At 31.2% G+C, this 61,932-nt stretch overlaps 4 protein-coding genes across 5 annotated transcripts; 2 read left to right on the forward strand and 2 right to left on the reverse strand.

Annotated features, from left to right (window-relative positions):
- Positions 1-249: 249 nt before the first annotated feature.
- LOC111690978 (4-hydroxybenzoate polyprenyltransferase, mitochondrial) lies at positions 250-2,378 on the reverse strand. Of its 2 annotated transcripts, none has more exons than XM_023453595.2 (3): positions 1,986-2,378; positions 870-1,928; positions 250-805 (listed from the first exon to the last, which is right to left on the reverse strand). In XM_023453595.2, exons 2-3 carry the CDS (start codon positions 1,869-1,871, stop codon positions 581-583), a joined length of 1,227 nt encoding a protein of 408 aa, XP_023309363.2. In that variant the 5' UTR covers positions 1,872-1,928; positions 1,986-2,378; the 3' UTR covers positions 250-580. The 2 variants fall into 2 exon arrangements, with proteins under 2 accessions (XP_023309363.2, XP_023309362.2); XM_023453594.2 differs by having other exon boundaries at positions 1,990-2,377.
- Positions 2,379-9,374: 6,996 nt separating this feature from the next.
- On the forward strand, positions 9,375-12,666 carry LOC111690988 (high affinity copper uptake protein 1). The gene is made up of 2 exons (XM_023453606.2): positions 9,375-9,605; positions 11,890-12,666. The coding sequence occupies exons 1-2, from the start codon at positions 9,522-9,524 to the stop codon at positions 12,358-12,360; spliced, it is 555 nt and encodes a 184-aa protein (XP_023309374.2). The 5' UTR covers positions 9,375-9,521; the 3' UTR covers positions 12,361-12,666.
- A 5,043-nt stretch (positions 12,667-17,709) lies between these two features.
- LOC111690981 (paired box pox-meso protein) lies at positions 17,710-52,284 on the reverse strand. Its single transcript, XM_023453597.2, has 3 exons — positions 52,086-52,284; positions 51,115-51,859; positions 17,710-19,325 (listed from the first exon to the last, which is right to left on the reverse strand). The coding sequence occupies exons 2-3, from the start codon at positions 51,125-51,127 to the stop codon at positions 18,184-18,186; spliced, it is 1,155 nt and encodes a 384-aa protein (XP_023309365.2). The 5' UTR covers positions 51,128-51,859; positions 52,086-52,284; the 3' UTR covers positions 17,710-18,183.
- LOC124419461 (clumping factor B-like) lies at positions 23,084-24,351 on the forward strand. The gene is made up of 3 exons (XM_046949072.1): positions 23,084-23,253; positions 23,314-23,476; positions 23,606-24,351. The coding sequence occupies exons 1-3, from the start codon at positions 23,116-23,118 to the stop codon at positions 24,139-24,141; spliced, it is 837 nt and encodes a 278-aa protein (XP_046805028.1). The 5' UTR covers positions 23,084-23,115; the 3' UTR covers positions 24,142-24,351.
- Positions 52,285-61,932: the final 9,648 nt, after the last annotated feature.

Below are 61,932 nucleotides of genomic sequence, written 5' to 3' on the forward strand. Positions count from 1 at the left end.
TGGATTGACAATCTTTGGCCGAGTATGACTCGGGTCGTTCCGGAGCGAAGATCCAATTGTCATGGGAACCAAATTGTAATGGTAAAATACTTTTGTTTCCCACGATTACGTTTTTAGTTGAAACACATTTTGTTGACCGTTGCGTAACTCAATGTGAAAACGAAATGCAGTATAGAAAGGATAGATTAATTAAACCTGTTTTCCCATGACAACATAGGACCAGTTAATTAGAATACAATTAAACGACTATTGTTTTACAAAGTAATTACATTTTATTTCGATTATCACTAGTTTTGTTCAACAACTTGTTAAATTCAAGTGCTTTTTATTTAAATATAATTTCCTTTTGTTTTTACATAACCATAGTAAATGTATAAAATATTGCATAAATTATCCATACAACAAATTAAAAGTAAATTTCATGTAAATATATTTACAAAAAGCGATTGTAATACAAAATGAAAAAAAAACTTTGTTTCCATACTTTGGTTTTTTAATATAAACTAATAAAACTTAAACAGAAAATACTACCAATTAACTAAAAAAATGTATTAAACGAAAAAAGAAAGAAAGAAAAAAACTACGTCAAAGCCTCGGTTTTAGAAGATAAGGGAACAAAACCATTTATAGATGTTGTACTCGAGCTAGTACTGTTGCTCGTTGACAAATTCGTATCTTTAGGATTATCATTTGATTTCATTAAAGTGCCCAAGACAATGCCCAAAAATAATATTAAACCAACTTGATTGTTAGAAAAGAATTTTTGAGCGCAATCTGTAGGATTATTGATATTAAGGGAGTAAATCTGTAAAATAAAATATGTTTTGCATTAAAAATTTACAATTTAAATATTTTTGTCTTTGACATACCTGTTGTATAAGATGACCCGCCACCAGACCTACAGAAGCATAATAAGGTATTGTTTGATCACAGGCTAAGCCAGCAGCTGTTAGACCTGTTAACATGGCGGCCGTAAAACCCGATAACCAAAGTTTGGTATTATCACCAAATCTCAAAGCGGTCGATTTAACACCAATCTGTAAATCATCTTTTTTGTCTTGGTGGGCATATATGGTATCATATACTATAGTCCAACAAATACCCGACAGGTACAAAGGTAAACAGGCTGACCAATTAACCACACCCTGAGTAGCGCACCAGCCTAATAAAGCACCCCAATTAAAAGCCATACCTAATACCAATTGTGGCCAATAAGTAACTCGTTTCATGAGGGGATAAGTTACCACCAGACCTAAGGAACTTGCTCCCAGAAGTATAGACTCCCAATTCAATTGCACCAATACCAAGAGACCCAAACTCAATTGGGCCGATAAAAAGACAATGGCATCCATTTGAGAGATTTCACCACAAGCTAAGGGCCGATTGCGGGTGCGTTCTACTTGTTTGTCTATATCACGATCCCAGAGATCGTTAATAGTGCAACCAGCTCCTCTCATTATTAAAGCGCCTGTAGCAAATAAGCCCAGCATATGGAAATCAGGCCAACAACCAGCGGAGGCACTTAAGGCAATACTCCAGGCGCAAGGCCAAAATAGTAAATACGTGCCAATAGGACGATCCATACGCATGAGTCGTATATAGGGCGAAACAGCCTGTTTAACTTGTGTGGAAAGAGTTTTTTCATCTTTTCCTACTTCCTCTGTTGACTTATGCTGTTGATTTAATAAACTTATAGATTTGTGTAAACATCTGGTATTTCCCACAAGATCCACAACATTAGGCTGTTTCAAATATTTGTAAGGAACTAAAGCCGTTGAACTTTTCGCATTGGAATATTTTGTTTTTATAGCTAAGCCATTAGTAGTGGCTGATAATCTTGTGTTAAATAAACGGCTGCGTAAAATTAGCATGTCTTTCAGCTGTATAATTGGGTGGGTGGGATGAGGTGTTTACGTTATCAAGAAATTCTAAAAACAAACCAAGTTTTTCAAAGTTCAATTTCTCACTCATTTCACAGTACTTACTCACCAACTAGTTATTTTAATTATGGCAAGATAGTTTTAATAATCTTTTACTAATTTCTATTAGTTGGCTTTATTTTCTGCAATGTTTTGCATTAAACAAAAACCTCGTTGTATTTTTTCTTATTTTCTATATTCTCTTTATAATCAATATTAGTTTCGTAACCTTGATCTCCTCTAGCATACGGAAAGCATTAGAGGTCAGGGAGTTCAAGATATTCAATGTGCAATTCTTTGATTTAGGACTTTACATTGCCTTCAATACTTTTGTTGATGTTTCATTCTATAATTTTAATTTATTTATTTAAAATTTTAATTTTTTTCACTGTTTGTTTTTATTTTTTCTCCTCTACTCTAATTCACAAACAGCTGCACATTGTGTTCTTGTTGTTCTTCTTCTTTCTTGTCAAAAAAATCTGATTGAGAGAATAATAATAACAGAGTTGTAGACAGAGCATGTGTTTTGTATGGGTAGAGAACAGGGCGCTTCAAATATTTATAGAAATTAATATTCCGTTATAAAAACAGAGTGTGTATTGAAATTTAAAGTTGTAATTGAATGTTATTAAATAATAGTTTGTTTTAAGACAACAAAAAGGAGAAGATAGATGGATAGATAGATAGATAGATAGATAGATAGATAGATAGATAGATAGATAGATAGATAGATAGATAGGTAGATAGGTACATAGATAGATAGATAGATAGATAGATAGATAGATAGATAGATAGATAGATAGATAGATAGATAGATAGATAGATAGATAGATAGATAGATAGATAGATGGAAAGATAGATAGAAAGATAGATAGATAAAAATGTAGATTATTTTTATTTTATTCAAAATTAACAAAAACACCTAAAAATGTGCAAACTCTATTTTCATTTGAGCAAAAAAAACCTTTTTTCGATTATTGATCCAACACTCCAACCACTCTTCGCTTTGCACACGACACTACTTTTAAAATTATTGGCTAACTGCACACGGCACCAATAATTCGAACTTAAAGCCACTTTAGATTTTTGCACACGTTAATATAATATAAAGTTAAGAAATGGCGAAAAAATGGCAAAATAAAATGATATCAAAGAAATATTCATTGTTATGTTCTGAAAACAAAAGTCGACGGTACTTACCTTAGCAGTATCGAGGTGTTCTAAATGTACTAGACCAACAAAACGATCTGCAAACGAGCTATGGCTATAGAAAAAAATGCTCATGTATTATTAACTATATTGCTTGTTTACGACAACTAATAAGGTGTTTTATAGTTGTTGTTTTTTTTTTTTTGTTTTGTTTTGGACTGATATTGGTATTAGAGCCGATAGGTAGGTGTTGTTGTCTAGGGAGATTTTAACAAAATTGAATAGTAACGTGTCAACAATAATTGTTTTAACACACTTTTTGGAATTGTTTATATTATTCAATTTTTTATAGGTATTTATTTGTACTTATCTACCTTTGGAAACGAAGTTCATAACAAACCTACAAAATTTTTTTAATTGGTCAGGGCATGTGTAAGGTTTATTTATGGGTTTGTGGTGGTTAAAAAAATTGATTGATCGACGATAATGTTTGGAAAATTTTTCCTTTTTTTAATTTTAAGCTTTAGGCAATTTTTTTATTACTTGGTTGAGTTTTTTTTTATAAGAAATAGATACTAAGACGACCTTGAGGCTATTGTTGGTGGAATAATACCTATTTTCTCTTAAGAAAAATCAATAATATAAAATTAATAATTTGTCTCATAGAGATTAAATGTTTAAAAACAAATTAGACAAAGCTGAGATCAATTTAAAATTATGTTCTCAAATTTGTGTATTTTATACTTACTCTCTTTTATGGCTAGATCGGAGTTTGCTCATAATATTTTTATTTATTTATTATTCTCTCAAAATTAGGAAATTTGTTATACATAATTATAGTTGTAATAGATTTTGTAATGTTTAACTGTTATCAATTAGATTAAATTATATAGATTTCTATAGATAACAATACAAAGTTGCATTTATTAATTAGTTAGTCTGTAGTGAAACATAAGTTTAAATTTAATATTTATAAATTATATTTTTTAAATTTAAAATTTTTATCAAATTATTTTATCTTAATGAAATTTGGTCTTATTTTTATGCAATTTAATTTTATGGGTCAATGGATTAATATAGAATGATAAGTTAATAAATGATAACAAATAAGTCATTATAAGACTTTGGTTTACCCTACAGTATATTTTAAATGTAACGATCAAAAGATAACTACTAATTCTTCCAGGATCTGACGACAATATCTGAATTAAGTCGTGATAATAGAGTCGATTTTTAAGTTCGCAAAAGTTAATGTTGGGCAATGGAAACGGGACAATGTTGCAAAACATAACTATTAATTTTACCAAGATCTGGCGACAATGTTAAGGATTTCAATGTTCGCAAAAGTCAATGTTGTAAGAATGATCATATATCTTCATCTATATCTATTTATATATATTTCATGTAAATATATAGGAATTAAAAGCTTTTGATGATTTGGAATACAATGAAGTTTCCCTTGAACTAAACACTGTATTCTTAAGTAGCGAAATAAGCATTATATTCGAGGCTGGGGCCTTAAAGTCTATTTTGTGGTTTCTCGACTGTGTACATGAAGTGACATTGATAGAATATTGATCCTCTTGAGGAATGTGTTTCACTGCTTTGGTGTTCATTTGAAATAAGAAATTTTGTTCTCAAAGATACACTCAGAGATTAACACGCAATACTGGTCTTTAAGAACATTCCATTTAATAACATCCGTTGTCAAAGTATATACATATGTACAAGAACACTATATAATTTTGACATCTCAACGTTGTCAACATTGTAACAAATGACAAATCAATCCGTTGTCAATAGTGAGCTTTCCACGTTTGTTAACATTTTAACAACATATGTGTATAAACTATAGATTTCGACTACGAAGAACTGTCGTACGTATGTATATGCAACGGATGTTATTAAAAAATTATAAATATTTTAGTGTCTTTTTAATACCAGGCGTTTATATTTCTTGTTTACTCTGTGTACATATCACTAGTATGTAGTCGTTCGTCCAGTAGATTGCACAACTCATTAGGGGGGAAATCGGTATTCACGACAGCTATATACATTTCCATCAGATGTATTTCCTGTAATTTACATGTTCACATACATCCAACTCCTTCTTACCTCTCTTACATAACGCATTTTCCTTGTTCCATTACAGTGAAACAGTAATACGATTTGCAAATAAATGTTTTCTGTTTTTTTGTAAATTTCTTACATTTAACGTACACACGGTTGTCAGATCTTACGACGTTGATAACAAAAATATTCAGAAAATGTCTAACATTCGTGTAAACTTACAATTCTTGTTGTGCAACATTGTCAGAAAAAACATTTCTAACAATTTTGTAAGTATTAATGCGAGTGTACTTTATGTCATTGCAACAACTCATTGTTGTCATTTCGAGTATGCTTTATAAGATTTCGGAAATGTATCGTTGCCATTTCGCCAATCGTTTACAACATAGCGTTGTCAATTTGATAACTTATTAGTAGTTATTCTTGATTTTATAACGTCGTGAATGTTTTATATTTTTGTTGTTAATTTGACAACTATCCTTGCATAATTTGACAACGGATATTGAAATATTTGGTGTTAACTTGGTCGCAAGCGTATATGATTTTAAAACGTCTTCCTTTCCTCTGTGTCTCCGGTAGGTTAGTAGAACTATTTAAATATATTGATTTTTAACTGGATGTTATTTCTAACATCCAGTACCAGACATTTTAGATATTTCCTTATTTTATTATAAAAAACCTTTAAAAATTTTAATTTCATTCTCACAATACTTACGTTTTTGTAATTGTAATAAAATAGAAATTAATATTATTTATCATTATTCATCAGAAGAAAATTTCTCTTTACAATTCTAATTGTATTCTCTTATGGTTTTAATCTTTGTTTTTTTTTTTCTGAGTTGGGATCTATTTAAACTTATAGTATAAAGTTATAGTATTTTTCTATCATAAGCTGTATGATAAATGTATGCTCAAGAAAGACTGAAAACAGTTTATTGCACTTTTCAAAATTTCAAAAACTATTTATACATAAAAACATCACAACAGTTCAAAACGCACAACAATGATAATAATAATAATTATTTTTATTTATTATCTATCTCTTATGGCAGTGATTCATTCGTAAACATTTATAGAAGAGAATTATAAAGAACTACATGAATATTTGTGAACTTTGCAGTATTATAAAAGAATGAAATAATTAGATAAATTTAAATATAAACCTCCATATGGTAACCGCTTAAAAAGTTCTTATTAAACTATTATTAACTTTAATAGTAGTTTTTCGATAATGTACTTTCTTAACGGACTTTCATAATACTTTCGGTTATTGATACAGCTCCAGAAATCTAATTACTGGCAATTCAATATCTTATCATTATCTTTGACTTAAAAAATTTAAATGTTTCACATTTAGTTAAAGCATTTATGACATAACAAATCTATGTTGTTTGGGATATAACGCTTACGCTTAGTTGGACACAGGCTACCTGAATCATCAAAAACCCCTTCGTGTCAGTTAATAGATCATTAAGAAAGTCCTAATTAGCTTATTTAAAAAATCCCAATCGTCATAACCTTCCTTGTTCTATTCGTGACCTGATCTTTAGCATATTTCCTATAATAAAAAAAATATGACATTAGATAGTTACTTCTTCTAGTGCTATTACAACTTACTGTACCTGATTTGTATTGTTTTAATAGATTGGATGTGACGGGACAAACTTTCATGGGGAAATCTTGTATTGTAGTTGTAATAGATTGGATGTAAATGGACAGTCTTCCAGGGGGTAAAACTGACACTTGATGCAGCTGTTGTTGACAATCTTTGGTCGACTGAGAATCGGCTCGTTCCGAAGCGAATATTCAATTGTCGTAGAAACACTATATTTTGAATTCGTGCTGTGCCCTATAGAAGTTAATTGGTGTAAGAACATTTCTGATATGAATATCAGCAAGTCTTTTTGGTCTTTATGTAATAAAAACTAACGCAAACTTCTTAGTCTGTAGTCTTTTGCTTTGCCTTGGGAATGAATGTCATGTTTAGTTATATCCATTTCTTAGAGTTATATTCTGATTCCATTCTACCCCTGTATATTCTAATAATCTATGGCATGATGGTTGATAATGACAGTTGTAGCGAGATTAAGAACCCAGGTCTGTTAATTTACGAATAATTGACTATTTTAGTCTTATGTAAAAGTTTCGTTTTCGTTTCAATCAATAATCCTAAATTACACTACGATTATTGGATTTTACTGGGGAGTGGCAGAGTTTTCTATATGAGGCAAAGAAAGCGCTTATTAGAGTCTGAGTATGAAAACTTATCGGCCTAATCAATGCTGGTAAAGCTATGGCAGACATCTTGGTCTGTAGTCGTTTGCCTTGCTTGGGAATGAGTGCATTGTAAGCTGATTCCAGACTACCCTCCAGATATTATTATAATTCATAGCGTGATGATTGATAATGATAGTTGTAGCAAGACTTAAGACCCAGGTCTGTTTTCGTATTCACTTTCCTTTTCATTTAAATCATTAACCAGGGTTATTGCTGGCAAAGAAAGCACTTTTTAGAGTCCGAGAAAGAAAACTTACCGAGCTATTCAAAGGCTTTTTACCTCTAATACATATGTGTCCGAGTTCCCCAATAGATTATCGAACTTTCTAACTATAACAGTCCAAAAAACTTCTAACGGTACATTTGGTTTAAGGCAGTTAGGATGATGATAATACTGTGGGTATACAAAGGGAAAAACATGGTTGAAATGTAACAAAATTGATACAATCCGTTGTCAATAGTGAGCTTACCACGTTTGTAAACATTTTGACAACGGATGTGTACAAAATTTAGATTTCTTCAACGAATTGTTGCAATTTTGACAACTATGCGTTGTCTGGCAACATAGTTTTGTCATACGTTGGTATATACTTCGACAACTTTGGTGTCTTTGAACTTTGAACACTTTGGTGTCAATTTGGAACCAGGCGTGTATAATTTGTTCCCTTTGAGTAAATTATACATTTACTTCATTCATGGCAGAAGGTCCTAACCTTCATTTGTTGGAGAAAGAAACCGGTTATATGTCATTGTTCATCGATTTCCCTCTCCTTTCTCCATGAAAAGCAGCAAATCATCTGTGATATGTAAGTAATAACTTGTAGCACTTTTAGATCGTTTCGAAGCGCCCAACGTGGTACTAACCACCAATAAGGGCCTTGCCATTCTGAAGACATTGCTACCTTGGAGTCCGGCCTTGCCATTCTAGAGACATTGCTACCTTGAAGTCCGGCCGTGCTCAGGGAAATTAGGCTAATCCTTGTCTTCAGAATGCAAGGTTCGCTACAAGCCTCTTTGCTGTTTAAGATCAGTGGGGATATGATTGCTTATGTGTTTCATTTAATCAAGCCTCTTTCTTGTTTAAGATCAGTGCGGATATAATTGCATAAGTATTTCATTCAATCAAAACTTTTTATTGAAATCTAAAGATCTGGAGAAATTGTGAAATTTCTTCAAGTTGGAAGGAATAATAAGATTGTTAAAAAATTTAATACTTAATTTGTTATTCTTAATAAAATACGTTTCTTGCTGATCTTTTTTTTGTCAAATTACCGGGATTACCGCTAAAAATTTCATAAGAATGTGAGCAATAAATTAATTTGATTTAATGGAAATACCGAAATACTTTCTCTGATCTGTATTACAACGTAAAACTTGACATAAATAAAAAAATGTTTAATATATATATTATACATTAATGAAAAATTGCGATAAATATTTTATAACTTGATGATAAAATAGGAATAATATACATACTTTTAAATATCATTTAAGAGAAGATCATAGACAACAACATATTTTTTTTTTATTCATAAACAAGTGAGTAGCAGTAATAGTAGATATTATTTAACAGATTGTACTCTTTTATATCTTATTGTTGTATTTGAATATTTAAAACTTACAAAAAAAGATCATATCTATTTTTTTTAAAGATAACCAAATAAAGAACATAATTCAGTTGTATATTGAATTTGTTGTTGGGTGGATGGGTTTGTATATGACTGAGTGTAGGTTTTTTTTTGAACCAAAATTTATAGGTAATTTGTGCCTCTGAGTACTCTGTACTCAAACATCAATTTGTCTGTCTTTCTGTCTACCTATTACGCTCAGTTCTAGTGCTCTACAAAATTCTTATCTGAGTTTTATGGATTAAAAAATTTGTTTTAATTTTTGTATTTTATACACAACCAGTGCAGTTGTTAGTGTCATTTCACAAGGTAGCCGTTGAAAAGACTTTAAAAAGAGCTGAACACAGTGTTTGTGAGAATCAGTATTAAGTTGGCTTTCACTTGCAACAAGTGTTGTGGTTGGTGTTATTAAAATAATAATAATTATTATTGTTTAATTTTTAATTTTGAAAAAACAAAAAAAAAAAATCAATTAATAATGGATCACGATCATGATCACGGTGGTATGGGTGGTGGTGGCGGTGATATGGGTGGTGGAAAAATGTGCCCAATGATTATGACCGTAAGTGTACAATTTAATTTGATTTAATAAATTTTCCTAAATCAAATACAATATTAATTTAAAAATTGTTCTGTGAGTGTAACATATTTATGTAGAACAGAAAAGTACAATTCAAGTCGTTTCTTTGATCGTTTTACTTTGATCAAACATAATTTAAACAAGTGTTTTTTTCTTGTTTTATTGTGCTCTTAAAATCATTGTCTATATGTTTTTAAGAGAAAATAAGAGATTTTGTGGATGATTTAGTAAAGAGTGTAAATTTGTTATTAAAAGTGTTGTTAATATTATAGAAATAATTTAAATAATAACAATTATTTTAGTCAAAGATTTTTAGTTTTTTTTAAATGTGTTTTTAAAAATCGAATAATTATAAATAATAAATATTCAATATAAAAAGATCAGAAATTAATTTCAGTAATAAAAATTATCATTTAAATCAATAAAAAGTAATGTGAGTTAAAAGTTTAATTGGTTTAATTATAATTTTAATCAATAAAAGTTATGTGATCACATTTGAGTCATTTTTGACTCTTCTGCACGATTAAAATTATAATTTTCTGATCATAAATGATACATTCGTCGGGAGAAAATACTGCCCTAACTGCGACTCTTTTAAACGAGTCTTTTATAAGCCCGAATTCTGATCAGTACTGACTTATGTTTTGATTTTTTTGTGTCATAATGAGCCGAATTACTGATCGTTTCAGAGTTATTTTCGTATCATATTATAGTAATTTTTTAGTCTTTTCTGAGTAATTTTAATGTAATGACAAATACAATACAACGGAAAACAGTTTTCGATTTTCCGACTGCTCGAAATATAACTTCAAAATAAATTTATAAACAATCATATTTTGAACACCTGGAAGACTTATTTGTGATTGTTCATTTTAGGCCACATACATTTTTTTGCCAACTCTTCTATAAGAGTCTTTTCTAAGGGCCCTTTTCTAATCAGTTTTGACTAATTTTTGAATTGTTTTTGAGTCTGTTTTAAGTGTAAGTGTTACTGTTCCATTGCAATCAAAAACAATTAAATAAGAAACCATTTTAGATCATCCAACTGCTTGAAATATGATTACAAAATAAGTTTTTAAAAACCATTATATTTTAAACAACAGTATGAACAATTTATGATTGCTATAAATTAAACATCTTTTGCTAACTCTTCTAAGCCCCTTTTTTCTGAGCCCCTTTTTTAATCATTTTCGACTCATTTTTGAATCGTTTTTAAGTCATTTTTAAGTGTATGTGTTGCTGTTCCACTGCAAACATACAAAAATTAGATAAGAATCCAGTTTAGATCTTCTAACTGCTTGAAATATTATTACAAAATAAATTTTCGAAAACCATCATATTTTAAACAACGGAATGATCAATCTTATATCGGGATCCATTTATGAAATGTTTTTTTTTAAACTCTCAACTTATAAATCACTTTTAGGTCATCAAAAGGAGTCTAAAATGACTCAGTTTACTAATAAATCATCCAACAATCTTCCAAATGCTGTCTGGGTTACGACTGAAGACAACAACAACATTTTAATGCAAATGTTTTTGTATTTTAGGTTACACTAAAGTTTTCGCGAACTCTTCTAAAAGAGTCATTTCTGAGGCCTTTTTTACTTAATTTCGACTAATTTTTGAGTAATTTTTAAGTGTAAGTGTTGCTGTTCCATTGTTATTGTTTTTCAAATAATAAGTTTTCAATAATATATCGGGATCATTTTCGAAATATTTAGGTCACCAAAGGGAGTCTAAAATGACTCAGTTTTCTGATTAATCATTCAACAATCTAGCTGGGTTACGACTGAAAACAATAGCAACACGACTCAATATATCTTCACAGTTAACGGCTGAATTCAAGGAACTGAGATTTATGGAGATTTTCGCGAAATGAATGATCTTTCTTTTCGCGAAATAAATGTAACAAAAATAAGACATTTTTAAAAATTCAAAATCAGTTTTGAAAAATCGCTAAATAGACCATACACGATTTTAACAACTTGAGTAAAGTAAACAATCTAAATACAATATGAACACATTGTCTTACTTATCTCTCTCGACGATATATGCCTATAATTCATTCACCTTGTATTTATTTACCATTCGAAACAAGAACTCAGCAGTAGTCTAGTCGTATTATCAAAGAAACAGATAAAGAATTGAAAACACAAACTACGAAAATACAAAATACGTTACACTTAAAGAAAAAAACTCACACAACAATTTGTAAAATATCATTAAATCAAAAATTTAAAATGAATTCTAACTTATATTACAGTTCCATGCTGGTCATTGTGAACGTATTTTATGGAATGGTTGGGTTGCCAGTACTGTCGTCGAATTTGTATTCTCCGCTTTGGCCATCTTTTTGGTATCGTTCCTCTATGAAGGTTTGAAATTTGTTCGCGAATATTTTCTGCGACAAACTGTTAAGAAAGAAGCTGAGCGTGTGGCTGCCGAATTACAACAGAAAAATGGTGATGCTGGTACCTCGAATGGTCAACCTACTTGTCATGGTAATATGCCCGAAATACGTCAAAAGACGTATATGGAAAAGATATTCGCCAAACCCCATCTCATCCAGACACTCATCAATCTGGTGCAAATAATACTTTCCTATCTGTTGATGTTGATCTTCATGACATTTAACTATTGGTTGTGTTTGGCCGTTGTTTTGGGTCTCGGCTTGGGTTATTTCTTCTTTGGCTGGATTAAACAGGATGTTTACGAAAGTGAATGTTGTCACTAACTGAACGTATGGAACATTATAAATATGCCAGAATGTTAAGATATTTTTTCTTTATTGGAACCTTTTTTAAAGTTTATTTTTTGTATATATTCAAAATAAAAATTTAAGTTAGTAGTTCCTTAAAGAAGTTATAAGAACTGAAGCTTCCGCAATAATTCTGTTTAAATAATGTGATAAAATTCGGTTAGTAATTTTAACATGAATTCACTTGTGCCATAAATTAGTTAATTTAAGTTTTTACTGTTATTATTAATAAATAATTTAGTTTTGTTACGAAAAAAAAAATAAAAATATTAAACTTTTTTATATAAATTTCAACAAAAATAGTTATTTTTAATTTAAATGTTATAATTGTCTGGTTATCTGTATATTTAGGTTTTTTATGAACGAAATACACAGACCTATTTTTATAGAAAATTAATAAATTCAATTTGATTTTATTAATATTTTCTCACAATTTTCTTAAAATATTTTCATTGGCGATCTTAACGTCCTACAATGTTGCCACATCTGATAATCAACTTACAACAAAAAATTGTTAGCAATAGGTAAATTATCAGTTCAGACGATTGTAAGACCTGGTTCACACTAGGAAATTTTTTTGATTTTCGTGTATGAGAGAAAAAGAAGGAAATATCAACCATCTCTTTCTCTCACACACAAAATCAAGGGCTTCTTAACAAAAGTTTCCCAGTTTTCATTGCCATACAATACATTTATCTGCCTACAAACGTTGTCAGTTCACACTGCTCTCAGATTGTTCTATGACAAAAGTTGCTAGATCTTAATTTAAGTTCTTTAATGCATAGTGTTGTCAAAAATTTATTTGACATTGATTCCATTGTCAGATGCATAAAATTCCCATATTGTTGTTAGATGTCTTTCAATATTATTGTCTTACAATGTACTGAAAGTACTTTTTCTAACAACGTTGCAAGACAAAAATTGTAAGTTCACACGGTTGTCAAATATTTTCTGAATATTTTTTTCCAACGTTGGAAGATCCTGTAGCTTAAGATATTCCAACATTGGCAAATCTGGCAATACACTTGCAATGATAAACTGTTAGCAACAGCTAGATTTCATACGTTTGTAAGAAAATCTTACAATTTCATTGTAAGACAATAAATTTATCTGACAACAAATGTTGTCAGTTTGTTGTATGACAAAGCTACCAGGTCTTATTTTATTGCACCGTGCTCTCAATAGATTTATCTGACATTGATTCCATTGTCAGATGCATAAAATTCGCACATCTGAAAATAAAAATTGTAAGACAATTATCTTGTAATGGAAGAAGTCAGACAATATTATTGTTTTACAATATATTGACAATACTTTCTATGATGGCAATGCATTGACAATGACAAAATTTTAGCAACAGAAAGATTGTCAGTTCAGATATTCATTGCCAGACAATTGTAAGATAATAAATTTATTTGGGAGCATATATTGTAAGTTCATACTGTTGTCAAATTGTTTTATGCCAAAAGTTTCTAGACCTTTTTAGGTACATTTGTTCTTTAAATGCACTGTTTTGTCAAAAGAAGACATTTATCTGACAATGATTCCATTGTCAGATGAATAAAATTTATACATCGGACAATAAAAATTGTCAGACAATTATACGGCAAAGAAGACGTAATGTGTTTATATTGCTTTTAGATGTCAGACAATATTATTGTCTTACAATGTAATGACAATATTTTTTCTATTTTTGCTTGACAAAAATTTTAAGTTCACACGGGTTTCAGATATTTTCTTTTTTTGCAAATGCAAAAGATATTCCAACCTTGACAGATCTGACAAATACCTGTTATCAAACGGTTTATTGTCTTTCAACGACTGTAAGAAAACCTTACAATTTCACCGCCAAACAGTCTCACTTCCGCAAAATAACGGTGATTTAGTTAGGTGACCTTCGATAGGTTAGTGTTCTAGTCTGGTAGACCGGAGGAGGTGGGTTCGATTCCCACCTGAGGCAATGGTTAAGAAGCTCACAGCAGGACCGCTAGAGGCCTAGGTGTATTTCTTCGGATTTGAGATATTTATGTACATCCTCCTTTCAAACTAACTAACTAGTTATAGCATATATCGAAGTCCTAGTTTAGACTAAGCAAGTTTATTTTCTAAACTTTAAGACCATTGGATTTGCATTGAATATAAATGTTTATGTGGGATAGTAGATATATGCCATGCGCGAAATCAATATCCTTTTAATGATTGTGAAAATCCCAAACTATTCCTCCATTCTATTCCAGTAAGTCACTATATATTATATCCATTATAACTAACTTCCATGTTAATAAACACGATGACTCTTTCTACTTTTAAAATTAATGGATCAGTATTGCAATTTTTTGTTTGGATTTGAAATCTACATTCTTTGATCAACTCACTAAATGGGTCTTTGTAACTTTGTCTATTGATCGCACATATATTTGTGTAATTTTTATGGCGAATTTTCTCAACATTTCATATCATTGAAATATTTTTTTTTACTAATTTGGGACATTCCACAATGAATCAGCATTTTTTTATTTTTAGTGATAATGTTATCAGATTTTAATTTAGATATAATACTTACATATGTATATGTATAATGCGTTTTATTAAAAAAGAACAATGGAATTTAGGCTTCAAGATTTTACAATCTTTAAAACCAAAAAATAATTACAAAATTATATACTAAATTTAAAGCAATTAAACAAACATGACGATCTCTGCAGTAACGAACTGACGGAATATACCAGAATACCGATCAATGCCAAAAATTCGCTAAATTGTAAAAAATGACCAGATTTCAGGATTTGTGAAAACCATTACCGAATAGAATCCCAAAAAAGGGAATAAGGTATTAATAACGAGCAAAAAAAGAACTTCCAAAGAAGCAAACAAAAAGTAGAATTTACTCCATAGAAGTACTGAAAAAGACCAGAAGAAGTGATGATTTTAACACAGGCTTGTCATAGGAGGGATGTTCATTTTTTATTTGATTCCAAATTTACTACATCTGAAGTCATTCTCAGGAAGTAATTTTGATGTTTTTTTTTTTTGGAAGTTAATAGGATGCCAAATTGTAGTATAAAATTTGATTATATTTCATTCTTTGGTATTTAATAAACATCACTTCCACAGAAGGTAAACAAAATCACTTAGCACTATTTTTAAAGTGATGATAGATGTTATTATTTTGGAAGTACTTCGTTATATTTTTGCTGGATATATATGACTGTTATAAAATGTTTTCATCCTAATGAACATAATTCATATACAATAAGGGATTAACCTTTTTTAACCAAATCATCTGTAAAGGTACAGACAAGGATGAAAAATAGTTTGGGCTATATTTGTGCATATAGCGTTTGTATGGTGACATTAAATTTAAACCCTATCCCACTAACGCCGATAATAATTGCATCTATAAGAAGTGAAAAAGAGTTTCGGTGTTTTTGAGTACATTGTACGGGTAAGAAATTACCAGAGATCGAGAAAGTCACCTCTTTATAAGTAACTTGTGTAATAATTTAAATGGAAATACCACATGAAGGATGTTCAAGGCACATTAATGCTGGTCGCTACGAAACGAAATGGGGTCTTAGTTCTAACTTACTCTTCAATATCGCTGAGCGACATAATAAGGTACTTTGGAGTAACCCCGACCGTAAATAAAATATATACACCACGTAGAGAATAGGAGTAACAATGCACATTAGTACTGCTTGCGGAAAACCATATATATGACTTAATGCTACGGATATGGAAGCGGTTAACGTGGACACATGCAGATACCAGAATAAGTATCTAGCTGTTGTTGCCTATTCAACAAATTCCATCCCATTTGCGTGGTAGTAAACGGAAGTAATGTTTTCACATCTCGGAAGTTAACTATGCAATTATGAGAGATTATATAGCTTGATCAAAGTGCTTAAATGATGCACAAAAAATATCGTTTGCGTGTAAGGTACGCAATGGGGCGTTGCCTGGGTGAAAAAGACTACCGTAAAATAAGGCCAACACGGCATGTGTTTTTGGAAAGAGGACAAGGAAAAAAATTTAATGGAATCAATTGTATAAGATATCTCATATCCATCACAATTTAATCCAGCACACTAATCATTCATCCGACACACTCAACTAGGCATATGTGCGGGAAAGATCCGTTTATGCCTACATTCATCCCGTATATATATACCACCAACTCAGTTCTATTGCTTAGTCCCACAGTCAGTGCTCTGTGAGGTGTCTGTGGTCTTAGCAATAGCCCGAACTTATCCCGAATTATAGATTCTATCATATATCAGTCTTTTAACACACATTATCTTTACTCGAATTTGGTTTTAAATCACATCCACTACTTGGATCCCAAATTAGCCTCAACCAGTTGACCAGTCAGGACAAAATCCTCCGGTCAACGTAACCGATCGAATACCAGAGTTAGAAATTGACAAAATTGTGAGACATTAATGCCAGCTAGAGAATCATTGTCTAATAAAACATTAGACCTGTAACCTATTAGAATCTTTTACCACAGGAACGGCTCTAAGTAGGGAGATAGTGCGATTATGCAAATATACATCTGGATTATAAGATAACGAAAAATATGATCATATTCCAGATCACAACTGAATGTGCAAAATGGTCTGATGTTCAAATATGTATATACGAAGATATCAGACTGTAAGAAAGTCATTACCCACTTTCCTTCCGATGGTAAGGTCTCGGGTTATTGGTACCGAAAAAACGAATTCGCTTGATATTAATGGCAGAGAACTTAAAGAATATATCCCGACAAGTGCTGAACGATACAGCGATATCAAATGTATTGGCATGGACCACATGGAACAATGGTGTACTGGGGAGGACCAAAAAAAGCTTATGAAGTAAAACACAGGAATTACGAGATGTATACTCGATGGCAGCAAGTCAGGACTTTAACACATTTAAAGAGTGGTATGTTAAGAATACAGAGCATGTGAATAGTAAAACACTAGAACTTTTTATCTGCCATTGCCCAGCCTTTTTTTGAAATAAGTCCAAACTATTTGGTTATAACAGTTACCGGTCCTGTTGTGGTCTATATACTTCTCTTCAACCTAAGCTTTCCTCTGAAACATATATAAAGCCCTTATACAATTTACTGAATTATATAAAACGGGATATTTAAAAAATACATACATATACATATGTACTGTTATATCTTTATTTAAAATAAAACAAAATATCTACAACCGAACAAAAATAAAATCTAAACTAAAAGTTTTAAATACAACTTAAAATACGAAAAAAATATGTACCTATATATTATAATAAAAATTAATTTACATAAGTATACTCGTAAATATGTTTGTAATATTATTTATATAATAATAATAATAAAAAATGACTAAAATCTGAATACTTAAACGATAGATCATTTATAATTATATAATATTTAATAAATATTGAAAAATTCAAAATTATTATAAATATTTGATATCAATACAAGACCACAAAGTCTAGACAATTACATACAACAGGGGAAAACATAAAAAGCAGTACTTTAAAACTATGTAAACATTTCATTTTGTTCAAAATTAATTACTAGTAGTATTTTATAAGTAGCAATAAAATAATCTCGACGGTTGTTTTTGTATATAAGTTTATATTTTTTTGATTAACATTGTTTTCTTTTTCTGAAAGGAGGAGTATCTTTTTTTATTTTATGTAAAATTTAATGATTTTATTTAAGGTTTTAAACCTGTCTGTTTAACTTAAATCATTTTAGTTTTACATGAGTGATGAGTGTGTAGTTTTTGAATAAGTTTATATGCAGTATAGTTCTCATAAGCCGGTAGCTCCTGCAGCCATCATGCCGCCGTGATGATGGTGATGCATGCCACCATTTTGAAAATACATATAGTAATTGTAGGGTTGTTGAGAGGCAGCAGCGGCGGCAACAGCCACTTGTGTAGCGGCCACTTGATGTTGAGCCAAAGCTGCTGTATTCGAAGCACTTTCACAGTCTAGCAATTGTTGTGAACCCGTACCAGTGGCCGCACCCACGGGTGAATGTGTTAGTGGAAGTCCTGAGGGTATGCTACCACCTACTGGATTGCCTACTTGACAGCTGGCCCTTAAAGCTACGGCCTGATGATGAGCTAGTATATCGCTAACTGTATGCGAGGAGGGCCAACCATGAGCAGCAGCTGCTGCGGCGGCTGCCGAACGCATTTGATGTGTTTGTGTTGATCCCGTTTGTGGTGGTGAGGGACTACCACAAGACACAGCTGATTTCATATTGTAGGCACTATAGGGTTGATAATACAAGTGGGGATGATGTGCATGGGCCGCCACCGCTGCTGCTGCATGAGTGTGATGAGCCGTTGCTGCTGCAACTGCTGTGACCGCGGCATGTGAAGACGCATGATGACCGTGATGATGTGCATGGGCATGATGATGAGCGTGATGGGCAGCGGCATGTGTGTGAGAGTGTTGAGGTGAAACATTTGTTGTTGCCGAATTTCCCGTTATCACTGAACCACCACCAGCACCACCACTGTGATGATGATGATGTGTTATAGAACCCAGTTTATTGCGTAATATTCTCGATATCGAACTAACACTGGGTACATTCGTTTTATCACAGATACCCTCACTCAACAAACGATCACGTATTTCCCAAGCAAAAATACCAGGATCTCTTTGCTTCAACTCTCTTATGTAGTTCACCACCTTGGGTGTAGTAACACGAGGTTTCGAACCTCCAATAGCACCCGGTAATATGGAACCAGTTTCATGATATCTGGCTAGAATTTTTGAAACACAACCATGACTCACTCTTAGCTGACGACTAATATCACAGGGTCTTATGCCGAGGCGGGCCAGCTCAACAATGCGCATGCGTGTTGCATTCGGTAACGGTCGACCATTGACAAACACGCCTCCCAATTGGTTGACTTCACCATATTGAGGGCATTGATTCTCTAAAATTGAAAGAAAAGAAAATATGATTAATATCTGGAAAATTTTCTTGGAATATGTATGTATTTGTTATTATTATGTTTAGTAATTATTATTGTGTGTGTTTTTGTGTTTCTGCTATAAAGAGAAAATACATATTTGCACTCGTATTAGCACACAATTAAAATTTAATGGTAAAGTTCCGAGAATTGCGGATATTGCTTGTGTTTGCATTTAGTTTTTAGATGTTAAGATTTTAATGGTAAAATAAAAAAATACATATGAATATGGGTAATAATGATGTTGGCCTAAGAACCAAGACTCCCCAGAAGACAGATCCAATACTAATTTTCTTTAAGTGTATTTTAGTTATTGTATTTTTATTTTTTGTTAATTTCTTTGTCCCAATATTACATTATGACCATGGAAATTACACTCTCTTAACACATGTAATATGATACAAAAACATGATTGTAGTTAAGAACTAAGAAAAAAGAAACTTAGTGCCCTATTATCAACAAGTGTGTTTTGGATTGAAAGAAAATCAATGGCACTAAATGTTTATTAAGTACTTTTATAAGTGTAAAGTAAAGCCATTTCTAATTGTTTTGAAACAAAAATCGTAGATGTTACAGTAGCTCCGCTGCCACTGAATTGTATTGCGTTTTTTTGTAGTATTGATTATGAGGCATACAGCTTGTTGTACTTATAATCTGCAAGTCCATAAATTTTACTACATTTTTTGAAGTAATCATAAAAATAATGACTACAAAAAACACACACACACAAACAACAGAAACATTTAAAGAACTAATATGAACGAACGTGTTAAAACTTTTTTTCGAGAATTATGAATGAAAGTTTGAATATGAATATGAAAAAAACTAGAAGAAGAATGTAATAAGGTCATTACTCTAATATATATATTGAGGAAAGAAAGAGAGAGTGAGAACGATATGTGCAGTTTTTAAAAGATGAATAATGATTCAGACTGTTAACAAATATTAAGGAAGTTCAGAAAGTAGGCTCAGTGTCGGCTAGTCCCTTATAGATCTTGGCATTCCTAATATACATATGTTTAGTAATTATGTGGTTAGGGTGTGCCATGATATCCTCCCAAATGTGTAGCCTATCCTAATTCACTTATCCCAATGGATTAATGAACTTAGCCCAATTTTAAGGCTTGGACCTCAACGAAAAACCCCATGTCTTACAAAAAATAAAAAGAAATATCATAGTTCAACCCAATGGATTAATTAATGGACTTAGCCCAATTTCTAAGCTTGGTTCTCAACCCGTGAATCAGGTCTTACAAAAACAACAACAGATTATTTGAGTTCAACCTTTGTGGTCTTTTAATTTCTTAGATTTATGCTTTATTGTACTGACGAAGTGCTGGTAGGTCTACCCATGCCAGAGGTGCTCATGACGAGCACATACTAAGAATTACCTCTCCCATCACTTGTAGCGTCTGTTTCTCTCCGTTTGGGGGGTGGAGGTGGTCTACCAGTCTAAGTACTTGTCAAAAGATCTCTACTCATCCTTGGACGAGTATCTTTTGACAGTACAGTCCGTTCGGAATATTTAAAATCGTGCCCCGCGTATCCGGTAAGGGGCCTAACAATTTCAGGAGACCCTAACCCCACGGCGAAGGCGACAGGCTGAGGAGAGTCGAGTGCTACTGCCACCCAGAAAGTTCACAAAGATGGCCTAATGACTACTGATTCCTCATAGACCTTTGCGTTCATAATATACATTTATATATCTAGTATGTGTTAAGGGTCTATACCACAAAAAAGTCAACTGTCCAACCTATCCTATTTTATGCTATGGATTTATGGACTTTTTCAGTCCCAGGCTTGCGCTTCAACGCACTGGATTATAATTGAATAATTTTAACAACAACAGAAAAATATCTGAGTTCAACCTCAGTAATTTCTAATAGAGAACATTTTGTGGTTGCTTTGAAAGCCAAGAAAGAATCAAACTTATTTCGATAAGCGATAAAGATAAGCGATAAAGAAACGAACGGGACGAGTCCTAGACTAAAAGTCTGGAGCCACTTCTTTCATGTTTTCATGCTTGAGCATATTTCATCAGGAACCCTTTGTTCTTACCAAATTCTGAAATGTCGATTATGATAATTGGCCGGATCAGCTGTGCTTATTCCACAAAGAAATGATTCGAAACATGATTTTCTTTTATAACGTTTAAACAGCATTTCGGACAAATCGTGTTACAATTTCCCTGAATTCTGTTGCTCGCAAACGTTTTGATATTACTGCTCGAGTTGCTCCCAATAATTTTGCAAGATCTCTTTGAGTTGGACAACATTCATGATGGAGTAATGCCTTCAATTTATACACTTACAGCTTATTTAAAATGAAGCTAAGGAAGCTAAATCATGGACCGATATTACCCAATTTTCAATATAAAAAAACTACATTAACTATCGGTCTGTTGAACTTTACAAGATAAAGAAACATACAGTGATGACTTGATGGTCATAGAAAATTTTAAAGACTCGACATATAATCTTTTGGATAGGTCTACGCAAATATTTCAATGAAAATGACAAAAATATGAAATTTTGAATCACAACACTATCTCGTGAAACTCCCTAATGTACCTTTAAAAGTATCTAAACAAAAAATGATTTACAAAAAAAGTACTTAATGTAATACGAATCAATAGACTTTCGTTTTGTTTAGAACTTTGCTCACAGATGTTCAGTTTCAGTTTGCAAATTAGAAAAAAAAAAAAAAAATACTAAACAATTTTCTAGTTTTCTTTCAATGGCAAAATCCAAAGAAATTTTAAAATTGGGTAAATGTGTTGTTATTGCTGATTAGTTTTTGTTGCTGCATAATAATTGTTATAAAGAAATTATAACACAAATTTATTACCGGAAATCTTAACGATATATTTTTTGCTTTTTTAGTAAATGCATAAATAGCACAAAATATACATACATATATTCATAGTCATAATTTAGTAGTAATTTGTTAATTTATTTCAACAAATATTAACTTTAAATTACTTTTTTATTTTTAATGATATTTTTTGAAATAGATTTCTTAATTGTTATGACTAAGTTTAAAATTATGATTTTAAAACGTGTCATTGCATTAATTCTATTTAATGTTTAGGTAGCTATAATGAATATATAGAGTAAAATACGAATTTTAAACGCTGTAATTTAGAGTAATGCTAAAAGGGAGCTCTCTTGTGAGCTCTCAAATTAGTTCTCTTGTTCTATTTCTTTTTCTCGTGCGAATGCTCACACATGTATAAAAACACACAAAACCATTTAGGGAACTTATCTTTTACTCTCTGCCTATGTTTGATTTTGAGTTAGACAAAAGAGATCTCACTTATGCGTTGATTGCTTTCAAAAGTGCGTGCCCTGTGACACAACCAATTAAGTTTCTCACAGAGCTCATTTATCATTTATCTCTTGGTCGATGTCTGCTCTAAATCAATGAGAGTGTGTTATGAATTTTATTAGATAATTCGCTGGTAATTTGCTCCAATACTTTGTCGTTGGTAAATACAAGTCTCTCATTTGCTGAGTTGTCTATAAGTTGTTTCTAAACTGTGTAGTGCAACTTTTAAAAGTTTAAATTGCTTCTAATGTAAACATATATTTACATAAAATCTGTCATATTTAAATTTAGTTTTTATTTTTAAGAAAAAAATTACAATTTCCTTACATAATATTGCAGTATAAAAGCTTGAAAATAAATTCAACTTATTCTCATTTTGTTTTGCATTAGTTCAGCTCTAGATTTCACGACGGTTAAAAACGTTAAAATGTTGAAAAAATTAATATTCGGTTTATACATGTTTTGTATTCTCAATAAAAAGGAAATCTTTGCAAATCCTACGCCTGAAATCGTTTCACAAGAAGATTACACGGTAATAAATGGAAAGGAAAAAGGACAAAGAAACGTAAGGAAAGGGGAAAAAATAAAACTTTATTAAATACTAATTCTTAATCTATAATTTAAGAAACGCTGTTTAGATACTATACTAGATATAATGTCAGATTTATTCGGTTATGATGATATTAATTATGATTCTTTCGATTCTGATTCCAATTCCGAATCCAATTCCGATTATGATTCAAACTATGACGATTACAGAAGTGGTGATATGAAGAAAGGAAATAATGGTAAAAACATGTTAAAATCTTTAAAATTAGTAAAAAGTTTAAAAAATTACTATTCGAAAGTCTAATGAAATTGAAACGGCATTATAATTCATTGAAACAATGCTTTGCTGATATTTTGGAAATTTTTAGATCATTGTCGAACTTGCAGTATTATTTATAATCAAATATCTCCACATCTGCCTTTAACTAATGATAAAGAAGGAAATAAGAAGGAATCCACTACAGACTCTATTAAATCAAGCGATCAGCAAAAGGTTAAGACATCGGACCATCCTGTAGCCACAAAGAGCACAGCTACAGCACCAGCATTAGCTACAGTAACTAAGAGTTCAGATACAGTTGCTAAAAGTTCAGATACAGGAACTAAGGGTTCAGATACAGTAACTAAAGGTTCTGAGACAGTAACTAAAGGTTCAGAGACAGTAACTGAAAGTTCAGATCAAAGTGGTGCTGATGCAACAAAACAAGTAAAAGAGGATGAAAAATCAGATAATAATGCTGCTGAGGTGACGACAACTGAAAAAATTCCAGCTAAAAAAGAAGATGAAACTTCAAACAAAATGGCTGATGCGGAAAAATCAGATAAAGATACTGAAAGTAAAAAAGCTGAAGACGACGAAACAAATACATCTGAGGCTACAACAACCACTAAAGCAATGGAATAAAATATAATTAACTTTTTTTTAACAAAAAACTTAAAATTTCAATAAATTATATTTGTCCAATTCAAAATTGATGTCGTATCGTTGTAGCGTTGTATAGCACAAAAACAAATCAATAATAATAAAATTACGACATATTACGATACAACCTTACAATATCGATTATGAATTGGACAATAAAATTGTCATATTCTGAATATGAAGACAATTACATTTATTTCTATTAAAAATCTTCAAAATGTTTTATGTTTTAAATCGAAAATTTTATGCCTGTTTTTCTATCACTAGATCAGGAATTTATCAAATAACTAAATCCTTTGATTGGATGTTATATGGAAAAATTTAGATTAAAAGATAGCTTTTCAATTCCAATAGAAATTTATGATCCTGCAATATATTGAGACGATCGTGACAGCTTTTTTTAAGCAGCCTGGTGGTTTTTATAATCTATAAAAAAAAACAAACAAATTTATACAAATACCTAACTGTCACAACAAATCTAAAAAACTTCGAACATATTTAACAGTGACAGTTCCACATATAGATCCCCAACAAACTTGCTCTCTTCTCATTCAAGCAACACGCCCTTTTTGGGCCAAAACAAAAAAAGTAAATGTTATAAAAAATTCAAGTTGACACTGTATTTGACATTTGTAATCTTTAGATCGTTAATTATTTGTGAATTGTGATGTTGTACGAAAAACATAATACACATGTATTTGTATTACTTTCCTGATAAAAACCACACAGAAGCGAAGATATGTTTTGCTGACTGTTGAAAAGTTCTCATTATAAGATTTTCGAAATTTGTCTAGTAAAAAGCAAAGAAAAATTAAAAAAACATACATATTTTTGTGATAGTTCCAATTTGTGTATTGTATTGTGTGAACCAAAAGCCCATCACACAACATTGTTGTTTATGAACAAGTTAAATTTCATTGTAAAGGGTGTTTCGAAAAGAGGTTGGTTAATATGTAAACTTTTCAGAAATTCATAGCATAATCAATATATTAGTTGATAGTTTTGATCACAGTCTTGTCACTAGACTGTAGTCTATTTCTAGTCTATAGACAGGATTATAGTCTAGTTTATAATCTAATTAAAATAATAATATAGTTATATATACTAGTCTATTGACTAGACTAAATACAAGGATATTCCACTGACTATACTATAGAATAGTTTAGTTAGTTAGACTCTTGGTTAGACTATAGATTAGACTATTTACTTACAGACTAGTCAATAGACTAGTCTACTACTCTAGACTATATACAATTCTATTAACTAGATTATAGTCTAGTCTATTGACTAGACTATATATTAGTTTATTGACTAGACTATAGACTAATCTTTTGACTAGACTGTAGTCTATTGCCCAGACTATAGAATAGTCTGTAGTCCATTGACTAGACTATAGACTAATCTTTTGACTAGACTGTAGACTAGTCTAATGCCTAGAATATAGAATAGTCTATTGCCTAGACTATAGAATAATCTATTGCTTAGACTATAGAATAGTCTGTACCTACTGGCTAGACTGTGATTAGTCGCTTGACTAGACAGTAGTCTAGTCTCTTGACTATATTATAGACTAGTCTCTTGAAAAGATTCTGATTGATTAGAATATGGACTCGTCTATTGACTAGACTATGGATTAGTCTATAGATTTTATTATTAACTAGTCTATTGACTTACAGACTAGTCAATAGACCACTCTAGACTACATACAAATCTATTAACTAGATTATAGTCTAGTCTATTGACTAGACTTATCTTTTGACTAGACTTTACACTAGTCTATTGACTAGACTATAGAATAGTCTTTATCTCTCTCTTAACTAGATTCTTTACTAGCCTATGGACTAGTCTATTGACTAGACTATGGACTAGTCTATTGACTAGACTGTGGACTAGTCTATTAAATATTTTATTCACTGGAGATGAATTACATTATAGACTGGTCTCTTGCCTGTACTGTAGACTAGCCTCATGACTATACTATAGTCTAGTGTCTTCAATAGACCTTAGACTGTATCTAGCCTAGACTCTTGTCTAGACTATATCCTAATCCATTGACTCAGCTATAGATTAGTCTATGTATATTGACTATACTGTGAATTATACTCTTGAGTAGACTATTGTCTAGTCTATAGACTCTCTTGACTAAATTCTTGTCTAGGCTACTGACTAGACTATTCTCTAAACTATAAACTAGACAATTGACTAGACTATAAACTAGTTTATTAACTAAACTCTAGACTGGTTTCTTGACTAAACTATAGATTAGTATCTTTACTATAGTCTAGTCTTTTCACTATTGACTAGACTATAGCATAGTCTGTGTGTACTATAGAATCTAGACTAGTCTCTTTACTAGACTCTGTAGACTATTCTTTAAGCTATAAACTAGACAATTGAGTAGACTAGTTCATTAACTAGACCATAGACTGGTCCCATGACTAAACTATAGATTAGTATCTGTACTATAATATATCTATTCACTAGATTTTAAAATGGTCCTCTGACTAGACTGTTGTCTAGACTATTAACAAGTCTATTGATGATACTATATTCTGTGTCTATTGACTATACTGTGAATTAGTCTCCAGACTAAACTAATGTCCTAGACTAAGACTAGTCTCTTGACTAGACTATGTACTAGACTATTGACTATAAACTAGACAATTGACTAGACTACAGACTAGTCTAATTACTAGATTATAGACAAGTCTCTCCACAAGACTTTAGAATGCACTCCAGACTACTGACTAGTCACTAGTCGAAATTCTACTTAATTAATTATAAATAATTGAACAATCTAAAAAACTAATCTAAATACTATTATATTGACAGGATTAGAATATACTCCGACAATTACACAATAACACTTCCCGCAGACACACCCTCTGAATGTGCGTTATAAAAAAAACCCAAACACAAATATCGTCATGTTTGACTTTTTTGATCTAAAATATTAATAAATTTGTCTCATTATTTGTTTAAAAATAAATACTTTAAATATTTTCATGTTGATACGAATGTTGTTTTTTCTTTTCAAATCGATCGTGTTTGTCATTTAGTATTGATCATTATTTAAGATTAATGTATTTTTAAAAGATTCTCTCTACTACGACTAGTGGGTAAAGATGTTTATGTTTTTTTTTTAATTTATTCATACAATTATTTTATGTTGATAAGAAGAAGAAAATCACATAAATTACAATTATTTGTGGTTGTTAAAATAATAAATATAAAGAATTTTTTTAAAAAATTACAAATATTTTTTCAAGGAATCTACATATAAAATAGTGGATTTTTTGATTCGAAATTTTCTGATGAATTTTTTATAATTTTGGTAAAAAAATTTCAATAATTTATTGCTCCCCGGACAAATCTATCAATATGATCTTTAATTTTGTTTTAGATTTTTTAGAAATTTTGTCAAATTAACATATGGTTTAAACAAATTTGAACTTTGAACTTCTTAAATCGTCCATGATTAGTGAAAAATTAAATAAATGCCCACAGTTTATTTAACAACTTTTCGTAGAAATTCTTAACTGTTTTACAAAATATTTTATTACAAAATACACACTTTTAAATCTCTTAATAATCATTAGTTTAGAAATTAGTAGCAAATGTGTTTTTTTTTTCTTGGCAAATAAAGGTGCATTTTTAAAAACAAATTGCCCTACAGCTACCGATTTGTACAAAAAAAAAACACATACATACAAACAAAATCCCTTTAACAAATAAAACTTTTAAACAAATATGTTTAGAGAAAGGATCATATTCCGACAACATACAAATTAAAAGGATAAAAAGGACTTTGGGTATAAAATTTGTCAACCGTAGCTTCTGTTGTCTGTGAGTTTATTTGTCGTATGATGTCTTAAAGATTTAAAAGATTTAAATATTTATAAACAAATATTTGCACATAGTTTTGACTTCTGTAGACAATCATTTTGTAAATAAAACTGAACTTAAATTGTTTTTTGAAGCAAAATAAAAAAAGGTAGAAAATATTATTAAATGGCTTTTAAATTGTTTACACTGCACTACTGATTTTTTTAAAGATTTAAAATGACAATAATTAAGTGTATTGTTTTGAAGACGGCAATTGGTTTATATTGCTCTTATGCCCATCATAGAGTCTACAATAAACTTTTTCTGAGTCTACTAAGCATAGTATCCCTACAAAAAATCGGCACAACTTAGTTTTCAAAGGGAAAAAGTACCCAAAGGGAAAAAGTTTGTACCAATTTTACACCAAAGTGTTTTTTTAATTTTTCAATTTGACAACGGATGTTATTGACAAATTATAAACACTTTGATGTCAATTTGGTACCAGGCTTTGACTAGACTTCGAATTAGTCTCTTAACTAAAGTATAGTTTATAGAATAGTCTCTTCACTAGACTATGGAATAGTCTTTTTACTAAACAATGGACTACATTACTAGACTATGTACTAGTCTATTGACTAGACTATGGATTAGCCTCTTAACTAGACTATAGAAAAGACTCTTGACTATTGACCATAGACTAGTCTATTGACTAAACTATAGACTAGTCTATTGACTAGACTTTGAATTAGTCCCTTGAATAAACTATTGTCTAGTCTCTTGACTATAGGCTAGTTACCTTACTAGTCTATTTACAAAAATATAGATATAGTATGTGTCTCTTGACAAAACTATTTTCTAGCCTCTTGACTACAGACTAGTTACTTTATTGAGCTATTTAACTAGATTGTCTTTTAACTAGACTTAGACTAGTCTTGTAACTAGACTATTAAACAAGATGTGTCTATTGACTAGACTGTGAACTAGTTACTTGACTATAGACTAGTTACTTTAGTATAATATAAAGTAGTCTCTTCGGTAGACTTTTCACTAGTCTATTTACTAGACTAAAGATATAGTTTGTGTCTAGTCTATTGGCTATACTATATACAAGTCTATTGACTGGACTATAGACTAGTCTATTAACTAGCCTATAGACTAGTCTATTGACTAGGCTATAGACTAGTCTATTGACTAGGCTATAGACTAGTCTATTGACTAGGCTATAGACTAGTCTATTGACTAGGCTATAGACTAGTCTATTGACTAGGCTTTAGACTAGTCTATTGACTAGGCTATAGACTAGTCTATTGACTAGGCTATAGACAAGTCTATTGACTAAGCTTTAGACTACTCTATTGACTAGGCTATTGTCTATTGACTAGACTATAGACGAGTCTATTGACTAGACTATGGACTAGATTATAGACTAGTCTATTGCCTAGGCTATAGACTAGTCTATTGACTAGACTATAGACTGGTCTATTGACGAGACTATAGACTGGTTTATTGACTAGACTATAGACTAGCCTATTGACTAGACTAATGATAAGTCTATTGACTAGACTATAAACTAATATATTGACTGTACTATAGATTAGTCGATTGACTAGTCTATTGACCAGACTTTAGACTAGTATATCGACTAGACTATATACTAGTCTATTGACCAGACTGTATACTAGTATATTGACTAAACTATTATAAGTACTTGGGTGTAAAATTGGTACCAGGAGTTTATATTTCTCTTTCCTTCTGTATATAATCCCACTTTAAGATAATAATTTTTTTTGTCAGCAAATTTATAAAACCTTTCATTAGTATAACGAAATTTTTGGAACATTTCATATATACCGTAAATCAAATTATTCTTATTGAAAATCTCTGTATTTCACAATTTCAATTATAGTTTCAATTCTAAGTTTGAAATTTTCCAAAACTTCTCTCATTTTTTTTAATAAAACCAAGAGGTTTTGAAACTTTAAAAAACCCCCATAAAACCATATATAAATTGTTAAGAAGTTAATAATAGAAAAAATAAACACAGTAGCAATCATAAAAGAAGATTTTTATATTATATATTCACCAGGACCCTCAACGTAGTTTCATCAGTAGCAGTTAAAAATCATATAAATTCTTAAGCATTGCTTTTAAAAAGTGTAAAAAAAGTAAAATATTTGATCGATGCTCAATATATACGATCAATATATGGATGAATGAATGGTTGGTTGGTTGGATGAATTGATGGATGATCCATTCTATAGTTTGTTTTTTGTTGGGTTTTTTATAGTTCTTTATTTGTATAGTTGTTGTAAATGTTAATGCAATAACAAATATAAAAATTCTACCTTCATACATGCATACACACACATTACACATAGTATATCGGTGTTGCAGACAAAATAAATACACTTAAATCGTTTGAATGTTTGGATTTTTCTTAATATTATTGACTTTACTGTTTCTGGCCGACACTGTTTAACAGTTCCGCTCAACAAAACACCCCAAAAAACAACGTAGCAATAACACTTTAGCTACAACAACAAAACCCAAAGAAAAACTAGACGGAAAAATCAACAAACAATATTAGCCGGGATGATGATCATAGCAGTAGCAGTTTTAAACTGCTGCTGAAATATGTAGTAAGTCTTAAACAGTAGCCACAGCCTTAAGATTTACTATTTTAATATTGACTTTAAGTTATTGTTGTTATTTTCTTACATGGCTTGTCATACACTCACTTACACAGTCCGTCACTGTGGGCCTGTTTATTATATTTATTTAACCAATTATTGTTTAAACATAGAGAGACAGGCTGACAGACAAGAAATTTAGAGAGATGGTTAAAGGTTTGTTCAGAGAGAGAAAGACAGACAGGTATTATAAAAGATAAACAACAAAAAAATATGAGAAAAAATGAGTGTACTTAGTGTACCAAACATAAGTTAAGTAAGTAATCTTTACCACCATTAGGGCCTTAAACGACTCACACAGTGTAAGTAGTCATGTTTATTCAGATTTTTGTTTTGACTAGGTTTTTTTAAATTTAAATGATAAAAAAAGCCGTCGGCAATTTTTCACACATCTCGAAATAATGGAGAATGATTGGATATTTTATAAAGATTGATGTGTCTGGTTATTATTTTAATAAATTCTTGATTAAATTAGTTTGGAAAACTTATACTTTAATAAAATTTTCAAAAATGCCCAGATGAACAGATATATATTTGTTAAAAGAACACTAGGAAAGCTGTGCTATATGTATATGATCAGTTATGTTAAGCATTAAACGATCCAGTATCTGTTCATCTGTTTGTTGAAAGGACTCTGGGTAGTTTTGCTGTATGCATATGATCAGTGATGTTAAGCATTAAAAGATCCAGTAACATTAAGCATTAAACGATACTGTAGCATTAACCATTAAACGATCCAGTCGTGTTGTAATTTGAGCAGCATAATACCTGTGAAATTATGCTATAAAGAGGACATTGAAGATCACATAAATAAAACTTGTTGCGTCTGTATATATGAATTTCCAACATATATATTCATACGCATCAAGTTGGAAGGACATATACAACAGTTGGGTGCCATCAGTTGTATTGTAGATTTAGGAATCAATTCGATTTGATCTCGAGAAAATTAATTTCTTGTTTAATTTTGCATTAAGACTGTCTGAAAATCACACATGCAATCGTGTTGCTATTTAAGTATTTGTTTAACTTTTGTCCCCGTCACTTCATAAAAATATCGAGTGTTCTCGAGCAACGATCAAATTTAGGCATTGACCGAACATTGTCAAAAATGACAATGGATTTTTGAAGAACACAATCCGACGTCATTATAAACGCTATATAGTCAGACACATCAAGTTGCAAGGACATATACAACAGTTGTGTGCGATCAGTTGTGTTGTAGGTTTATGATCAAGGAACTCAATTCGATTTGATTTCGGGGAAATAAAATTTTTGTTTAAATATTGCATTAAGATTGTATGGATATCATACATCCAGTCGTGTTGCTATTTGAGCAGCCTCTGTCACTTCATAAAAATATCGATTGATCGCGAGTAACGATCAACTCTGGTCATTGACAGAACACAAAGAAAGCAAAAATGGTAATGGATTTTTAAAGAACACTATCCGACATCATTAGAAACGCTATAGATTAGTATCTGTGTGTCGCTTTTAGTTTGGTTTTATCTTCAAAATAGATGAACAATAATTATCAACTTGTTTAGAACTTTATAAATTTTCCTCTTTTTATTAAGCGTGGTCGAACATGTAATTTAATTATTTTCCTGGGTTTTAAAAAAGAAATCAAATATTTTTTTTTCAAAAAGTCGTTACCAATTAAATATTTCATTAACAATCAATTTGCCAGACCAGCCAGTTCGTTAGTTAGTCAAGCATACATTTATATTACTCTACCTTTTGCTACGAATGTTTAAAAATTTAAATAATTTATTTAAAGCATTTTTAATTAGTCATTGAATATAATTCAAAAAATAAAAATTATTTAATGCTACATTAACAATTGAACGTGCTAATTAAAATAAAACAAAACTAGAATAAATAAATAATAAAAAAAGTTTGTTGCTTCCACTTTTCAATTTTAATTTAATAAGGAAATTTTTTAATTTGTAAAATTTAATTAAGAATTTACACTGAGGGGAAAAATACTGGTAGAAAAGTACCGAAATTAATACAATCTGTATTCAAAATTAAGCTTATTAACAATTAGACAACATCCAGTTATTATATTGACAATCACCGTTGAAATTATGACAACGCATCGTAGTTATTTTTATAATGAATTTTTGCCATTTCGATTGCGCATTGTTGTGAATTCGAATGACAACGAATCGTTGTCATTTCGACAACTCAAAGCTTTGTTTGACAACATCTAACAACTTTGAGTTATCGAAATGATAAGTTAATTAGTTTGTAAGGGGGCTGTACCCAGCACAAACAAAACAAAGTACATTTATCACCACTTCAATAATAGCACTTCCTAAGAATGACTAGATGTATTGAATTTGGAATCAAATAAAACGAACATCCCTTCTATGACAAGCCTGTGCTATAATCATCACTTCTTCATGTCTTTTTCAGTACTTCCATGGTGTAAATTCTACTTCTTTTTCGCTTCTTTGGAAGTTCTTTTTTTATATACATCAAATCCGAAGAAATACACCTAGGCCTATATCGGGCCTCTTGTGAGCTCCTTAACCAGTGCCTTAGGGAAGGAATCGAGTTCATCACCACCGGTCAACCAGACTACAACACTAACCATTTTGACAACATAATGTTGTCAATTTTGGTAACACATTATTATTGTTTTTTGTAGATTTTTTTATGTTCTTGTTGGTGATTTGACAACGGATGTTATTGAAAAATTATAAACATATATTTCGTGTACAAATTAAAAACTTTTTTTAAATAAATATTTAAAAATTAACTGAAATATTGTCAACAATTGTTCCAATATTTGCAGATTGAATGCACCCCATTTTTTTCTAAAAAGTGGTTCCACCAATTCGTCTAATTGCAAGAAATTTCCCACGCGGTTTCTTCTTCTCCTTGTTTCCCTCTGATCATAAATATATTACACATATATATTTCATTATAATGATCATTAGTATCATTGCTGATGATATTCGTTTACTTTTGTCTAAATTTTACTAAAATATAAATTTTCTCTACAATTTGTTAAATTCAATTACGCATAAAATTAGATCACTATACACTTGACTTCTTTATATCAAAAACCAAAAAAAAATATTTATAATAAATAAAATGTTATTAAATAAATAAAATTTCAATGCTAAAGAAAAAATATAATAAACTGTAATCAAATTAAAAAAATATTCGAAAAGAAAGATCCTCCTTATCAGTGAAATTAGACAAATAAATGTCAAATACCTTAGTATTTTACAATTTTTGTTTTTTTTTTTTTTTTTTTGCAAATTTTATATAAAATAAATATTACTTTATTTATATACGTTAATATATTTTTTTATAATAATTTTTGTTTCTAATCTTTTATATTTTTTTAAATTAGTTCTAGTTAGTTAACAATTGTTAATTGCCTCTGTAATTGGTTTAAGACGCATCACTGATATTCTGAACTTATTTAAACGTTTGCCAACGTTTTTCTTTTTTTTTTGAAAAAAGTAAATTTTCCAAATTAAATAGTTTTATGTATTTTTTTATTTTTGCTAAATAATTAATAATTTTTTTGTCTCAAAAAATTTTAACATTTTTTTTGGAATCATTATTCACTTGCTGTTGTTCTATCGGTCGGTTTGTTTTAAAGAAATTATTCTTGGAATTATTATGGCGTTATAATTCTTTTCCTTTTCTTTTAAATATTTTGTTGAATTCTTGTTAATATCATCAAATCTTTAGTATTTATGTATATTTTTTTATTTAATTCTAAATTATATTAAATGTTCAGTTTGGTAGACGTCAATTTCATTTGAACAATGGCGTTGATTGTTTTCGACAATTTCCCAGAATTTATGGTTTAATCGTTTCTTTTTTTTTTTTTTGTTCATTACTTTTGTATGAATTTGTATCAGTTTTTTTTAATTCAGAAGCCAATATTAATTAGGCTTCAAATAATAAGCATAAATGTTACATATGTACTGAGATAAATGTTATCTGAGATCAAAGATACTGATCCCATAGAAATTTATTTTTTAAGATGTAAACTTTCCAAGACTAGAGACTATCCTAAAGTCCAAACTATATATAAGACTATAGCCCAGACTAGCTTTTGTTCAGACTATAGACTAAACTATAAACTAAACTATCGAACTATGGACTATAATCTTAAACATAGACTGGACTATAATCCGAACTATAAACAGAGCTATAATCGAGACTATAGATTACACCAAACTAGACTATAGTCCATACTATAGCAAAAACAAAATCCTGACTAGATTATAGACTAGACTAGATTATAGACTTGACTATAGACTAGATTATAGACTACACTATACACTAGACTATAGACTAGAGACTACACTATAGACTAGACTACAGACTAGACTATAGACTAGAGACTACACTATAGACTAGACTACAGACTAGACTATAGACTAGACTAAAGACTAGCCTAAAGACTAGACAATAGACTAGACTATGGACTAGCATAAAGACTAGACTATAGACTAGACTATAGAATAGCCTAAAAATTAGACAATAGACTAGACTATAGAATAGCCTAAAAATTAGACTATAGACTAGACTATAGACTAGACTATAGACTAGACTATAGACTAGACTATAGACTAGACTATAGACTAGACTATAAACTAGACTATAGACTAGACTATAGACTAGACTATAGACTAGACTATAGACTAGACTATAGACTAGACTATAGACTAGACTATAGACTATAGACTAGACTATAGACTTGACTATAGACTATAGACTAGACTATAGACTGGACTATAGACTAAACTATAGTCAGTCTAGCCTTTAGTCCAGACTATAGACTGACTATAAACTAGACTATAGACTGTACTGACTATAGACTAGACTATAGACTTAACTGGACTACAGACTGGACTATAGGCTAGCCTATGAACTCGACTATAGACTAGACTGTAGACTAGACTAGACACTAGATACAATAATACAGATTATACTAATTTATACTAAAAACTATAAAATGGTCAGTGTGTAGACTATATTCCAAATGCAGTTCATACTATTGTCTACATTATTGAATAAACTATCGCCCATACTATGAACTATAGTTCATAATCCAAACTATAGATCATATTGTCGTCCTATTATCGTCAATATAAACCTGGTCTAGTTTAAATCACATCACCTTATAATCTTTTTATCCAGCCAATAACAAAATGGCACTTTTTTCATAAAAAAGGGAAGCAAGTAAAATGTCTGAGAAATTAAAAAAAGGAAACATGTCTGCTTTGCAACCCCTATAAAATCTATATCAGACATTTTTAAAGAAACTGTTTATATCATTTTTTGATTAAAGTATATGCTAGAGTGTATATTGTATGTATATCATTTTTTTTACTTCTGCAGACATTAATTTTGAATATATATGTTGCTTATATTGTGCGTACCGTAATTTACTCTAAAATAAATTTTTCGTTTTATTTTTTTTTTCAGTTTTCTTGCCTTTTTTTATTTTAAAAAGTCGCCTTTATATTGTTGTTTTGATGAATTTATCTGCAGTTCACTTGAAATTAATTAAACAACACAGTTGACTTGAATTTTGTCTAACCGTCACAATTATAATTGCAAAAGAATACATATAATAAGAAAAATGTATTGCAAACTAAAAAATTAAAAAAGTAATATTTATTTTATTTTAGGCATTTAATTATATGGTGAACAATTAAATAATTTGTTGAAATAAATAATAAAGTGAAAAAACTATTTTCATTAAGAGAGATAACTAATAGCAATTTAAATATATTCTTATAAGGTTCGAAACAGTTATGGACTATAAACTAGCCTATATTACAGTCGATACTATTAAAGAGAATACAGTCTTGACTTTAATATAGACTTCAGTCAGGATTATATTGGCCAATTATGAACAATAATTCCCCGGGAGTTTATTCCCTTTTGCATGATTTATGTATAAAAGAGGGAACAAGCTCCCCGGGAATTTATTATTTAGAATAGGCTTGATTGTGAAGACTTCGATCGTTAATACGCCGGTCCACAATGCAATTAATACGTAGTTTCTGAAACAAAAGTTTTTATGTGTAGAGATTAAGACCTGGTTCACACTGGGAAACTTTTGTTGAGAAACTTTTTATTTTGTGTGTGAGGAAGATGGTTGATATTTCATTCTCTTTCTCTCACACACAAAAATCAAAAGTTTTCCAGTGTGAACCAGGTCTAAGAAAACTTTATTAAAGAATTAAGAAAAAGTTCCTCAACAAAAGTTTTCTGGTGTGGATCTGTTCAATGTAAACTATAGTCTAGCCGATTAGACTTCAATCCAGATTATACTATACTTCATACTGAAAATTATAATTCCGACTTAAAACAGACTATTGTACAGTTTGCAGTCTATTGCTTAGATTATAGTGTAGACACTAGATAGTATTAGACCTGACTTTAGTTGAGGCTATAGACTTGACAATAGTCCAAATACAGACAGAGACCATGGACTAAACACATTGCTTAACAATCGGTTAACGCCTAATAACAATCCATCTGTTGATCAATGACTGTCTAAAATTTCAAATACAATCGATCCCTTTAACTTAAATATTTGTATTTTATAAGATTTTTTTTCATAAATTTCTATAAAATAATTAAAGAAAAACTGTAAAGATTTTATGTTTATTAAATTTTAAACGAATTTTAAATAAAACACTATTTGTTATCCTCGATTTTGCCTTCTTATAACATTTAAAATAAATTGTAAATTGTTGTTGTTTGTTTGACAACTTGTAGCACAAAACTGAGCGACAACATGTTTATCTGTCAACAGAAATTAATGACATCATAAATCATGTAAACTATATCAAACATGAGAATTTCAAAAAAAGAAGTGGCAACACTTACACAAAATACAACCACATATCATGACAAGATCTCATAAATAAAGAAAAAAAAATGAAATAAAATTTAGGACTAGGAATATGCAATACAATAAAATTGGGGGCGCTATCCAATGATATTGTGGCGGTAAAACCAAAAAGAAAATTCTTAAGAAAAAAATTCAAATAAAATAATAAAACGACAACCAATCATAATCAATGCGGCGGAACCACAAATACATAATAATTGTATTTTGTCTATATAAAATAAAACTAATGATAATGATGCTTAAAGCAGAATAGTAAAAGCAAAAGAAAATAAAATATTACAAAAGTTGTATTTTTTCAAAAATATTTAAATGTACATTGCAAGTGTTGACAGTTGTAGAGAAAATTCTGTTATTGATTTCATACAGTGGGGCATATTATAAGACATATGTACATATGTGTGTGTTTTATTGGACAAACCAAAATTTAGGAAGTAAACAGCACATGTTATACATACGCCAAGGATCCCATAAATTCTTAAATACTTTGTAACATTCCCTTGGGGTCTTACTTCCTAAAAAAAGGGTGTTTCCCCTTTAACCCCAAAATATCACTTTTAAATTTCTTGTTAGAAAGTTCAAATATTCATTAATTTTGGGAAAATTTTAAATCTGTTAGAAAATGGGTGTGTGTACTTCAATGAAGGAATTTTAACAATGATCACATTAATTATCGTTTGACAGATTTGTTAAATTATGATTTTTCTTGTTTGAAATCTTAAGAGAGTTGTGGCACGCGTTTTTTTCCAAAGATTATCTTTTAAATGTTGAGTTAAGTACGAGGGATTTTTTTAAAAGTTTGTTAAAATACACATCGAAAGATTGGCCAGATTATAGACTAGACTATAGACTAGATTATAGATATGACTATAGGATAGACTATAGAATAGACTAGATTATAGACGACAATATAGTCTAGATCGTAGTCTGGAACGTATAGAACAGACAGTAGTCTGGAACGTATAGAACAGACAGTAGTCTGGACCGTATGGTACAGATCGTGGTACAAACTGTAGACTAGACAATGGTCTTGACTATAGACTACAGTCCGGATATAATATACTATAATTTACGCCAGATTATAGACGGCAATATAGTCCAGATTATAGAGGGGTTTAAAATGCAGACCGTAGTCTAGATCGTATAGTACAGACTGTGGTACAAACTGTAGACAGACAAATAGAAGGTAAGAAAGTTTACAAAGAGAATAGAAAAATTTTTCTTCCGCTCTCGTATCAAATCAAAATTTTTTAAAATTTTCCCTTTTAAAACTATTAGAAACTCATTAAATTTATGTTAATGAGTACCACAACAACAATGCGACAACGAAAAACATGTATTTACAATGACTTTACACTTGTCAATGTCATCATAGATTCATGCTACGAGTACTTCATTATATTCTTGCCACAAAGCAACAACAACAACAAGAACAACCTCAAGCACATTATAAAGAAACCACATACACTTCCCCAAAAGTCCCCAAAGGTTTAGATATTTACAGCTACTACATTTTTGAGAGTATGTACGTACGTAAGTTTGTTGCATGTGCATCATGTATCCATCTAACTAGTCTGTAGGTCTTCTCAACAAGATTGATGTTGATTTTCTGTGGCATTTATGTCAAGGGGTGTTGTGAGTGTGTTTGGGGATCTTTTTACCACTGTGCTTGTATGGATAGAGGAAAGAGTATTATTTATTTATTTACCAGTGACAATAAAGTACAAACAAATATGCAGATTTTTATTTTACGAGTACAATATTTTTCCTGTGTGGCATGTTTGTGGAGGTTTTTTGAAAAGACAAATTAAGTTGACATTAGATTTAGTCGTACAATTGTACGATTTTTAGTTTTTCGTTCTGTAGTACTTGATTAAAGGAAACAGATATGTTGTTGATGTTATGTATTTAAAAATGTATTTTTAATAAAGGGAGGATCAGATCGGATATTGAATGAATAGAATGTATTTAAAATTTTGACTTTTTAGTTTGTTTTTAAGGAATGTTATAAAAGTATTTTGATTATTTTAATGAAAACTTAAGTTTGAAACCTCTTGGAGTCAGAGATACAAGCCGATGCAAAATGATCGGAGACGGCGGCTTATTGTAGAAAATATTGGCGCCGGCTTATTATAAAAAATATCAGCGGCGGCTAAATCTCGGCACAATAAATTTTTTTCTTCAGTAATTGACCGTATAAGCGATTTTTGTTTGAAAGTATATGTTTCCATTATGTAGTGTCACATCATGGCAGGCGCGGATTCACGGGGGGAAAAGAGAAACGGCTAAATTCTCGACTCAATATAAAATTTTTTTTAGTTCTTTAATCGATATTTGTAGTTCTTTAATCGATAATTGTATTGAAAAATATTTGTGTCCATGATTAAGTGTCTCATCGTGGTAGGCACAGATCCACGGGGGGAAAAAGGAAAAGGGCTAAATTGTCGGCTTAATATAAAATTTTCTTCAGTAATTGACCGTATAAGCGATTGTTGTATTGAAAAGTATATGTTTCCATGATGAAGTGTCACATCATGGCAGGCGCGGATCTACGAGGGGGAAAAGGGAAATTACCCCCCTCCCCCGGAAACAGAAAATTTTTCATACAAAATATACAAATAAGGCAAAAAGAAGAAAAGTAAAAAACCAACGTTTAAGCCGGCTTATGGTTTTAAGCCGAAGAAGTCGGCGGCGGCTCGGCTTTCAAAATATTACCGGTGGCCAGCCGTCGCCGATTTGAGCCGTTTCTTCTTGTCACTCTGCTTGGAGTGCATCCTATTTGAGAATTAACGTCTGTATACTAAACTATGTCTACATACATTCTAATTATGATATTGACAACAATTTGGGTTGAAAATTCGATCTATATATATATGCTAATTTAATTCGATATGAAGAAACCTAGGGCCACATTTGTATACTTTAATTTGTGATTAATATGGTCGATCGGTTTTAGAGGAACGAATTTTATAAAAAAATTTAACAACTTACAATAGTTTACATTATTTATATCTTTTTAAAAAACAAAAACCCGTGGCTGGCATTAATAATCTTCAGAGGCCGAAGCATTAAACATGAATGTTGACAAAAAACCCAAATATATAAAGATATATAGATATGTATGACATTCAATGACTTTGTAAGTTCAAAAGAAACAACTTATATTTTTAAAAAAAATATGAATGTTCTCTTTGTGCCGACCAGCTATTATTTAATATACACTTACATAAACGCGGATTTTGTTTTTATTATTTAAACTGTATAGCAAATACAATTGAGTTACTACTACCTATTACACTTGTTAAGTGTTTTACCAACAACTTGTTGGCCACTCCAGATCCAATACGATTATACCGAAAGAAAAATGTTCAATAATAAATAAACACACTTTAGACAAAAATGTGTGTTATAAAATGAAAATCTCCCAAAAAAAAACAACAAAATAAAAAAAAAGATATCAAAAAGGTCCACCGAATGCGTACATTCAACTTGTTGATGTTCGTCAACATAATGATGTAAGTGCTGTGCTGTGATCACAGACATGACATGATCAACGTCATCGTTATTACAATGGTAATGGTAGACAAGGCTTATTAACACAATATTAAAGAGCAGTTGTTGCAGCAGCTACCGTTTGGAATTTATAAATACTCATTCTGTAACTTACACTGCAAACAATTTTTGTTTGTGTTTTTTTTTCTTTCTTCAATATTTAAGCGGACACATCAATGACCCTGTAAATGGGCAATTGCTGTTTTAGTTGTTGTACGTTTTTTTTTGGTTAAATGATTGAATGCTGTTTGTTTTGTAACTCAGTGGCATTATAACTAACAAAAAAAATGTTGTTTAATATTTGAATATTCAAATTTTTACAAAACAACAAGTGTAAATAATGTACTTAGTTGTAGTTGTTGGCAGATGAATACACTGAGAATAATTGCAAAGAATTGTAAATGTTAATTGGATTTGTAATCGTAATTAGACAAAAACTTCGGAGAGCAACAAGATTTGGCTAATATATGATTACCTTCACCATTAGCGGTTTTAAATAGGTTTTCTAGAGACATGATAGTTCCCAAGACATCAAGAACTCAAAGAAGATCGACGAAGCCTATGAGATCGGACGAAATCACTTTCTCCTTAAAAGCAATAAAACGCATAATAATTCTAAAAAGGGACCTAAAGCATATCGAGATCAGGAACAAACAATTACCTAGAACAAATGAGATTTTGAATCCAGATAAACCAATTAGTCGAATGCTCACTCATTCTCATCATTCTATCCGATAAAAACTTTTTGGAATTGTCTTTAGGTAGAAAGGCGCAAACACCTTCGCAATACAACCCATAGAACAACCGACTTTCTCTGAATAAACCCCAATATAAGGAGATTCCGAATGGATTAATTGAACATAAAGAGTTGAAGGTTCAGTTGTTTGGAGCGGTTCTAAAAGCATTTATTGGTATCGATCGATTGAAAGGGATGTAATGTGAAACGACTTAGCTATATAAATCATACTGCATTTTAACGATATCTTGTAAACTTTGAGAGCAACTGGGTACCTATTGTGACATTCACATCCATATCGTGTTTACAGATCTATAGTGATCTTTTCATTGATGGTGTTTTTAAAGTCTTTTTAGATCAGAGAATATATATATTGTGACATTCGCGTTAAAAGCACGATCGCTAAAGCTAACGATCGAAGAACGACGATTATCATAAACTTAAGAAGTAACAAAACCCTTAAATTCTATGCTGAAAGATCACTATTGAGTCTATGTTCTATTATCTATAGAACTGGAGCATGTTTTCTCATTTTGGTGTATTGCAATCGGGCGGTAAAGAAGAACTTTTGAAGTCAATTTTCTCCCCAGACTTTACTTGGAATGTTTTAACATGGATTGAAACCAGATAATCACATAATATGGTTGACCACAGGACCTGAGTTCTCCTGACTTGTTACTTGGTTAAGGCTCCTACTGAATCCACGTAGTGTCTGTTGTTTAACGCCTAATTCGTGGTAAGAGAAAAAGAATGATGCACAAGTATATAGACGTAAATTGACCCCTGCGTAAAATATACCGAATGGGGCGGTGGTGAGTCGTCACAGAGACTTACCCAGTGGTTGACAAAGTCCACCGTGAATAGGCCAAGACGGCAATTGTACACGTAAACACGCACTGGTTTAAAAGAAGGATTTTAAAGTGTTTTCTCATTCTGGAATTTCGAAAGTGGAACATGAATATTCATCCGATTTTTGTCAGTAAATCGTTATTTTGTTACCGTTTAAAAGATTCTAAGTCTTAACCTCTTAACCGTTAAGAGCAGTTCTAGTTTTAGAGATGAAATTTTGATCGACAATATTCGGAGTTGATCGACCCGGCAGTTTTCACGTAAACACGCACTCGATATTAATCTATAGAACTAAGTGAGAATTCGGAGAGTCCATTACCATATCGTTCAAAACTCTTACAAGATCACTTCTGTAGTGATCACAATAGGCCAAGACGGTAATTGTTCACGTTAACACGTACTCGACATTAATCTAAAGAACTAAGTGAGAATACGAAGTCCATTATCATATCGTTTAAAGCTTTTACGAGATCACTTTTGTAGTGATCACAATGGTTTTGAAGAAGGTTATATTGTTTTCTCCTTCTAGAATTTCGAAAGTGGAACATAAATATTCGATGCGGAAATTGTTATTTTGTTCTAGTTTCTAGAGGTAAGAAGCAGTTCTCATTTTAGAGATGAAATTTTGATCGACATCAAACAGAATCAATCGATTGAAATTCAAGAAATAATAATACTAAACTTCCACTGTTGTTTTCACGTTCTATTGTTCATAGATCTAAAAGATTATTTTTGGAAGCTAATAATGCTACACAGATTGCACCAAATCTGGTTATTTGGTATAAGGATGAGAGTGCTTTTTAAGTATAACGGGGTCTTTAAGAATAGAGAGTGGTTTTTAAACTTTCCAACCTTACTTTTGTATCAGTGTATTTTCTTTGACTCTATTACAAAAAATTGTTGTTGTAATTTAAAGTGAGATTTAAATTAAAACTCATAGTTATGGTATGTTGATCACACACAAACACACACTCATATTTTGATTTTTAATTAAACAAAAATATTGTATTTAAGTATGAGCTCGTGTTTGATCATTTATTGATCGTCGTTAATACTTTTTTTTCTTTCTTTCTAATTTGTTAATCATGTTTATGGTTGAAATAAAAATAAAATACGTGATTTTATTTTAGACTTAAAATTTTTGTTTTTGTATTTCTATGTACATTTGCTTCTTTTTTTCCCTATCGGTCTCTTTGTTCATCACTCCTCAAAAAAAAAATATATAACGTGTAGCTACAACAACAAAATGTTTGTAGATATTTGAATAGGCGACATCGGGGTAGAGTTTTCAACTCTTGGACCACCATTTCTCTGTTGATTTTTTGTGTATATATGTAAATTTAATTAATGTGGATTGTAGAGATTTTCTATTTGTTTAAAATGATCAGTTTATATGTATGTAAATATATATATATTTGCTAACAGGTACCCAAAACACATTTACTGATTGTTTTTCAATTAATTTTATAAATTTTTCAAGAAATACATTTTTTTTTTTTTTTAAATAAATTTATTTATTTTAAACAAATTCGTTTTTTTAAGTGAATTAAAAACAATTTGCGCATTTTTTCGTGTTTGAATATTAATGTCATAATTTGAAATTAATGCCTTAACTTTTGTTAGATTAAAATGCAACTAAAAGCTATCAAATACTTTATTATTATGTTGCATCAGCCATTCATTTTTATTTTTTTTTTTCATATAAAATTTAATTTATTTAATACACATTTTAACATTAATTGTTGTTAAAGCAAATCAAACTCAGTTCATTTGCATTTGCCGCCAAGCCGACCGCCACTTAGTCGTTTCAAAAATGCATACAAACGGTAAAATGTGAAGGCGAAAAAATGTTCCAGGGTCTCGATAATGTTTAACGGGTCATGATAAGAGAAATTTTGTTTTTATAAATAATTCTGTTAATATTTAGACTTTAGGCTTTCTTCATTATTGCCCACAAAGACTACATAGAGACTAATATTTAACATTCTTTTTTTTTAATTCACACAACAATCTCAACAAAACTTTATGATTTTCAGGAAGCGAAAAATTATTATCAACTGACCGTTTAAGATTAAAAGACTGTTTATAAAAATAAAGTTTTTTTTCTATAAAGAAGAATATATTTTCTTAATATTTTTTTTTGCCAATCAGACACAGAATGCAACTATTGAAAATAAATAAATAATTTAAAACGCCAACAGTAAAAGAATATATTTATAATAAAAACAAGTAAGAAATTATAGTCAGATGAGGCCGACCATATTAATACCCTGCACCTGTTACAAAAATAAAATGTGAGATAGTTTTGATAATAAAGTTGAATTGTATCTCGCCTCAGATATACTTAAGCCATTTATCGGTGGACATTGTGGACATAGATGGGGAGATACGAGTATATTAAACACAATTTTAAAGTTAAAAGTCCTATTCGACGGGTTCAGTTGTATGGAGGCTAGGTGAAATAATGGACCGATGTCAACAATTTTCAATAGGCTTCGTCCCTGAGACAATAAATCATCATGTGCTAAATTTTATTAAATTATCTTCAATACTGCGACCTGTAGTTTGATTACAAAGTTTGCAAGCCCTATTCTTCGGGCTCAGTTGTATGGGGGCTAGGTGATCTTATAGATCTTAATCATTTTCAATGGGCTTCATCTCTGAGACAATAGAAGATCATGTGCTAAATATCATTGAATTATCTCTTTAACTGCGACCTGTAGTTTGATTACAAGGTTTGCAAGCCCTATTCGTCGAGTTCAGTTGTATGGGGGCTAGGTGAAATAATAGACCGATGTTAACAACTTTTAATAGGCTTCGTCTACGGTATAATAGAAGATCATGTGCCAAATTTCATTGAATTATTTCCAAAACTGCAACCTGTAGTTTGAATACAAGGTTTGCAAGCCCTATTCGGGGGTTCATTTATATGGGGGCTAGGAGAAATAATGGATCGATCTTAACCATTTTCAATAGTCCCTGGGACAATAGAATATCATGTGCCAAATTTCATTGAATTATCTTCAAAATTGCGACTTGTAGTTTGATTACATGGTTTACAAGGGGGTTTAGTTGTATGGGGGCTGTGTTAAATAATGAACCGATCTTAACTGTTTTCAATGGACATCATCCCTGAGATAATGAAAGATCATGCACCAAATTTCATTGAATTATCTTCAAAATTGCGAACTGTAGTTTGATTGCAAGGTTTACATAGAAGGACATAGCTAAATCGAAAATGATTCTAAGCCGATTAATACACTGTAAGGTATAGATATAGAACCAATATTATTGCACGTTACAAACATCAGCACAAACCCAATATACCCTCGCCACTAAAGTGGTGTAGGGTATAACAACAAAACTTAGGTCAACATTAAAGGTCAGACATTATCGTTAAAAGTGAAACCAGAGAAATGTAAAGTATAAAGATAATTTGCAAAAGCCTGGACTAAAAGACCAATTAAATGGCTATGGAAAAGTAAGGAATATGTATGTGAAATGTAAACTTTTCTTTCTTAATGTTTAAGTTACATATAAATATTTATTCTGACCTTCTGATAAACATATATTTTCAAGATAAGCTTTCGTTTTAAACACAATCATGAATAGACTTTTGTTATTTTCTTTGAAATAATATTTAGAACACTTTGACCTTAAACTATTGGATTAAAACAACAAGTGAGAGTGTTATATGTGTATTCGACTATTATAAGAAATTTTATATATTAACTACCAAATCATATATCGTTAAGATATTCTTTAAACTGTGAAAGATGTATAAAACAAGATTTCCCTACAAAAAATGTATTTATAAATCGTTTACAAAGTAAAAGTTTATTTATGAACTAGTGATGCCTGGATCGCGTTGCTGGACCTTATGAATATATTGACATAAAAACTGTAGTCCAATGAGGTGCCTTAGTTCCTGAGTTTATGGATTACGAAGAAACATTGCTAGATAGATAAATAGATAGATAGATAGATAGATAGATAGATAGATAGATAGATAGATAGATAGATAGATAGATAGATAGATAGATAGATAGATAGATAGATAGATAGATAGATAGATAGATAGATAGATAGATAGATAGATAGATAGATAGATAGATAGATAGATGGATAGATAGATATATAGATAGATAGATAGATAGATAGATAGATAGATAGATAGATAGATAGATAGATAGATAGATAGATAGATAGATAGATAGATAGATAGATAGATAGATAGATAGATAGATAGATAGATAGATAGATAGATAGATAGATAGATAGATAGATAGATAGATAGATAGATAGATAGATAGATAGATAGATAGATAGATAGATAGATAGATAGATAGATAGATAGATAGACATGTCCCAATATAGCTCATCCAAACATGATAAAGCAGCAAGACCAAAGCCTTGTTCTCTGGTTTTATAGAATGATGAGCAATAGCAGAAAAAGTGACTTCTAGAGTAGTCGTTATATTCGAGATCCCTTCTTCTGACGTTACCAAAACTATTGACCAAAATTTACTTAAAATTCTAAAATCAAATCATTTATACAAAAAAACCTTTAATAAAACAAATAGCTTTACGTTTTTATCCTTCAAAAAAACTTAAAAAAAAACAAACAACAACAAAACTATCAACATCCTCTAAAACACAAAAAAGTTGTGTTGATTTGTTTGTTGATGCCACTGCTTCCAATTGTTGTTGTTGTTGTTTTCTGATGTTATGTTGCACAAACGCAAACAATGTGAGGTTGTTGTATACATTTCCATTAAGGCGTGTACACATTGGCGCGACTTGATTCAAGTATTTTCAAGATTTATTTTTCTTTTAACAAAAAAAAAAAATTATTCGATCTTAAACGCGGTTTTGTTTCGTTTTTTCTCTTTGTACACATTCAATAAAAATTATTTCCTTTTTGTTTTAAAAATATTTAAACTAAAGTGACGAAGAGTCACATTCATCATTTACATATAAATATGACTTCTTGACGGCATATTTATAATGTTTATATAAGAATGGTTTGATTGACTGACTGACGAACTAGGCAGACTACCGTGCAGCTACCGTAGTAAGTTGTGTTTTAGTGCAGCAGCAGTCATCGTCTACTTTTAGCATGTTTGCATGTAAAATAATTAAAAATTTATGGGACAATAGAGTGTTGGTTAAATAAATAGCAATAAATAAAGTAATGTTTTTTAAAGCATTTAACTTGCAATCATGCTATTTCTTACTTCGTCAGTGTATACTTTTTTAAGTGCTATTGTTTCTGAGGACTAGGTGTCATGGATTTTTGCAAATCTTAAAATTTTCTTTCTCATAATTTAATTTGTTTACATTGAATTTAAAATGTTACAATTTTTTCTTTAAGTATTATTTTAATTTAGGAAATGTTAAGATGAATAGGAAGTTCATTAAAAATTTAATTAATACAGACCCATAAAGTTTTTAACCATTGACCAGTGTTTATTTTTCTAAAGGTTTAAGCTGCGGTGAATTTGAATTTGATCTTCAATTTTCTTATATAAGTTTCGGGATATTTTAAGCCTAAGTTTGAAAGGCCTTTATTTTCACTTTATTTCAAACGTTATTACGGAGCGAAATCACCTTGATTTGTACAATTTGTTAAGTCTTCTGAAATAATTTTCTTTTGGCTTTAAAATAACACCAAAGTGTTAATAATTTTCCAAAACCTTCCGTTATCAAAGAATGAAGGGTAGAAGGGGGATCATTAACCATAGGGGCACATCTGCCAATACCGAATAACTTGAAAACCAAACAATCGATTTTATCACATTATAAAATTATGTTTTCGTTTATCGATTATCTATCATCCCTGAATGCTTGAAAGATTAACTTTACACATGACGGGAGGCAGGCGTGATAACATAATTTGAAACCTGAAAAATCCAAACTAAACCTCGGAACTGCCCCTGGGAAACAATCACCACATGTAAGTAATGCTTGTGATGTTGAATAAAATCTAACCCATCCCCCTGGCGTATTTACCCCATGGGTGGAGAGGTATCGCCATTTTTTGGTTAATGCGGAAAAGTGAAAAAAATATGTAAATTAAAATGACTTAGGAAACTAAAGCTAACATATCTTAGTATCCGGAACCAAGAAAAAAATTAGGAATATGTATTGCGGTTTTAATTTGAAGCCGAATCAAAAAAGTGGCTGTGGTCCCCCTTCTACCCAATGTACATATATACGTATGAAAATACTATGTAATGTCGACAACGAAACGTTGTCCTTTTTTAAGATATTTTAAATCAAAGTTTAACAAATTTTCATAATATTTTTTTTTCTTCTTTTTCAGATTATTCTATGCTTGTGGCACTGGTAAGTTATAATTCCAATATACCAAATTATTCTTAATATTATTTATATGATCGTTATACTACTATTAAGCCTGTTAAATAGTCGATCAATATAAAGTCGTTTATTTTGATACGTAATACTTCTGAAACGTCGTATCAATGCGAAGCATTGTGATAGTTTAACTTAGAACAGCTGAGTTTGAAACTTTCGTAACTCCACATAGATATATTGTCAGATCTGAAAATCTCCATGCACGAGATCGATAAGTTGTCCTGTAGTGTATACTATCCTTGCCGTAATTTAAAGCTTTTCAATCAATATTTCATTCGATCTTTGACTTGCTCTGAGCATATGATTAGACACAGTTCATGTCTAAAAAATAAATTGGATCTTATGATGACAACGGTTTATGATTACTTGTATTGTTTGCACATCGCAAGTTTAATTAAATATCGAAATTTGATTCTCATTTAAAGGCTTTTCTGTAAAAGATTATAAATAGTATTATCCAAGTCTTTATTTGATGATATAATACACCACAGATAACATAGTCTATTAAAATTTTTAATATCGTGTGAATTCTTTGATACTGAGACGTTGCATTAATGCTAACACTTATTGAATTTGAGATACTTATACCCTATTCTGAGTATCAGGATATGAATGAATTCGAGACCATTGTAACTCTATGTTATCAAATCTGAGAAGATGTTTTCTAATACTCTATTCTGAGTATCAGAATATGAATGAATTCGAAACCATCGTAACTCTACGTTATCAAATCTGAGAAGATGTTTTCTAAGTCACTGATACATATCATCCGGATAAACGAGATCGGTTAGGCCTCCTTGTATGCTATCTCCTGTTGTTTTAAGAGCTTCGCCAATGATCATGTTCAAAACTGATTAACAACAGAATTGATCAGATCAACAACAGAGTTAGTTTTGCTATAAACTCCAGATTAGTCGAAAGTTTTAGTTTAGATTTTCGAACATCTGATCACTCTAGATCACATCTTTTTCAAAGTTTACGAAAGATATGGTCGAAATTACGAAAACTATAAAAATTGGAGGGGTAATAGAACACATCCTTGTCAGACCTTAATCCAAACTTTTTTTGACCTGAGAGTTGAAAAAGAATTAATTTAGCTATAAACTATAGATAAGTCAAATGACTTGGTTTAGATTTCCCTACATTGATTATCATTCTAAATTACATTTTTTGAAGTTTACGAAAGATACAGTCGAAATTAGGAAATCTATATTAAATAGCAGTGGTAATAGGACCCATTCTTGTCAGACCTCAATCAAAACTTCTTTTGATCTGATCAACAACAATGTTAGTTTAGCTATAAACTCTAGATAAGTCGAATGACTTCGTTTAGATTTCTCTACATGTGATTATCACTCTTAATCACATTTTTTTAAATTTTACAAAAGATTCCGTCGAAATTAGGAAATCTGAGGATAGCTAGTAGGGAATTTTGCGTTCTCTCATAATATACATCATTTGAGAGGTATGTCTATATGAGATCCCAAAAAAACTATGTTTCTCTAGACATTCTAGTGTGAAGTGAACAGTATTTAAATTTAAATTTTGCGACGGAAATGTCAAATTTTATTTTATGGGTGTTTTTATGAATTTAAAATTCTTCCGACGGTAAACACGATCAATTGTAGTTTTTTTGAATGCAATAAAATTAAACCCCCGATTTTCTATCGGATTAGGATAAAAATAATTTCGATCTTAAACAATAGGACATTTATTATGTTTAAATTTGTCTAATTACGTTTCTTAACAGATCTGTGCTGTCATTATATATACTTAATCATAAGATACAGATTTTATTTTCAAAAAAATTCCACGCACAATTTCTTTTACAACAAATATATTAACGATCGCATTCATGTTTAACTTATGATATGAAACATTAATTTTACAATCAGATATTTTATGTTAAGTTGGAAACATATATTTTTTTTATAAATTTCAAATTAATTAACACATCGTAAAAACAAACTATTAACAAAAGTATAAAATTTAATAGTAAATAATATTAAAAAAATACTAACCTGGGTCCATCATATTTTGATCGTAATACTCAATGATGAGGCTGTTTTAGTTATCTGCACAAGGAAAGCTTAAAGATGACAATAACTATTAATTGCACTTGTGCCTAAAAGTTTTGGCCAATAATCCCAGAAAGGTGAAATGTTAACAGCACAGTGTTAAATGTACAAACAAATGGGTCAAGGTGAAGTTTGATAATTGTTGTCAGTGATAATGGTTATTTTAAAAATGAGTATTATTCCATTACCAATTGATGATGAGGTGTGGGGTGCTGCGATCTGTCTGTTAACGTTGTATATAGCTGGTGTTTAAATATTTTTTTTGTAGTAAGTGTTAAACAAAACTAATCGATGCCAAATGATGATCACATAAGAATATTTCTGCTTTTTTTCCTATTGATTTTTACAATTTTTTTTCTATTTTATTTTCAAAAAAACTATATTTATTAGTTTGTAAACAATTTTTTTTTTTGGGTTGTTAGACTTGGTTGTATCTTTCAACTATTTTTCGTAAATTTTTTTTGTACTTTTTTTTTTGTTTGGTGTATTATTTTGGTTGCGATCAATACAACTAATTCACACTTTCTTTGTTTGATTTTCTTATAGCACCCGGAGTAATTGTTGTTAAGTTGTCGAGTTTTAAATTTGTTGTTGTATTATTTTCTTAATTTTTGTTTATTAGAAGAAAATTAGCACGCACTTTACACCTTTGATTTTTAAGCGGTTAATTTTGAAAAAGACACAAAAACTAAAAAAATATATATATTTAACACTTTGCTATCATTAGTTAAACATTTTCAAAACTTTAATTTTCACTGCGACCACCCGTAATTTGAAAACAAATGGTATAGCTATTATTTAACTTTAATGTTTAATTAAATCTTTCTTTCTTTAATAATATTATAAAAACACAAAATATCTTCATTAATATTAATTAAAAAATTGATAAAATAAAATGCATTATTGTATAAAACCTTTGCCGCCGTTATAATTAAACAACACACAGAATTCAAAATGATTTTCCAGTATTATCACTACAAATAATATTTATTTTATTTGATATTTTTTCTTAAATTATATTTTTTTTGTTTCTTCTCTTCGTTCCGACTTGTTGTTCTTCGTCAACCGTACTTGTTGCGACTAATTTGAGGCGTAGCGATCTCGCTCTGTTAGCATCACTGACGATGATCGATCAGTAACCCATACACAAATACCAAAAACAAATCAAGACTACCAACAACAACAACAAATCACACACTCAGCCAGCCATCCAACCATTCATCCAATATACAGCAGCGCAGCAATAACAATAACAACAACAGCAAAAAACTCTTAACATATGTTGTATACATCGTTAAAGATCACAACTATAGTTCTGTTGTTATTGTTTTTGTAATTCTCATTCATTACAATATGAGAGAAGAATATACATATATACATGATATTTTCTTTAGTTTCTACATGATTTCTTATATACAAATGTATTGGTTAATATGACTTTTCTGTTTGGCTATCCGTTTAGTTCTTATTAGTATGTGTAGCCCTTAATGGCGCTTTTTTAGTTTACTTAAAAGCATCTGAGAGTGTGCTGAGAATCAACAACAACAAATATAATGAAGATCATCTCTTAACACTTTTGCATTGGAAAGGGTAACAAATCAAAAGGAGGTGGCTTAAAGTGGGAGTTAGTTTTTCGTTCATTATTTTTCAGATTTATACAAATATTTGCCCGAGACCATTTTAGAGCAAACGCCATCTCTCTTAAAAGATTAAAATATCGGTGATAATTGTATCGGTCGACGCGTTTAAGTGATGAGCTTCCCCCAACTTAGAGTTACTGCAATCCCGGGGAAAAAAGGTGCTTTCAAATTTATCCTCAGTCTTTCCTTGAAAAGACTTCATGGGGTAGAACCAGAGAACCACAGAAATCGATAGCGCACAGGGCAGAGTTATAGACTTTGTCTTGTCCTGGTTATTTTGTGTGTCGGATGATATTCTTTCGTGTCTGCTATAGGCAGTGGGCTACCCACATACGACATTCATGCGATATCCTGCGACCGCGAAATTTATGACGTCTCTATGAATGTCGTTCAAAGCTGCCTTATACGAGGACTGGGATGTCATCATAATGGATTCTGCACATATCTGCATATATTTTCTCGTATATACGAAGATCTTCCTAACTCGGAGCAGCATCCAACTGTGTTATGTTAAAGTTGGGATGACTCTTCTGATGACATCCCAGGTGGAACTGTTTAATCAACATGACATTGTGTTCCTTGACTGGGACGACCTTCGTTTCCTCGAGCAAATGATGTTCCGAGGTAATATGTAATTAGCCCGTTACAGTCCTTAGGGCGGCATTTCGGCAGCTTTGAATATTTCTCCACTGGGTATCACTGAGCGAAGGTGTCCACAATGGAGCATCATAATAAACACTGACTATCGTTGGCAGCAACAATCGTATAAATGTGAAGTGGGCTGAGTTGAATGATGACGAACATAAGGTATTTCCGGGTATGTTCAGGGTTTTTTACCGATTTACCACAATGTGTTCTCTGTAGTAAATCTGGCTTAATTGCTGGAATTATGTGTTGGGGTACCGATTACGTATCTAGGTGCTGTTGCCGACTTAACAAAAGTCATCCCACCAGCTTGGTTATAAAATGTAAGTGATGTTTTTGCATATCGGCTTGTATCTGGACCAATATACACAAGGGACCACAGCCCCTATTTTTGTATTATAAAGATCGCTGATATTGCATAATCAGCAGGGGCTATTCCATCAGTGTGATTATTGATTATTGTCGAGAAATGCCTTAAATATTGACATTGCCTTTTATTAAGTGATGGAACTGATTGTAAGAGATTATATTTATCAAATGATTTGACTTCTGCAGTTCCCGAGAACACCACTGTAGAATCCGTTGTTATGATACTTTTGCTTAAAATTGCAACTCATTACAAGAGGACATTAAACCTATGTTAACTTTATAATTTACATTTCTCGCGAGAAACGCATAAGACACCTTATTAGCCGAAATTTATAAGGGACTTATCAAGACTGACATTGCTTACAATAGGACATTGTTTGATAGGCAGAAATGCAAATCGGCTTGGACTCCCCTTCAACGATCACTGTCGCAGTTACAAAGACATGGAAAAGGAAGAAACGGTCTTTCACCTTCTCTGTAAATGCCTTGCTCTGGCCCGCTTCCTTGGCAGTGCAGTTCGCGTGCTGTGAACTACCACGTTAACCAAACAACAAACATTTCTCATCTGACAAATGATATATTTATCTATTACTGGATCGGACCATATATGTATATTCAATGTAGTTTAGGACTAAAAAGTTCACAAATATTCATGACACACAATCGCCCAAAGCCAAAAGTTAGTTCAACGTTATAGATTTGGATGCGTGTATCGAGGCATTAATATAGCCCAGAAAAGTAAAAAAATAATAGATTTGAAAGTGGAATGATTGAGTACCAACACCATATATACCTCTGGAATGTATTATACATTATGATGTAGTCGCCAATGGACTACAAAGTAAAATCTGACAGCACAATAAAACCTTGTAAAAGAAAATTATGGATTCCAACAAATATAGGAACTGAATTTGTTAAGGTGATAATTTCATACTTCCTACTACCGATAACTACCATATGAAGAAGACATTCAGACAGAGAAAAGGGTCCTATTGTGTGAAAGAGAAATATTAGCTCACTTATCATAATTAAAAAAAAAACTTTGCCTACGCCCATGTAAATCAAAATCATATTTACACACTTTATTGAGAAAACAAGCCATTGCAAATTGATAAATGGATTTTAAGATCTTATTCTCTCTATAAATACTAGGTGTTCAAGAGAATTAGACCAGTGTTGCCGATAAAGATTTAAAAAAATCGATTACAATTGTATGGTCTCCCAAATTCGCCTCTCCTATTTGTTAATGTCAGATATTGATGGTGTATCAGAGATAAGCTTCGATTTTAGAGTGAAAAAAATTTAAATATTGTGTAGAGTAAGAGTCCTAGAAGGACCCTTAGATAAACTTCAGATATACATATTTTGATGTTCATACCAATTTATTTTTAGATTCATGTTAATGAATCCCCCGGGTAGAGTGGCATTGATGAAGTTTCCGCATCTTAATGTTATTGAATTCCCCGTAGAAGGGAGTTTTGTCGCAACCTAAAACGGTAACCATACAAGTGTTGTCATGGTTCATGAAATTGTTCTTTCGCTTGCTTTAGGTTAAGAACTGATGTGTTACGGAACGACTTCGATCGAGAAATATACTCGCGAATCTTGATGAAAAGCCTTTAAAGGTAATTAAACAATCTGAGGTTTGATAGGGACGGGACGCCATTACGGTCACATATAAAACGGTAAAGCATAAGTAGTAGTTAGTAATTGTAGTAGTAATTTTACTGATAATTTCTATTTGTGGCACTCAGAAAAGTAAGTATGCCGTTTTAATTTCACTCTCTAAATTAGGGTTCTATAAATCGACTTTCGAATAATCGAACAATCGACTTTTTGTCGAAAAAAGTCGAAGTCGACTATTTTGTTCCAAAAAAGTCGATAACTCGACTATCGTCTATTAAAAAGTCGAAAAGTCGACTTTGTAAATAAAAGTCGAAAAAAGTCGAAAAGTCGGAAAAAGTCGAAAAAAGTCGGAAAAAGTCGAAAGAAGTCGAAAAAATCGGTAAAAGTCGAAAGTAAAAAATTTTAAAAAAGTGGAAAAAATGTCAAAAACTCTAAAATAGTCGGAAAAACTCGAAAAAAGTAAAAAAATAGTCGGAAACACGTAGAAAGAAGTCAAAAGTCGAAAAAATCGAAAAGTCGACTATTTATAAAATACTTATAGTCGAAAAGTCTAAAAGTCGACTTTTATTTAAATGAAAAAAGTCGAAAAGTTGAAAAATCGACTTTTCATAAAATGCAAAAAGTCGAAAAGTCGACTTTTAACTAAGTGAAAAAAGTCGAAAAGTCGACTTTTCGTTTCAACTGTAGAACCCTACTCTAAATCCTGTAGAATACTCGAGTAATTCCATTAATACTTCAATATATGACCTACGATCGAATGAATCATGATCTAATGAATACAAAGTTTCACTATAAAAATGTTTTAGTTTTGAAACACTGGCAACACTGCTACAAACACACACACACACACATCTTTATAAATCTAAAGAAAAACTGCGCAAACAATAGAAACAACAACAAACATTTCAAAACGAAAGAGTTGATGTGAGTGAATGAATGAGTGAAAAACAACAACAACAAAAAGAAAGCAATCGGGCGGAGTTAATACTGAAATGCATGAATGGCCAATCTAAAGCCAGTAAGCGTAACCGGAACACACTCAGTTGAATGAATGAGAGTATGTTTTGTGTCTGAATGTAGTAGGTACGTACATGTACATACATACATGTGTATGTATGCAGTTGAAAAAGGCATTACAAGAATGCAAGATGTCATGAATAGAATAGAGTGAAGGGAATATATTTGAATGTCTCTGTTTTGTTTCCGTTTTTAGACTTTTCAGCACATTATTGTTGTTAGTATGACGGTCACCTTGTTGTTGCAATGTGCTAAGGTGTTGTGCATGTATTAATACACCCACACGTGTAGCTGAGCGTATGTGTTTGTATATTCATTAAACCGAATTATGAATTTGTAGGCGGAGCAGAAATGATTGTTTCGATAAATGTTGACATTTGATTTTCAAATGGACGGAACATTTTATCTGCATTTGTGAAAAAAACATAATAGTAATTATAATTACCTTCGTATGGTCCAGAGAATTTTGCCTTTTTTCCTTGCTTATGAAAAACATCATTATTATCCTTGTCGTTTTAACGTACGACAAGAAATAAGTATAATGATGATTATTGCACTTTGTTAATTATGCAAAATTGTATGAAGCAGTACGAAGCGTTTCAAATTGCTGATGTTGTTGTTGTTGCTGTTCATTTCTAAATCTGCCGCTGTTGTGACTGACATTTTTTGTTTGGCTGGCATTGCTGCTAGTGTCTTCTTGCTGCATTTCCAATACCACCGAAGCATTCGTGGATGCTTGGTTTCATTTAATTATGAAAAAATGCATAATTTTCCTCGAAATAGTAAAATCGAGTGGAGTATGTGTTTTTAGTAGCTAAGGAATTTGCTGGATATAATGTGCATTTCTTGAGGTGGGCAGTAGACTATACAAAACTTTTGCAAAGTAGTTGACCTAAGATCCATCTGTTATTAAATAATAATTGGTTAATTTGACTTTTAATTATTGAATAGACATATTCACCCCTATCGCCACTAGAAGTTAAAATTTTGTTCCTTTGAAATTTTAATTTCCCTCGCAGGGAAAATTGCCATCGTGAACTTGTTGTGAAACATTCATTCACAATAGCTGATTTTGTATGAAACAGCTGTTCAATATTTACAAAATTCCATCAACAAATTTCACAACAGCAAAATTTGTTCACGAACGAATAATAATAGTGATGGTCGCAGTGATCAGTATCTCTCTAATATAGAATCTACTCGTGTTTAATTGTCGCCATTTTGCAACAACTGTTTTTTCTAATCATGTTGAAAGAGCCCATTCTGGTGTTAGTGCAATCCAGGGGTAAAGAGGTGCCAGTACAAGTACCTCTAGTCTGCCAGGACAATAATCTGGAGATGTCACTTCACTCCTAGTCCTATTTATGATGAATGGAGCCACAGATAATCTGCTACTACTGGTGGTCGGTTGCTCGCGTCCTGGCTGATCAATTGGGTAACGTTCTTTCGGGATTCACATAGTGTCTGGTTTAAACCAAACTTTGCAGTAAGGGGTTTATCGCTCCTAGATTCTAGGACCTCAAGGCATGACTGTGAATTAATAAAATGTTGGATTTTAGCTGATAATGCGAAGATTGGGTATACGAGTTGTTTGGCGTACCATCAGGTACTTGTATCTAATGGTTTGGAAAAACTCTGAATTGTATCCGAGGTTAGTCGGATGTAGTTTGGCAAAACAGAGTAAGATGATGCATCTGCCCCAACTTTATTTTTTATCTGCGAATTTCCTTCTTGGCTTAGTGTCTTGGAGTTTACTGCGAAGCATGTTCAACATATCACAGTGGGTCTTTGTGCCCATTGAAATAAGTCTTTATAATTAAAATAGATTCGTGTTTCGGACTACCAATTACGTCCTCTAGGTGCTGTTGTCGAATGAACAGAGCCATCTCAGAAGTGAGGTTGAGCGACATATAAGGTTTTCCTGTCATTTCCCAAACTAGATAGCTTGAGCACTCGAGCAATTGGACCGAAAATTGCATATATGTAAATTGCCTACGACGTGTTAGATACACAATGGAGCGGTGGTGAGTCATTGCAAAGCTCACCCAGTGGCTGAAAAGACCACCATGAAATAAAGCCGTCAATTCAGGTGTTCACGTAAAGCACTTCGACATTCATTCATTGTCTAGATTTTGATCACTCGGAGAATCGAACCCATTCTGGTGTTAGTGTAATCTCAGGAAAAAGAAACGGTAATGATACAATGTATACTCGGCTTTTCCTTGGACAGATTTAACATGGTTTCGTTTAAAATGGGTTGATGTTAAATGTATATGATATTGGATGAATGTAGAGGTAAACTTAGAATGAGTGTTTCGAATTTTGTTCGTTATGAGTTTGTCAAATGAATGAGAATTGTGATGGGTTGAATAGTGATACAAGATACTTGTACTTGTATCTAATGGTTTGGAAAAACTCTGATTTGTATCCGAGGTTAGTCGAATGTAGTGATTGTTGAAGTGACGAAAGAGATGTGCTGAGCTGAAGTTTGGCAAAACATGGTAAGATGATGCAAGGTCATCTCTGCCCCATCTTTAATTTATCTGCGAATTTCCTTCTTGGCTTAGTGTCTTGGAGTTTGCTGTGAAGCATGTTCAACTTATCAAAAAAGGTCTTTGTGCCCATTGAAATAAGTCTTTCATATAAGGATTTCTTGTCATTCCCCAAACTAGATAGCTTGAGCACTCGAGCAATTGGACCGAAAATTACATATACGTAAATTGCCAACGACGAGTTAGATACACAGTGGAATAGTGTTGAGTCGTTGCAAAGCCCACCAAGTGGCAGAAAAGACCACCATGAAATAAGGCAGTCAATGCAGGTGTTCACGTAAAGCACTTCTACATCCATTCATTGCCTAGATTCCGACCACTCAGAGTATTAAACCCATTCTGGTCTCAGGAAAAAGAAACGGTAATGATTCAATACTCGGCTTTTCCTTCAAATGATTTGGCATGGTTTCGAACCTGATGGTCGAGAGTAATCATTTAAAGTGGGTTGATGTTAAATGTATATGATACTGGATGTATGTAGAGGTAAACTTAGAATGAGTATTTCGAATTTTTTTCTCTAATGAATGAGAATTGTGATGGGTTGAACAGTGATAGATTAAATGTATATCACACAAGTGATACCATTGAATTGTACTTTTTTGCCCACATATTTACAGGGTTTTCTGTGTTCATACCAGATTTCTCAAAATGTCTTCTTTGTAAGTAGGAGCAAAGTTCTCAGCTTTTTTAATGAATTCTTGTTTTGATGTGCCTAATTTCTTGGTGCTGTTGGCGACTTAACAGAGGCCATCCCATCTGCATGGTGTTAGAGGAAGAGATGTTTTCGCATCTCGAAAGTTAAGAAAAGATTAGAAAGTTCTTGTACATGGACCCAAAGATTCATGTACGAAAATTGTCTCTAGCGTGTATGATATACAACGAGAAGGTAGTATCCTTTCGGTATCCTTTAACTAAATTGTTCTTAATGTTAAAAATATAGCCTATATAGTTTCCAGTCAAGATTTTATTTCCCCATTATCAATAAAAGAAATTTAGAATTTGATGCAGAAAGAAAATTGAGAAACATAAAATAACATTTATGGAGCATAGCAACATCACAAACTCAATGGGACATGTGCAACTACATTTTGAAAAATTTTGAAAAAAAAAATAAATTAAAAGGGGAAAAAGTTTATGCAGTCTGAAAATTTAAAAGCAATAAAATGCAAAATAAGAAATAAATATTAATGAATGAACAAAACATTAAGGCAGCATAAAGTTTTGATTCTCAAAGGATAAATGCATATAACGTAGTGTGGAGAATATAAAACACATGTTAAGACAGATAAAAAAAATTTTATTATATTTGGCTGTGGTAAATGTGATGTGACCAGACTACTCTCTAATCTGTTGCCAAGAGAATCAATAGTCCTTTGAAATTGTTTTGTATTGGCTATTGATGAGGTCTCTTAAGGGTTTCGTGGGAAAAGCTCTGATTTATGCAACCACGAGATTTCAGCATATACCAATCCTTATAGTATGACAATCTTATTTTAAGCATGATATACAAATTTTCAAAAAATGTTGTAAAATTCCCCTGTAATTCCATAAATATGTTTTAAATTTTAATACCAAACGATAGAGTTGTAACATTACGAGTTTCTACATATGTACATATATATTCAAAGGCACAAGTATCAGGTGTCAGGATTCACAGCCACTTAAAAAGAAATGAAAATAAAATACTTATTTTTAAACAACACACTACATGCAACTATTACTTAAAAACTAAAGGACACTTCTGCATAGAAATTCCCAATAAGTGGAGAGAATATACATATAAAGAGATATACGTTTTATTTTATCAAGTGGTCACCCAACAACTCTGTGTGTGTGAGTGTGTAATAATCATGTGATGATCGATGACTTCATCTGGCCAAATTTATGTAGCATAAAATATCAAGTACTTTAAGAGGGAGGGTAATTCCTAGGCAATAAATTTTCTAAACTATAAAAGATGATACATATACTTACATACATAAGTAAGAGTATGTCAGAAATATATAGAGAAACAAACACAAGCATAGACAATTTGACGCTTCCGCATGTTAGGAATCGCCTACCGAAGCGAATGATCAAAAGGATATTTTCACTGTTGTATTGTGGTGTTGGTTTGATCTTACACAAACATGCCTAAGGAAAGTATAGAAAAAAACACATGTATGTATTTATAAATAAATATGTATGTATAAAGTAAATATTGTACATCTCATTATAGACTTATGTAACATTACCAAATGACATTTTTAACAAACTGCCTCAGACTGAATGTTTTTCTTTTCTACTTTTTTTTAGTTTTGTATATATCTTTCATCCTTTTGATATTTGATCTTGGAACGCTACATGTTGTTCGTTAAGTGTGAACAATAACATCAGATTTCACAACTACATATCTTTATCTCTCTGAATGTTTAACATTATTGCTGGTTTGTCTGCGACAAACTTGTTGTCATTTACTTACTTTATTGTTTGATTGGTTCGTTGGCTGGTTGGTTGACTGCTCCATCGTTCAACACAATAAAACAAAAGAACAAAATAATATTAATTTGTTCTGCTTATTGTGTTTTCTTTATTTTTTGGGAATATTTCGTTCGGCATCTTCAAAGTCGAAGTGTCAACTAATTTGTTGCTCCAAATTTTATTTGGATCTTTCATATTCGTTGTCTGTTTTACTCTTGTCCAATTATTAAGTAAAATAATATGAAACATATTTAAGTTGTTAGTTTCACATATATAAAAGCAAAAAAAAATTATTGAGACATATTTAAGTTCCTGTGCTTATTAAAATGCACCCGAATTATATGAACTATCTATCTATCCATCTATCTATCTATCTATCTATCTATCTATCTATCTATCTATCTATCTATCTATCTATCTATCTATCTATCTATCTATCTATCTATCTATCT

The sequence above is a fragment of the Lucilia cuprina genome, chromosome 4 (assembly GCF_022045245.1).
Source record: "Lucilia cuprina isolate Lc7/37 chromosome 4, ASM2204524v1, whole genome shotgun sequence".
In the NCBI taxonomy this organism is placed as follows: domain Eukaryota; kingdom Metazoa; phylum Arthropoda; class Insecta; order Diptera; family Calliphoridae; genus Lucilia; species Lucilia cuprina.

Excerpts from the sequence above, each read along its gene's own strand:
- LOC111690978 (XM_023453595.2), bottom strand. The coding sequence starts at position 1,871 with ATGCTAATTTTACGCAGCCGTTTATTTAACACAAGATTATCAGCCACT. Across the intron at positions 806-869 it reads CGGGTCATCTTATACAACAG|ATTTACTCCCTTAATATCAA; the intron begins GTATGTCAAAGA and ends TTTATTTTACAG.
- LOC111690988 (XM_023453606.2), top strand. The coding sequence starts at position 9,522 with ATGGATCACGATCATGATCACGGTGGTATGGGTGGTGGTGGCGGTGAT. Across the intron at positions 9,606-11,889 it reads TGTGCCCAATGATTATGACC|TTCCATGCTGGTCATTGTGA; the intron begins GTAAGTGTACAA and ends CTTATATTACAG.
- LOC124419461 (XM_046949072.1), top strand. The coding sequence starts at position 23,116 with ATGTTGAAAAAATTAATATTCGGTTTATACATGTTTTGTATTCTCAAT. Across the intron at positions 23,254-23,313 it reads AGGAAAAAGGACAAAGAAAC|AAACGCTGTTTAGATACTAT; the intron begins GTAAGGAAAGGG and ends CTATAATTTAAG. Across the intron at positions 23,477-23,605 it reads TATGAAGAAAGGAAATAATG|ATCATTGTCGAACTTGCAGT; the intron begins GTAAAAACATGT and ends GGAAATTTTTAG.